Raw genomic sequence first — 72,089 nt, 5'->3', positions numbered from 1 at the left:
TCAATCTAATCCAAATCGCTTTAAATTGAATCGGATCGGGACGGAATTTTTTTTAATTTGTCCAATTTAAACCGTATACCACAAATAAACAGATAAATTTTTAACTTAAAACCAATCTAAACCACAACGCAAATACCCTGATCCAATCTACCAATTTCGGGTGGATTTTTCTATTCTTGTCCGGTTTTTAAAGATCGGTTTTTTTAATTTTTAATAAATCAATCTGTAATGTCTATTGGTTTATAATTTGACTGGTTCGACCACGAATTCGAACCGAATTTCAGAACCTTAGTTCCATATAGGTATAACTAGGTTTCTAGCTTTCTATATAAGACACTACTAGGCATAAGGTTTTTCTCCATCAAATCATCAATACCTATCTATCTCTCTTTCTCTTTCCATATATAACTTGCCACCTGCTTTAATTATTTCTTAGCTTGCTTGGTGACATGGCACTAACTGGTAAGCTTAGTATTGAAATTGGAATTCATGCACCTGCTGCAAAGTTCTTCCATCTCATGACAAAGCAACTCCACCATGTTCAAAATGTTTGTGAAAGGGTGCATGGTGCCAAGCTTCATGAAGGTGATGAATGGCACAGCGTTGGTGGTTCTGTTAAACACTGGACTTATGTCATAGGTAATTAAGCTTATAAATAAATCGATTAGTCACCTTGTTTTTCAATTATTATAGTACTATACCCTCAAAATTTTTTATTTGATGTTTATATATTCTTTCTCAATCTAAAGGTTTGGTTGATAAGTTATTTTTTATTTTAAATTTTAATATCTACTACTTTTTAAATTTTGTGACAAAATAAAAAATAGTTAAAACAATAAAATCAATTCTATTTTATTTTTATTTCTAATTTTTACCTTTTTATTCATCAAATATGATAAAAAAAATAAAATAAAATAAAAAATACAAATAAAGCATGTATAGAAGAAAGGCCAAGATCAAAACAACTAAGATTAGCCGAAATCAAAACATACTGTACTTTAAAGAACCAAAAATAACATATTTAAACCCATTTTTTCATTGTAAATTATAATATGCATGTGTTTATGGTGATTACAGTGATTATATACAAGTATTATTAAAATTAAATTTATATTTTTTATATTTTAATAATATTTTTTAGCAATATTTAAAAAAAATAAATAACAAAAAAATATTCCTTTAATTTTACAACAATTTTTAAAATAATAAAACCACTATAATTAATATGCTTTTTTTCTTTTCTTTTGTTTCCCTTTACATCAGACGGTAAGGTTACTACATGTAAGGAGACTATTGAGTCCATGGATGAACAGAACCTTTCAGCCACATACAAACTGTATGATGGAGATGTCAGTCAACATTATAAGGACTTTAAGCTGAGCTTTCAAGTGAGTGATAAAGAGAATGGAGGTGCCACTGTTAAATGGACTATTGAATATGAGAAGATCAATAATGATGTTGAAGCTCCATATGGCTACATCGAATACCTTGACAAGTGCACTATAGAAATGGATTCTCATCTTGTTAAGGCATGAGCCTGAACCATTAAAATGATAATTAAGGTGTATGTTTGTGGCTTGAAGTTAAAATGCTTATCTAAATTAATAATGAGTGTGACCTAATAATATAATAAGGGTTTGTTTGCGTCATATGCTACGTTCACCCATTGTTTCAAGGGATTGAACATGGGTAGGTATGTCATCATTAATGATTTCCTGTTGGCATTAATTATGTATGTCTGTCTTGGAAAGTGTATGTGTAATAATTGAATGTGTATTTATATATATTACATGAATTTTCGGACTTATATTAGTGGCGAAGGAAAACGGTATATTCTCTTTTAATGAATGTCAAAATTTATATGTATTTGTCTTTATAGAAAATTGATAAATGTTAAATAATAATTTAATTAAATTTATTAAATTATTTAATAATTTTTTATTATTAATTTTATAAAAATATAATTATATGTGAAATTTTTACTTTAATCAAATATCAATAATAATTTGTTTTTTATTTTAAAAAAATAAAATTTACTTTTTATTTTTAATATTTTCAAAAATTTTTAAAAATACATTTTAACATTTAAATTTATATAAATTTTATCTTCAACATTTTTTATAAATTTTAATTTTTTTATTGTTAATTTTTTTATGATCAATTTGTGGTCAATATTCTTTTTCCAAATTTACTCTCATTCCCATCATCTTCTTCTGATGCTTCAACATTAACATCAACCACAACTCTCCACCCCTAATGCACCACCGGAAGAAGCTTCGGATCATATTTGATACACTTCTCCACTTCCTCACAATGTGATGATGATGATGCATGAAAGAATAAAGCACTACTACGCCCCTCTTTAACTAATTAGTTAAATATTATTTGGGATCACTCACCAAATTCCTCTTCTTTCACGCAATTATTGTGCCATACATTTGTTCCTTTAACCAGGTAGGACTGTGGGAGTGGTGAGATTTGGTCGTTGAAATAGTGTGGTAAGTGTGTTGTGGGGAGTTGACGGGTGGGTGGGTAGGTGGCAGTAGTAAGAGTTGTGTGGTGGGTGCATGTTAGGGGAGGAAAGTGGAGAGAAGAGAATGATGAGGCATCAGAAGATGGTCGGGATGATGATGGGTTAGAAGAAAAAAGATTGACTACAAGTTTTTTGTTAAAAAATTAAGAAAAAAGGATAAATAATTGAAAATTATTCTAAAATAACGTTGAGTATTGATGAATTTACTAGTAGATTTAGCGTCGCAAGTTAGTGACACGTTTATTAGCAGATTAGGCTTTTTGACAATAAATTTGCCTGTAATAATTGAAGAAAAAAAGAAAAATTGATGCGTTAATTACCGTTGAATTTAGAATCAGATTTTTTGGACGGCAAATTTAATTAGTGCAACATTGTGCTTTTTTCAGTCGCTAATTCATTATTGGCGGATTTATCTGCCGATAAATCCGACGATAATCTTACCCTAAATTTGAACTAGGAACCTTCTTTCTCCTCATTTCGAATTACAGCCTCTCTCTCCTCACCTTCTCGTCTCCCACTCTCGACTACAAGAAAAATGTTGAGTACTATCGAAAAAACGATAAATCCAACGGTACAATGGTTAATGTCGGATTTTTCGTCGAAATTTATCCGACAGAATAAATCTCACCGGTAACATGATACTGGCAGATTTTTGTGTCCGACAGAAGCAGCAATGTAATATTGGCAGTAAGAAAACGGAATCTATTGAACATTACTGACAATAATGTTAGCGCCATATCATACGTCTCCGTGCCATCTTACCGACAGAAATTTTTTAATTTTCTTTTTAAATTGTTACTGTTATTATATTTCGACACCGACGGTAATTACGATAGTAGGCTTTTTTATTTTTTTAATCATCTTTTTCTGTCCATCTATAATGTATCCTGATAATTAATAATTGAAATTGTGCTTTAAATTTGATGTGAAATATAAAATATATAAATTAAAAACATAGAATGATGGTAATTAAAATATTGGAAACAATGGTAATTATATTACATTCTTCTCAAAATTTGGTAAAGAAATACATATCATAGAATGAACATTTACACTAACCCTATTCAGATTCTTCATCTTCTTCCTCTGGTTCACTATCCTCCTCTTCCGAGGTAATTCCTGATCATCAAACTCGTCTTCCTCTTCTTTGTTAAGGACGTCTCAGGCAGCTCCCTCTGCCAGCAGCCTATCGCGTCCGTCTCTCCTCTTTCACTCTCTCTCTCTAACCCTCTCCCTTAGTAACATCTCCGGCTACCTTTTACCCCGGTTGCCCCCTCTCGACGTCCATCTCTCCTTTAGGCGAGTTTCGACGCAACTCCGGCAGCCACTACAACTCCTTTCCCTCCGCCTGCGGCTGCAACTCCTTCCTCGAGTTTCGTTTCCATTCTGTTTCTGCAATTCAGGTTCTTAATCAAATATTGTTATCAATAATTTTATTTTTGTTAGCTTTAGTTTCATTAATTTGATTTTTAGTTAGTTAGCTTAGTTAGAGTTATTTTCTATTTTAGTGGATTTAGATGATTAAGATAGGATTAGAATAAGTTACTAGGTTCTGAGATCGCCGAAAGAGTTTGGAATTTCTTAAGTTCTGATGAATATGCTGCTGGAACTATTTGGTTAAGTACTTGATTGTGTTGAATGTTCATATTGATTATCGCTTGTTACTTCGTGATGATTGTTCATATTGATTATTGCTTTAATTATCAAGTTTGCACACTTAATTATTGTGGACTAGAACCTAAATTGTTTAAACGTTGATACTTCGCATAGTTTAAGTAATTAATTTGGCATGCGTTGAAATTGTGAAGTTGGATTGATTATTTGGCCAGTTACCATATTTTTAGAATTTTTCCAAGTTATATTAAACCATGCTTGTTATGTACCTGATTTCAATTAATGTGTTTATCTTATTAAGTTACATAGCACCCATGTGTTTCTCTGAGTTGCAGGTTGTGACATATTTTTGCTATTATATTATTTTTGTGACATATGTATTTGCCGGTTTGCTCTTTACAGATATTACAATCAACAAAGGTGTTACGAATCAGCCTCGTAGTCGTGGTAGAGGAAGGGTGTCTACTGGTACTCCTGGGACTTCTTAGTCATTGCCCCTTACTCTGACTATCCCTCGGACATCACAGAAAATGGGTGCATAGGATCAGTCATTCATCATAATCCCCAACCCAAACTATGTGGCTTCTTCTGCTCTGCCACCCTGCCACTAGGAAGTCATTCAGCTGCTTCACTAGAGTGGACTCCTCCACCACCTCCATCTGCTCAGCAATCCACTATTTTAATGACTATGCCTCCTCTAGCAACAGACACCGCAGTACTGGAATTCTCTCATGGATCCCATCCAGATGCCTTTCTACCATCTCCATACGGATGACCATTTTGTCTAATGGTTAGATGGCGTGAGTACTATTTTAAGTCATTTATATGTAAACTATTTTGATATTTTTATTCAACATATGTGGTTGTTAATCTTAAGTTTTCATTTAGTTAGTTAGTTTAATTTAGTTACATTCAATTTTATAGTTTTATTAGATTTATGGTTTTTCTCCAATTGGTCGATTAGAAAAAACTTTGCCACTCAATCTGCAAACTTATTTCCCTCTCTAAGAACCCAATGAAGCCACAAGTAGAAAGATCCTTTGCTAGAATAAGAATATCTCGAAGAATCGGTTCCACCTTTGCTATATAAGTCTTTGATTTCACTACTTGCATGAGAGTTAGATTATCTGGCATTATCAAGATTTGCTCCAATTTAAGATTTGTAGCTAAAATTATCACACTTCTCATTGCTTCTGCTTCTTCAGTTAGGTTAGAATAAGCCTTAATTCTTATTGATTCTCTTGTTAGCAGTTGCTCCATCTGCCTTAGATATTCTGTACATAGCTTCTACGTTGGCCTTCAGCCAATTTTTCGATGGAGGTCTCTAGGTAATACTTCTTCTACTTATACTCTTATTCTGGTCTTGTTTGAATTGTTTCTTTTTTTTTGCATTGCTTACTTGATTTTTGATTCTAGAATTTTAGCTCTGTTGATGGTAGCACTAGGATCGGGTTTAGTGTTTTGAAATATGGTCTTGTTTCTCATTTTCCAAATCTCCCAACTTAGGACTTTAATTCTTTCAATTAGATCATCTACCTCTTCCCTTCGTTCTTTTTTGTTTTTTTCTACACATTTCAAGCAATCATTCTACAAATGACTTGACTATCTCTGGTGTTGGTAAGCATTGACTCTATACACCAAACAACATTGCTCTAGTCTACGGAAATAAAAGAATACCATGTTCTGTGGTCTCTACCTCTTTTCTGCAAATTTACTGTTATTTTCTTTTTGAATAAGTTATTATAGACTGGTATTATATCTTGTGCGATTTTCCACAAAAATATTCTTATCTTCGATGGAACGTGCATTTCCCATATCTCCTTCCAAAGATTAGCCATATATGTGCTTGTTGAATGTCCCTCTTCCTCTCTGCCGTATTTTTTCTTCTTTGCCACATGATATCCCATCTTAACAGGCCTCCGTCTCATCTGAATGGTCATATTAATCTGTCTTCATTCCTCAGTAAACTGATAAACATACATTTGCAGAATTTTGTCACTTATGTTCCTTGAAAATAAGGCTCTTATTTTCTCTTATTTTCACCATTCTCCTTCGATGATCAGCTCCTTTAACTATGTCCACTGAGAGATTTCTACTCATAAAGATTTTACCCAAACCTATAACCCAATTGTCCTTCCATATCTTTGCTTCTAAGCCCTTTCCAATACCCTATTTTCCACCAATTCTCAATAAATCCCTATCCAAAATAAGACTCCTCCATGCCCATGATGTCCTACTTCTAACATTTGCTTCCCAAAAGCTGTTGTCCTAAAAATATATAGCTTTTAAAATTTTACCCATATTGTATTTGAATTTTCAATCACTCTCCATGCTTGCTTGGCTAGATAAGCTAAATTCTGACACTATAACTCCCTAAAACCTAATCTGCCATTTCTTTTGCTTTTGCAAACTTTGCTCTAGTTTTTCTAGTATATCCCATTCTCTCTCTTGGAGTTTGCCCACCAAAATATTACAATTTTTTTATCCTATTCTCTGACAAAAACATTTGGACAATAAGACAATACTCATAGCATAACTGGGTATGGTTTGAATTACTGCTTTAATAAAGGTCTCTTTCCCTACTTGATTAAGCAGTTGTTCTCTCCACCTTTCAATTTTGTTGTCTATCCTTTCTTCTAGCCATGCCAATGCTTTATTTTTTTCTTCACCAATGCATTGTTAATCCGAGGTATTTCTCTGAATTTTTTCAAGATTGCATGCCAATTATCTCTTCTGTATTAACCCCCGTCTAAATAGATACTTGCTATCCAAACACCATGTTTGATTTTTTTAAATTTATCTTTTGTCCCGAGGCATCCTTGTGTCTGTTTAGAATTAAGATGCTTTGATATAATTCCTCTTCTCTGGCTTTTACAAAAAGAATGCAATCATTTGTAAATAGTAGATGAGTGATTGTTGGTGCAGTTGGGGCAAGTTTGATGCCTGAAATTTGTCCTTCTCTTTGTGCTTCCTCCATAAGTGCTATGAAAACCTCTGCTGCTATTATAAAAAGGTATGGTGATAGCAGATCACCTTGCCTCAGACCTCTGAGGCTTTATTCTTTTAGAGAGTTTACCATTTATTTTAAATTTGTAATTAGTACTTTTGACACACTCTATCACTAATTGTATCCAGTTTTGCTCAAAACTAAAACATGCAAAACATTTTCCAAAAAAAATCTCACTCTAACCTATTATAAGCTTTGTTCATGTTTACTTTTTCTACTAAGTTTTGAGAGCCAGACCTACCTTTTTTATTTAAATTGTGGAAGGCTTCCTAAATGATAATAATAATAATGTTGTTCTATATGAGTCCTTCCCCTACGAAAGCGCTTTGGATAGGTGAGATCAATATATCCAGAAACCTTTTTAATCCGAGGATAATGATTTTAGTCACAATTTTGTAAATGTAATTACAACAGTTAATTGATCTTAATTGGATGAGACATTCCGGCCGTTTCACTTTGGAAATTAAGACCATCGTAGTCTCTCTATACCCTCAGGCATCCTCTTACTTGCAAAAATTTTCTCTATAACCTCACAAACCTCTCTACTTATGATATCCCAGTGCTTTTAAAAGAATAAACTATTAAGACCATCCGGGCCAGGCGATTTAAGGCTTTCCATGTTGGATGCTGCATCTCTTATTTTTTTTGTCTGTCACTTATTTGAGAAGCTCATTGTTTATCTCCATTATGACATTTTTTAGGATAACTTGAGTGCATTTCTCTATATTGCTCCTTGCGGTTGTAGCAAAAAGATTACTAAAATGTTCCTCCACTAGCTCCATAACATCCTTGCTCCCTGTAATCCAGTTCTCATTTGTATCCTTAATTCTCTCAATCTTATTCAACTTTCTCATTTGAATTGTTGTTGCATGGAGCAAGAGGTATTTTTCTTCCTAAATTTCAGCCATTTTAATCTTGCTCTTTGGCCCAGTACTTTTTCTCTCTCTTCTACAGTTGTGCTATTTTTGCCTTTAAATTCTTGATCCTTTCTTGCCGTTGTTCAAAAAATTTTTGATTCTACAAGTTTGAAATTTCTTTTTTAAGTTAAATAATTTTCTTATCTACTCTGAAAAATATTCTCTTGCTTTATTGTTCTAATATCGTTCAATTAATTTTCTTAAGTCAATTAATTTTCTTATCTATTCTTGTAGTTTTTTCCATTCATTCCTTTTATTCCCATGCTTTCCCATCTATTTTTAATGATTTTTCACAATCATCATTATCTTTCCAATATGCTTCAAACTTGAAATGTCGTTCAAACTTCTCTTTCGGTTCCAACCTTAATACCAAAGAGCAATGATCAAATCCTATCACCAAGAGGACTGTGAGGGTCGCATTTTGATATAGTCTCCTCTACTCTCAGTTGACAAGAGGCCTATTTAGCATCTCTCTTGTTACGAAGCCATTCCTAGGATTACTAAACCACGTGAATTTTTTTCTTTTAAGATCAATGTCCATCAATCTATTGCCATTCACGAAGTTTCTTAATTCTTCCACCTGTTTTCTTGGCTTTGAATGTAGGCCTATTTTTTCTTCTTGATTCAAAATAACATTAAAATCTCCAATAAACAGTTGTGGTTCATTTTGATTTAGATTCTGAACTACTAAATTCCTCAATTGCTTCTTTCTTTGCCTAAACTTAGGATCTCCATACACAAAACAGTAATCCCACTTATTTTCTTTTCTATATATAATATAAATCTTAATAAATTTATCACATTAAGAATAAATTTTAAGATTCATATTTTTATTCCATAAAAGACTTAGACATCCGGATAAGCCTCGGAGTTCTACACAAAAGGATTTATCAAAACGAAGTTTTCTTTTTAGCTTATTGATTTACACTCCTTAACTCTTATTTCCATGAGGAAAACTATGGCCGGCTTGATCTTTTTGCAAAGATATTTTAATTTGGAACTTGTCGTGGTTGTTGCCACACCATGACAATTTCAACTTACGATACTCATGGTTAGGATTGGGGCTTGTATTGACCCGCCTCCTCAGTCATTGCTCTACTGAAAACAACTTGTATTTCTCCCACAACCATGTCTTTTCCTGTTACCTCTTTCTTCTTGCTCTTTGTGTTATCTTGAAGCAATTCATCTTCTTCCTATCCTGCAGCTTTTATCATCAAAACGTCCTGCTCTGTTCTTTTCCGTTTGATATTCAACTTGCATATGACTTCCATTAGCCTCTTTTTCCATTCAGCATACACTTTTGTGTCTCCATTCTCACAATTTTATCTTCATCCTCCTCTTCAGCTAGCTCCACAAAGTATATACCTCCTCCCGCTGCATTTTATATAATTAAATTCTTCTCTTTCGTCATATCATTCTTTTCTTTCGCCATTCTCCTATGTGCCCAAATTTTTCTGCTATCTTCCTCATTAAATGCTATTACCTTGTCTTTGTCTTGTTGTTCTAGTTTTTCTGTTGTATTTGCTATATTCTTAGCTCTAAAACAAACCTTAAAAATCTCTCCTATTGTTTTTAGGCCGTTTCACCTTCTGTTCTATTGTATTGCCCTCTACAGTTCTCTTTTTTCGTATCCTTTCTTGTAGCTTGTTGATCCACTTCTGTGAGGCTTGTATGGTTCATATTGTTTAGACTTTTTAATTATTGGTTAATACTTTTCTCCTTTTTCTATTGTTTTTCTGTCCAATTCACAGTTACTATTCCCCTTCTATTAAGCATGGCCCATTATTTTTTCTTTCTCTTCTGGTCTTGATCTCATTCAAATTTGTCATAATTTTTTCTAATATCTTCTTAGCCCTCTTATTATAATTCACTTGATTTTTTGCCATCGCCAACTGATTATGAGGGATTTTCTCTAGCTGCTCTGAGTTCTTTTTACCCTAACTACTCCTAATTTTTTGCTACTACTTTCTTTCCTTTTTTCTTTCTTTCCCCTTCTAGTTCTCAACCTACTTCGATGGCTACAAATTTCTATAGTTATTCCACTCTCTCATAGTTATTCTAAATGTCCCGTGCATCTATCTCTTCATCTCCCTCTTGTGATTTATTCTGCTTCCATCTTCGTCCCTCTCCTGTGTTCAAAGATTTTGTCTTGGGCTACCCCTAGCCCAAAAGTATATCTGGGTACCTCCGGATTCCACAAAGCCATGGCCATCTCTTAGTCGCATTCCTATAACCCCATAGTTCATACAATAACTATCTTAAAAATGCTCATATTTAAATTGAACCCAGGCATTGAAAAGGTTATCCCTTGTCATATAGAAACTTGTGGGTAAAGACTTGAAAATATTCACAGCTATTCTCACTCTTAGAAATGTTCTTGTGAGCACATGGTTTCTCATTGGATCTTTCACATCTATAACAATCCAATCATGTCTCCAATGATTTTGCAAGTTTTGCTGTTCATGTTCTCCAAGGATAACTCATATATTTGAACTCAAAATTCCATATATTTATGGCTGACCTCCAATATTAATTCATGCTGGGACCATAGAAATTTAGAAGGTGCCTTTTTATGCTTCATGGCTCCCCTTTTAGAATTCACAAACCTCTCCATATGTCTCTTCATATGTCCTTAAAACCTATCAGAACCTTGTTGTGTTTCACTTTAAAGATGAAAACTTCTTCTGAATTTTTCAGATTTCCAGAATGATATTTTTGCTGTTTTTAAATGAAATTTCTTTGTTTGATATAATTTTTCTGCTAAATTAATGTTGTCTATTTTATATTCCTTTTGACTCTTTAGCTTGACAGTAATTGTTTTTCCTTTAATAAGCTCCCTTTTAAAGTTGGACATACTTTGTGACATCTTTGTGTAACTCCGTTAGTACAGTGACACTAGTGAAGAATGTGTGGTTGTTATTTTATAACTAGCGTGGTGAACTATTTTGTAGAGAAGTAATAAAAATGAGATCAAAGATGTTGGGTTAAAAGATGGAAATGAAATATGGTTAAGTTTTATATGATTTTGAATTTAAGTGTGTTTATGAAGTTAAAAATGTATGGATTGCTCCCTGCTGAAGCGAGCTTCTTCCAATTGGAGTAACCTCTCCTATAGAGAGAGGACTACTCTCCTCTAGAGAGAAAGTTACTTTGTTTTGGAAATTGAACTTTGATGTGGCTACATGTGAGGCAAAAGGGTTTGCCACTCTTACACTCTCTCAACCTCAAACACACTATTTCATTTGCTTGTAAAATAAGTAGGCTATGATAACCTCTTGGGCCATTGAAAATAAAGTCTATTACGCAATTATTCATTGGCCGAAACATTCCCACTCATCCACTTGAGCTCTAATCCACCAAACAATCATCCATGCATTTATAATAATTACTTCCATAATGATGTTGTTTTGTTCTTTTCTTTTTTTGGTATAATGTTACTTTATAATTTTTTTATATTGTATATTTGTATATTTTTATAAAAAATATTATTATTAAAATAAAAATAACAATATCCTTTCACTAATTACTTATGCTTATTATTAGCATTATATGATCTTATTACCTGATATCAATTCATGATATCTTAGCTTGCCTTACATTTTTATAAGTTTGTGAGTATAATTTGATATATTGACAATATAAAATATTTTATATAACTGTTTAATTATATTTATTTTTTTGAATAATTATTTATACCATCAATGATATTATATTAATCTATATTAATATTGGAAAGCTTTTTTAGAGACAATATATAAAATCAGCCGAAGGAACCAATGATTCTAAATATAGTATTACTTCAGATGTTGTATAAATAATTAAATATGTGTAATTCTATCCGTTGTTTAATTTCTCTACATTCAATTATGGTATTCATGTCAAACACTGTGACCAATTTTATTTTTGTTGGCTATATAAACTTCTTTAAGGGTGAAACAGTAGGTCCAACATTTTAAACTGTATTTTTTTATGTCCAAAATAAAAAAAAGTTAGGTTAAGTAATTAATGACTTTCTTGAACAATATAAATAATGAGTTTTAAAATTGGCACAATTTAAGTAAAACACACTACATTCTAAATTACTCACCTAAATCTTAATATTAGAATAACTATCCGCACATCTAGTAAATTGAACATCCAATATATCTATTGTTCATATTGTTTAATATTTTTATTGTCTATCTATATTTTTTTAATAAAAAATCAAGCTACTGATATATACTTGGTTAGAAGAGAGAATGAACCTTTTCGGTTAACCTACCTCTTATGTAAGTGGGAATGGATCCTCTCAATTGTTAAAAAAAATTAAGAGTATAAAGTGTGATCTCTAATTTTTTATTATTTTTTTATATTTATTTTTGGTCCCACTTATAAAATTAATGATGAAAGATCACATTTTACTTTCTTAATTGTTAAAAAAATTGAGAGGATCTATTTCCGACTATAATGCACAGACACGGGACACAACACGACACGACACGGAACACGCTGACACGTGAATTTTAAAATCTTATATGATACGGAGACACGCATACATATAAAATATAAAGTATGTTTTAAATAAACCGTAATAATATTTTAATATTTTATTGATATTAAAATATAAATTAATTTTTTAAATTATTTTTAATATCTTATTTTAATTATATCAAGTATTTAAAATATTTTTTGTTTTAATAAATAATAATATATACTATATCTAAATTTATTTTAAGAATAATATTAAGAATAAGACTGGACACGTTGACACGTGATGGTATTTAAGTGTGTTTAAGTATATTCGGAGAAGAATTTTTTATTTTTTACTGGGAAAAGTTTAGGGGGCCAGCAATTTTATTGCATTTTGGCCAGCATGTAACCAGCAGAAAAAGGTGAGCCATTGGATGAAATCTCACACCATCAAATCATTATTGATGGTTAGTTGATGGCTACCAATTATAAATGTTGCTGACCTCCTAGCATTGCTCTTTTTACTGAGACATGGTTTAGACACAACAGACACGCGTGTCGGACAAATATCGATGAGTGTCGTATTCAAAATATGTCCAACACACAGTGCCCTTGTTTTATAGATTTCCGACGTAAGTCCGTAAATTCACATGGTATAAATACACATTCAAATATTCAATTATTTGCATTACACACACTTTCCAAATTCCAAGACACACATACATAACTTAATGCCATCAACAAGAAATCATCAACGATGACATATCTACCCTAAGTTCAATCCATTGAAACGATGGGTGAACGTAGCACATAACATAATAAACACCCTTATTATAATAGTTCACACTCATGATTAATTAGGATAATCATTATAACTTCAAGCCACAAATTAAACATACACCTTAATTATCATTTTAATGCGTGAATGGTTGTAGCTCATGCCTTAACAAGATGAGAACCAATGTCTTTAGTACACTTGTCAAAGTATTCCATGTAGCCATATGGAGCTTCAACATCATCATTGATCTTCTCATATTCAATAGTCCATTTAACAGTGGCACCTTCATTGATCTTCTCTTTATCACTCACTTGAAAGCTCAGCTTAAACACCTTATAATGTTTACTGACATCTCCGTCAAACAGTTTGTATGATGCTGAAAGGTTTTGCTCATCAATGGACTCAACGGTCTCCTTACATGTAGTAACCTTACCGTCTGATGTTTCAAAATAATAATAAAAAAATATTAATTAATTCAAATAAGATAAGAAAAATATCAACATTAAATTAGGTTTGAATATGTTATTTTTAATTCCTTAAACATTCGATTAATCGTATTTGTTTTGACCTTGGCATTTCTTTCATTACATGTTTTGTTTTAAGCCACGGTTTTTAATTACGGTATTTATATTTTATAATCACGGTTTTTAATTATAATTTTATAAAATAACTTTTTGTTCAAGAATTTTTAACAATTGGTTTCAACCGTAACATGCTTTTATTTTTATTTTTTATTTTTAATATTCTTTTGTTTTAATCAAGATTTTATAAATAAAAAAGTAAAAATTAGAAGTGAAATTAAAAAAGGATCGACTTTATTGTTTTTAACTATTTTTTTATCTTTTTACAAAATTAAAAAAGTATAGTATATATTAAACTTTAGAGAAAAAGACAAATAGGTTCTTGATCTTTTGATTCGCAAATATTTTATATTCTTGAGGATTTGAAAATACATATAATTTCTTGACTTTTTCAAAATCTGAACATATCGATCCGTGAGTCTAATTTGTTCCATTTTTAAAATTTTTCCACGTGTGTATCCGTATATCGGCTAGGCCAGTACAACGGAAGTCATGTTTGATTTTTTCGTTAGGTATATCAGATCCAAGTGAACAAAGGGATCGATGTATCTAGGTTTTGAGAAAGTCGAGAATTTAAATGTATTTTCAAATCGTTAAGGATTCAAATCGTTAAAGATTTAAATATATGCGAGCCAAAAGATCAATGACCTATTTATCTTTTTCTCTAAACTTTAAAAATAAAAAGAAGGGAAAGTCTAGGAGTTCAGCAATTCTATTGAATTTTGACCAGCATGTAACCAGCAGAGAAAGATAAACCATTGGATGAAATCTCACACCAATCTCACACCATTAAATCATCATTGATGGCTAGTTGATGGTTAATAATCACAAAAGTTGCTGGCCCTAGCATTGCTCTAAAAAGAATATCAAACACACCTTTGGGTTATGGAAAAACAAAAGGGAAAGAAGGGAATAATAAACATGAAAGCAAAAAATGTATAGTTACTACAATGATCAAAACGATAAGGGACTAATCAATTTAAGCATGATTACCTATAACATATGTCCAGTGTTTAACTGAACCACCAACAGAGTGCCAATCGTCACCTTCATGCAGCTTGGTTTCATGCACTCTTTCACAAACGTTTTGAACATGGTCTAGTTGCTTTGTCATGAGATGGAAGAACTTTGCAGCAGGTGCACGGATTCCAATTTCACTACTAAGCTTACCGGTCAGTGCCATTGTCACCAAGCAAGAAACAATTAAAGTAGGTGGCAAACTATATATAGAAAGAGTGAGAGAGATAGATAGATAGAGAATTAGGATGGAGAAAAACCTTATGCCTAATAGTGCCTTATATAGAAACCTAGCTATACCTATATCCAAGTTTTGAGTTTTTAACCGAACCATTTTAATTATTGGTTCAAATATTTTTGCGGTTCAAACGGTCTAATCGAAATTCAATTAGAATAAATGAATAATTAAATTATAATAAAATATAAAATATAAAATGATATTCACACGAAAACCCAAATATGTCATAGTCCATAAATCCGTAACAATATTTGTATTTCATAAATAGTTTTTAATTAAAAATAAATAAATTGATTTTCCACTGTTAAATATTAGACGAATTAGCCTACGGTAAAATAAAAAATAGAACTAATTAATTTCTAATATCTTTAAAATTATAAAATTAATCCTATTAATTTAAAAATAATATTTTTAAAAAACAAATTATGAAAGATTAACTAATCCATTTATGTAGTTAAAACATTGACATTGTTAAAGAAAAATAGAACTATCTCTCGTATCGCAAAGGTGATCGAAAAATATAATCTATTATATATAAAGGAGATATTGAATGAGTTTGGTGTATAAATTTCTTTTCTTAAAATATCTTTTTTATATATAATCTATAAAAATTATTTTTGTTAAGTCCAAGAGTTGAACCATGACTTTTAATTTTAGTATAATATCTTTATTATTTTGATTAATTTTAATTTTATTATTATACTATCAATGTTTAACTTATGAAAAATTGGAATAATAAGCATGTTATTAATACTAGTTATAATAAAATAGCCAATTCTATAATGTCTATGAGTTTTTTCTTAAATTTTGTCTAACTTACTTTTTATAGTAAATTTTGATTTTTTAAAAATTATTTATTCTTATATCTTTTAAATTAAATTAATAATTTTTAATCTTTTTTAGTAAATAGACACCACTTCTTAAATACCATAGCATTCACTTAATAAAATAATAGTGACACAAAAGTACGCTAAGTACATTACTTGATTGAAAAAAGAAATCAATCTATCACAAAACTAACAAACATGTGCCCTATATCTATCTTGTTTTCTTGCATTTTTTCTTCGATTTTACTTGCTTTCTCTATGTCCACATGGGATTAGAACTGTACCTCCAAGCTCTCTTTTGTTATTGACGACAACAAGGTTGAAAGAGTTGAAATCGACAGTGTTCCGATTCAGATCTCATGAGATGTGAAGGCGGAGATAGAGATGGTTCCCTTTCTCTTAAGGGAACCAACGACGGAGCAAAGAGAGGCCTTGATAAGCTAGAAATAAGTTTCGCTTGGACATTACTAAACTCATATTTTAGGATAAATTTTAGTTTAAAAAGAATGGATTTTATCAACTTATTTTATACTTATTTATAGAAAATGTATCATTTTGTAAATTTTTTCTAATTCTACTTAATAGTGAAAAACATTTTTTTATGTTTAAAAATTGTCAAAATTAATTCACCTCTATTTCATTAGATGTCTTGATGTATTTATTTGAGTAATTTAAAGTTTAGAAGGTAAAGATGACTTGAAGAAAGGAAGAAAAAGTATGAAACAATGGAAAAATTATGAAAAAATGAAGTTTTAAAAATCTGTTCAGTTGTGCGTACGCATGAGTTATGCATACACATATTTTAAACCATATGCATTAATCTTTTTGTATATATTATGTTATTGAAAAAAAATGAAGAAAAAAAAAGAAAAAATGATAAAACAATAAAAAGGGGATAAATGTTACCCAAAAAAAAATTTGAGAAATAAAAATGCATATGTGATATGAATTGAAAGAGTGATGAGTGTGTGAAAAAGTGAATAATGAGTAGTTAGGTTTTGTATTAGAGTTGAATAGGTTCTTATAAATTAGGTGAAAATTTAAGTTAATCAAAGATTTTAATTTCAAGTCCACTTAGCCAAATACAATCTTACCTTGATCCTAATCCTATTACAATCCTTTCAAAGTCCACATGATACTTGCACATATTGAATAATTATTGATTGTTAGATGAAAAACAAGTCTTGAAAAGCAAGATTAGAAGAGAATTGAGTGAATCAACCCTAAACGCTTGAGCGACTAGAGAGTATACACATCCAGTGAGGGATTTGATTGCTCGATTCTATATTGTCACCTTTTATTATCTATTATCTTGCAAGTCATTATATATTTTGGAACTCAAATTACAGCGACTAGAGAGTATACACATGGGAATCGTAGTGATTGCCATATTATTTCTGTCCTTTATAAATATATGTTTTCTTGAAAATTGATTTGTTTTGAACAAGTAGACCCAAATAGATAAAATTAGGTAGATTAGTTGCACCCATGTAGATAGATTGCATATAATAAGTGTGATATCCCTTGATCTCGTCTTTTCTTGATGATTAGCATGAGGACATGCTATTAAGTATGGGGAGGTTAATAAACTCATATTTTAAGGTGAACTTTGGCTTTGAAAAGAATGAATTTTATCAACTTATCTTATACTTATTCATAGAAAATGCACCGTTTTGTGAATTTCTCCTAATTGTGCTTAATGGTGAAAAATATGCTTTTTATGCTTGAAAATTATCAAAATTATTTCACCTCTATTTCATTCGATGTCTTGATATATTTGTTTGAGTGATTTAAGGTTTAGAAGGAAATGATGACTTGAAGAAAGGAAGAAAAAGCATGCAAAAATAGAGAAAACATAATTAAATGAAGTTCTGAAATAAATCTACACAGTTGCACGAATGCATGGGTCATGCGTACGCATCTTTTGAAAATCTGTCAGATTGTGCATACGTGTGGCAAATGCGTACGCATGATTTACAACACGTGATTTACTTAAATATACACGTGGCTCTCAATTTCTGACCCAATTTTAACCCAATCCAACTCATCTCTGAAGTATTTGAAGCATGGACTAAGGGGGATCAACATACCATATTCACATTTTTATATTTTCTTCTTAGGTTTAATGGGATTTTAGAAAGAGAAGCTCTAACTTCTCTCTAGAATCTCTTAGATTTTTCTTAATTTTCTTGTTAGTTTTAGGTTTTAATTTTGTTTAATTGTAGTTTTTATCTTATTTTCTTATTCTTGTATTATAATTCTCTTAGAATTTGGTTTTGCTTATCTCTAGTTTGTTATTTGATGAATGATTATTGAATTCTTGATTTCATGAATGAAGTTAATGTTTTAAGTTTTATATATACTTGTTTAGTTTTTTAGCATTGATTTCTTTTCTTGGTTAGTTATAATTTTCATTAATTCTTTGTATTTTATCATGTTTTATTTCTATGCTCACCAAATATTTGATGAAATATTTTCTTTGATTATGGAGTAAATTTTCATTTTTGACTTGGAATTGCGTAATTAGGGACCTTTGAGTTATCAATATCTAATATTGATTAGTAATTTAAAGTTGTTAGTTGATATGGTTTCTATATCGTTAGTCTTTCACTAAGTCTAATTAATGAGTTGGCTAGGATTTACATATTGAAGGCAAATATGTTTGGAGATGACGAAGTGAGATTAACTCTTAATAATTGCAATATTTGTGGTTGATAACAAAAATAAAAAATCTAGATGCTCAAACCTTGCTAAGATTTTTTTAGCATTTAAATTTCTTATTACTTGCTCTGTTAATTTTTTGCTATTTAATTTTCGCAATTGAGATTGACTCCCAATCCATAGCCAATAATGTGCACTCAAATCTAAGGAGAGCAACCCGGAATTAAAATTTTTGATTATTTTGATTTATATTGTGACAATCTTTTAAACTATAATTGAGAGTTTTTTGTTAGTTTTAACTATATTTATGATGTAATTTTTTTATGAAAATTCTAAACCGACATCTAACTTTCGTCAGACATTCATCAGCCTTGTTTAGGTCTCTTTGTTTTTTCTTTTAATTAAAAAAATATTATTTTAGTCCTAACATTTTAATTAAATAAAATATTTTATTTTTGTTTTAAATATTTTATTTTGTTTTATTTTTCTCTTTTAAATAAAAATTAATTTTTTAAAAATATTTTTTATTATTTTCTTTTTATTTTTATTATTCATTTATTATTTTTGTTTTTAGATCACTATTATTTGTTATTATGATAACTGCAATTATAATTTTATCATTATTTAAAAAATAATAAAAAAATATATTTTTCTAAAAAAAGATTAATTTTAATAAAAAGTTTAAAATAAGACGAAATAACATTTTTAAAACAAAAATAAGACGAAACTAAATCTTAGCACAGGCCTATAAACTAAAATGTACCTTGTCTTATTTCTAAATTTCAAGGACCGATGGAGTCTCGGTTCAATCTGATTTAATAATTTTTTGATAGAAATTCACGTGTAGCTGTCTTCACATAAAATTAATCGTTAATAAGAATCATTAGATAATTTTTAATAGTTTTTAACTATTAATTTTTCGTAAAGATAACTGCATATAAGTTTATACATAATTTTTAGGCAATTTTTTAATTCAGCAGCAATTTTTGAAGAGCAAATATAAAGAATTAACTGATGGTGCAACCAACTAGGGAAAGAAAGATCCAATAAGAAAAAAAATGTCTCCAAAAAATATTAATCCTAATTTTATCCTAACTCCATTGACAGTGTAAATAAAAAAATAACTACACAAACCTTAATTCCTCTCTTCCTATCCAATTATACCACGGTAATGCATTCCCCCTTCGCGAATGCATTGCCACCAATCATCGCTGGAGGCACATAGTGATCGTCCTTCATGAATGCAGTGCCGCCGACCACCGTAGCACCCTTCCCTAAGAATGGCCACACTACTTGAATCCGTGGGTATCTATTCTACTCCTACCCTTGCTCGAGATGATTTTTAGCGAGATAAGGTCTTGGACGGGACTTGACGAGTTTAGGTAATACTCGCCTTGGCATATATATATATATATAATTAAGAGAATACATGGTCCGACCCGACCCAATCCGAAGACCCGACCCATACCCGAGTATTTTGAGGACTAGTTTGGTGTGATTTTACTGGGTTTAGGGTCGAGTACGGGTCTCAAAACTAGATCCATTTATTATTTAGGGCCGGGTTTGGGTCAAGGCGAACCCGACTTTACCCGACCTATGTGCACCCTAAGGGAACTAAAAAAGATATATATATTTTAAATTAATTCCAATATCATGCTATAATAATTATAAGCTTATTGTTTTATTTTTAATTACACTTAGTTAAATTAGAAAATAGATCAAAGAAGCATCAAATTAGAATTTATAGACAAATTCAAGTTCAAATATGAATATCAACTTCTTGGTAACAAGTTTCTTCTCTATAAATAAGTGCATCATAAATAAGTTTCTTTATAAATTATTGTTAAAGTTTTAAGGGTCCGGTTTTCACCCGGTTTGGACCCAGTATAATTGTGAGCCGAATATGTTTAGGTTTCACCCGGTTCTATACGGATTATTGTAGAGCGGGAAGGGGTCGAGTAGGACAAACTAAAAATCCGTCCCTATCCATCCATTTCCATCCCTACCCTCCCCCTCGCGAATGTAGCGCCGCTGACCATTGCAATGCCCACCCTCTCCGAAATGCAGTGCCCTCAAGCATTGCTACTGCCCTCCCCTTGTGAACGCAACTTTGTCTATCATCGATGCTGCCCTCCCTTCACGAATGCGGCACTGTCGGTCACCACTGCGATCTTTTCTTCTCGAATGCAGCAACTTCCGTCTTAGCCATCGTTTTCTGCCATATTTAAATGCAACAAACGTTTTCTTTTTGATTTTAGATTTAGATGATTCTTTTTATTAGTTTTAAATTTTTTTATGTTTTGAATATTTTTTCTTTTTAGATTTTGGATAAACTTTTTTAAAGTTTTAGATGCTTAGTTTTGGGATGCTTTTTTCTAATTTTTTTGGATGTTTTGTAAGATTTTGAATTTTTTTAAATGATTTTGGATATTTTTTGTTAGATTTTGAATTTATTTTATGTTTCGGATGTTTCTTTTTATTAGAAAATTTGATAATAATTTTAAAAATTTTAAATGGTTTTATATGTTTTTTTTAGATTTTGAATGTTTCTTTATTTTCATTTAGGTTTTGGATGTTTTTTATGATAGTTTAAATTTATAGTTTTTTTTTAATTCAAAAAAATAAAAAATTTAAAAAATTATCAGAATTTATTATTTTTTACTATCTCAGTTAGTTATTAATATTTTAAAATATGAAATAAAATATGCTATTAAATTATTAGACTAAAAAAATTAGACTAAAAAATTGAATTAATAATTAAGTGATGACTAAAAATAATAAAATTTGATAATTTTTTAATATTTTTCTAATAAAAATTATTAATTAGGTGCAATAGCTACTTTTTTTTCAGTTGGTTACTTAGTAGAATTAATTTTTGAAAGGAGCGCTTTTTTCTTTAGGTCGAACCATATTGAACATGAGTTCCCAATTAAACCGGGTTGACTGGCCGGTGACATTGATACCTACTCTACCTTCATTTAGTGGATTTTTTATTTTAATATGAAAGAGTAGAGAGAGTTTTACATTAATGTTACAAAAAATAGAGATTTACAATGTTACGGGGGCGCTGCTTTTCGCAAGCACAATACACACAAAACACATATTGTACTGACAATACGCAAACTGTGTATTTACAATACACAAACTGTATATTATAATTTAATATTAAAATAATATAAAATACAGTCTGTATATTGTCTTTATAAATTAAAAAAAAATTAATCTGATAATTCGCACTCTGCGAATTCTATAGCCCCAAAATTTTGTAAAACACCATAATTTTCAATATTAAAAGATTACACCAACTTTTATCCAATATCCAAAAAAATTAACCTCATTTAGTTTAGGTATAATTGTATATTAATTACTTGGCTTAATTTTTTTTTGGTGACTTGAAATTTTTTTGGTGACTATTACTTGGCTTAATTCTATATTAATTAGTTGGCTTCTTATTCTTAAAGCTTTACTTTAATTTAAAATTTTTGCCTGTATATCTCGCAAATCGATAATCCAGTCGGTCTTTTAACACTGACGAAAATATTATAATTATTTCAACATATATACATGTGTTAGGTTAATTATTATATACTGAATAATGTTGATAAGTGACAGCTTTTTATTATATATACCCTCAATATACAAAACTTATCCTTTTAAAAATAAGTATTCAAAATAAAAAATTACTTACTACTCCAGTTTCTGTACCTATCACTACCAACTAGGCAAATAATTAAAATTTTAATTTTTATTTTAATTATCTTTTTAATTTTTAAATAAAAAATTAATTTATTTAACTTTTTTATATTTTCAAAAAATAACATATATATTTAAATATTTACTAATTTAAGTATTAAGTGAATAATTAAAATAATAAATTAAGACTTTCAATCATTACTCATAATATATTTAAGAAAAGTATAATAAATTAATTTTTAGTTAGTTAATATTAATTAATTTTTAAAATTTAAAAAATTCTTAATTTTTGGAGGGTTTAAAATTTTTAATATTTAAAATTTAGAGTTAAGAGTTTGTGATTTAAGATTTATGATTTAAAATAAATAAAATAATTTAAAAAAAATGGAGTGATTTGCTGAAAAAAAATTGACTTCCTATTTTTTTATATATTTTCGAATAAGAAGATACTAAGAAACATTTAATGCATCAAGATCTGATTTTCAATGGTATCTTCAATTAATACCAATATTGATGCATGGGATTCCAATTTAAATGTTGCAGCTCTTGAGTGGATGAATAATCCTCCTCCTCATCAAGTGACCTATGAAATATTGGTTTTTTTATTTTATTCTTTAATATACAATTTTAGAAAAAAATATTGGATTAAATATGTTTTTGGTCTTCAAGGTATAAATAAAAAATTATTTTTATTTTTAATTTTTTTTGCATATAAAATTATCCATAAAATTTAACTTAGTATTAAAATCATCTTTTTTATTTAAATTTTAAATTTTAAATTTTATTACTAAATTATTCCTAATTAAAAAACTTATACATTAAAAAAAAAAGAAAAAAAAAGAACAGATGAGGGGGAGAAAGAGAACCATGCGAGAGAAGAGGGAAGACGAAGAAAGAAGAAGGGAAGGGAAGAAGAAAGGAAAGAAAGGAAGAGGGGGAAAGAGGAGACGGCGCCGGCGAGGCTTGTAGCCGTTGTCACCATTGAGAATCAGAACCAGAGAGAAAGAGAGCTCACAAGAGAGAGGAGACGTGACTGCGCCGAACTCGCCAAGAAGGTCTAGCTCTTCTGTGACAAACCTCCACTCCGTCATCCGCATCGCCATTACCCAGCCCCTCAACGAGCGTCCCATCCACCGCATCGTTACCGAAGTCTCCAAAACCCTTGACCGCACTCTTGTCCTCCTACGCCGATGCCGTCACAACGGTAGTGTCCTCCACCAGGTCTTCTCCATTACCACCACCGCCTATTTTGGGAAATCTATCTTTTCTAGAGTTCTAATTCTGCTTCTGTTTATGATTTTGTTAATCAGATTGTTAATTACATATTTTTGATGATTCTAATTTTATTAATCACATTGTTTCTAATTCTGAATTTATTTTTTATTTTGTTAATCCGTTGTTCTTCTACTTCTTTTTTCTGCTTCTGATTCTGATTCTATTTTTGATACTTTTGATTCTGCTTATGGTTTTGCTTATTTTTCTATTTTTAATTCTATTTTTGTTTATGTTTTTATTTTTTCTGCTTCTGATGTTATTTCTATTTCTGTCTTTTATGTTTATTACATTGTTTTTGCTTTATTGTTGTTGTTGAAGAAAAAAAATAAAAGAGATACTGTTGTGGTGGAGAAAAAAAATAAAAACTGAATATTTTCGTAAAGAAGGAAAAAGGTATAATTCTTCGAAAGGTGATTTAAAATCAATTCAAATTTTAAGGACAATTTTGTATACTAAAAAATGTTAAAGACAAAAAATATTTTTGATTTATATGTTAGAGACCAAAATTGTATTTAATCTAAAAACAATTGATGAAACAATTGATATTAAAACTCCAAAATGCAAGTATAATCAAATAATATCAGAAAATTATGTAATCATTTTTAATCGATTAAAACAAATATTTTTTTATCTTCATAGTGAAAGTTTTTTTTATTTGATTATTTTCTCCAATTTCATTTGTTTTGAGCAATCATTATGTTGAAGTGATACATGAGATATATATAGTTTATATTTACCCGTAAAAAAAAATCTGAAATAACTAGTTTTAGGATATCTATAACCATACTAAAGAAAATATCTAAATATTTTATTTATAGTAAATTTTATCCAAAATTTTCTAAAATAAAGAATAACTTATTTTCTTGTGATATGTTTAATAATTATGTTTAATTTAATTTAATTTATGATAATTTAATTAGCTAATTAATTAAGGTATAATTTTTTTTATAATTTATAAAAACTATTAAAAAAATTACATTTTGTAATTTTAATCACACAATAAAAAGACTTCAAAAAATAAAAAAGAACAAATAAAATTTTTGGTGTCTCTTTGAAATTAAAAATCAGTGGAGATTTTATTTGTATCATTCTATCTTAAGACTAAGAGAAGATACTACTATACTCTTTGTATTATATGATTTATCGTTAATATTATTAACTAACTTTTTCATATGCTCATATGAATCATTCCTCATACTCATTCTTTTACCAAACACCTACCATATATACAAAGAAAAAATTGATTACTATCATCTCCGTTTTTTTTCATAACCTTTTTTATTTTCATGTAGTATTATTTATATATATGTAATCTCTTCTCTCTAATTTATCAAGGGAGTGTTTTAGAAAATTTTGATGTTTAGTGATCTTTATAATTTGTAAAAATGTTATATTATAGTTAATTAATTAGATAATTTAGTCGTTTTGATTAAATTAAAAATTAAAATTAATTTCATTTAATAATCATTAAATATGCTAAAAGAGTAATTTTATCTTTTATTTTAGAAAAAAATTGATAAAATTTACTTTTATTTTTAATAACTAATATTTTATTGGCTAAAATTTGTTTATATAGTGTTGTTTTTCTAGCATGATTGAACATGAAATTAGGGATTTGAAGCGGATCGGAGTAAGTGAGATAAAAGGTAAAAAAAGAGAAAAGACTTGTTTGTACGTTATTTTTAGAAAAGTTATTTTTTATTTTTTAAGTAATTTTTTATAAAAATAAAAGTAATTTTATATTTGAATATCTTAGGTAAAATGATTTATTTATTTATTAATTATATTTGAGTAAAATAAAATAATTTTTTTTATTTATTATGTAAAAATTTTTTTTAAAAAAAATTTTCTAATACTTTTATTTTATTTATTAAAAATTTGTCAAATATACTAAAAAATAAAAAAATATTTTTTATCGATTTAATAACCAAAAAAAAAGAGAGAACTAAAAAGGGAAAACGAACCGAAATAGAAGAAAATGGGGTTTAATTTGCTAGATATTACTGGATGTTGTTGGTGTTAGTAGCCGTAGTTGGGTTGGGTGTTGGTGGGTGGAACAAAAAACCGCGAATCTAGGCATATTGAAACTTCAAAAAGAAGTGATGAAGTGATAAATGATGTTATATTTTGCCCTTTCTGATTGAGTTGGGCAAAAAGTTGTATAGAAAGATACAGATAAAAATGCATATAGATAAGAATGTGTTCATATTTATTCTTACAATAATTTGTGTTAATAAAAGATCATCCGTTAAAATGATCATGTGGGGAAGGATAAGAGTGGGTATAAAGACGATGAGCGTGAATCAATTATTATTGTTCTTTTGTCGACTTATTGCCAATGATTATTTGCTATATACTGTTATGCGCATATAATTCTGAAACATCAATTATTATTGGTAACACATATATCATGCATAGGTGGTATACATCAAATATAAAGTTGATTGTAATCTTATTTTGTTTTGTTTTGACTCCATGGCGCATTGTTTAAATTAGGATTTGTTTTTTTATTTTAATATTTACCTTGTGATTATGCCTGTGCAAATTTTTTAAGCACAGATATTGGTTGTACAAATTTAGTTAAGGGAATTTATTTACCGTTATAATAATAAAAAAAATACATATTGACTCATTCGCTTTGGATTATTTCTTGCAGTATTTATCACCAAAAGTTATTTATTGAGAACAAGGTTAAGAAGATAATAATTTAAAATTATTTTATTTAATTTAAAATTTTTAATTTTATATATATAATATTTAAAATTATATATGTATTATATTTAATGTTATATATTTATTTTAGAAGTAATTAAATAAATATAAAAATAAGAGAATTTTCAGATTTGAATTGATTTTTATTGTTTTCAAACATTTCAATTTATTTATTAGAGCTTGCTGTTAAATTGGTTATGAGAATATGTTTTGGTTATCAATTTCGTTAAAGAGACAATGAGAAATCTAAATAATGTAAATAATAGATTTTGAATTTGATCCAATACAAAAAAAAAAGTAAATTTTTTTTTAAATTATTTAAACCAAAAAATTCAAACAATTATTTCAAAAAATTAATCATCTCAACTCTAATTTACTAAAGAAATTCATCTAAACACTCTCTTTCTCCCAAACCGTCTACCACCTCACCCTCGTCGATCATCCCATCTCTCTGATGTTAGATGTCCCTCTCCTATCATTATTGCTGAATCGTCATCAAACAATCATTTACGTAGTTATTGGAATAATCATCCGATTATTTAGTAAAATGATCATCCAACATTTGTTAATTGTATATAATTAAATTGAATCGAATAAAATAATTATCCAATTAAAAATTAAAATAACTATCTACATACCTAATAAATTAAATATCCAACACATTTAAAAAATAAAAATACCATTTTATGTCTACCTAATCCAATATCCGAAAGGAGGGGGAATTGAGATTCTCCATTCCTTAGGCCAAAGATGCACTATGCACCCCAACCCTCAATCAATCAACTTCTTAAACCAGTGGCCCCTTTTTTTTCTTTGTCTATTCAGTTTATTACGAGCAAGAAGTTAAGTCTTAAAAGTAATTTTTGAATTTACACTCAAATCTCAAAATAATCGAAAAAATTAATAATTATTTAAATTTGTCTTTAAATTTGTATTTCGAGACTCATAGTAGTCTCTTAAGCATTTTTCGTTCATCGAAATCCTAAAACGACGTCGTTTTAAACGAAAAAATAACATAAAATCCTCCAATTCAAAAAAAAAAAATATGTTCCTTCCCCATTCCCATCCCCATCCCCAACCCCTCTCTCTTCCCAAAAAAAAAAAAAACAAATGATGTGAGCTTTAATTCTACTTAATGCTAAATGAAAAAGTCTCGATAAACAAAAATTTGTAGTTAAAAATGGTTAAAATTTATTATTTTTTGTTTTATTTAACGTATTCGGTAATAAATAAATATTAAATAAGACATATTTAATTAGATTATTTAAATTGATTTTTTTTATTTTTTTAATATTATCATTACTAAAATTATTTTATTGCATACTTATTATATTTAACTTATATAATTATTTTAATAATAATTAATAAATACTAAATAAAATAATTTTAGATTAATTTTTTATTATCTTCTAAATATTGTTAGATTTTTAATACTTGAGCCTGTTACTCCAAAGGAAACTAGCTTGATAGTGTTATAATTTCCTTACTGTTAATTTTACGTTAAAAAAATATAAATTTGTATTTTTTTTTTTTTTTTGCATACCCACACCAAAGGGGATTGTGAATAAATGCTTAGATTTCTATTATAGCTTATGTTAGTGGCAAGCTAATTTGTTGTAAATGCCCATGTGATTAATTTTCATTTTGCGCTATTCATGTTTGTTTATACAATTTCCTTAGCTGTTAATGGTACATCTATGATTAAAGTTAGGCAAATTCTTTGATACTCATGAGTGTGGTGCCGAATTTGTCGAAGTTACCTTTTAAGGTAAGTTTTAAATATTTAAAAATTATTTATTTTTATATTTTTTAAATTAAATATTAATATTTATTCCTTTTTAGTAAATTAGGCAACTTTCTATAGGCATCCAAGCAAACACCTTAAAGTTATGACTACTAGGTCCAATCATAAGATCCAAGAAAACATTGATCTTTGGAAATTGTTGACATTCACTTGGTTTTACGTGTGGACAAGCCAAATGAATGAAATGAATCGAATGATCATACTGTTGTGAGCACATGAGAGTAGAAGGATTACTTTGCTAAATGATTGGAAAGGTCGAAAGTTGCTAAGAGAATTGTTTCATATCACCTTCTGAGCAGGTAGGGTGTTGATTATAAGGTCAGATACGCTCAAGTCATATTTGACCATTAGTTAGGGTATGAGTGACTTCTTTCATATCCTATTATTTATGTACGAAAATATTTGGAAAATAATTAAATTTAGTGTAAATCAATTAAAAATTATCTTATTTTATATTTATTAATTAGAATAATTATTTAAATTAGTTTCTAACAATTTTAAAATTGAATATTTTAATTTTGAAAAAAATTATAATACACAGATTAATTTTCAACATATTTTTATTAAACATAACAGTTCTATCCATTTTACTTTTACTATATGTCAATTATTATTATTATTATTAACTTAACTTTGTACATGTAGATGATTAAACTAAAATATTAATACATTTTTTTCGTTAGAAATAAGTAAGATGAATAATGATGTTTTGAAATTCAAATTAAAATATTTTTTTAATACAAATATATTTTTTAAAATAAGACATCTTTTGATTATATTAAATATAAAAATATCATATAATTTTAATTTTAAATTTTTTACAGAATAATCTTTAATAATTTTATTGAACGATATTATTATTATTATTATTATTATTATTATTATTATTATTATTATTATTATCTATATATATATATATTATAAATACATATATAAGAATTTAATAAATAAATTTATTATTATTTTATCCAAAAAATATAAAAAATTATGGTATAATATTATTGTGTAATTAATAATAATAATAATAATAATAATAATTTTATTTTACTTTTTTTAGATGAAAGACTGTTATATTTGACAAAAAAATTAGGGATTGATTTGTGTATTAATTTTTTTTGGACTAAAATGTCTGTTTTTAAAATTTTTTGAGATTGATTTGGGTAATTATATATTCTGCCGGAAAATAAATTGAGGACTGATTTGTTTGTCGAAGTAAAACCTTAGTAATGTTTTTGTATATTATTCTTTTTAGAACTAAAATATTTGCTTTTAAAATCCTTAGGGACTAATTTGGATAATAAAAAATAACATAGATAATTGTTGCTTATATTCTCTTAACAATACTTGTATATTAAAATTAGCCACTAATATAAAATATAAATTAAAAATATAAAATATATATTAAAAATGAATTCAACAACACATGTATTTCTAAGCTACCACAATAAGCCAATTCAAGAATAGATTGCATGGATATTATCATAGTCGAATAGTCAATATCAAAAAGGATAAAAGGCAGTCTATGCAATTCAAAATCGGACAATGTTTTACAACAGAGAAAGGCCAGAGAAAGGCCAAAAGTGGAAAAAAATTTAACAAGACAAGATGCTAGAAGTTTGAAGACTAAAACTGGAGAGCCAAAGAAAGATTGAAGAGTGGCATAGTCAGAGAGTCTCTAAAAAAAACAAGAATAGAGGATGAATATGCAATTGATGAACAAATGGTGGAGGGTGCTAGCCTACAAAAGGCACCCAAAACACCATGAGAATTCTTGTATAGAATTGTCAGGATTTTGGAAAGACCCCTGATAATTCACAATTTAAAAGAAATGTGTAAATTCCACTCTTCTAAGATTGTGTCCCTAAGTGAAACAAAGAACCAATTTCGATAGATGGAAACAAAACTTCAGATATGCGACTATGAAAATTGGCATATTATTCACCCTTTGGGAGTAGTTGGAGGACTTGCGCTAGCTTGAAAAGACAACATCATTGTTCAAGTTCTTTACAATGGAGAGTTCTTTGTGATAGTCAAGGTCAAGGAGTTTGGAAGTAATAATGTATAGGGGATTATTGGTGTCCATTTGAGTTGTTCAGAACAAATTCGATCCTCACAGTTTGAGAAAATTACAGCAATAATTCAACAACTAGATGAAAAAGTGGTAATAGTTAGAGATTTTAATGCTCTAACAAGCTAAGTAAAAAAAGAAGAGGTGGAGGTAAAAAATTAGCAACCACCATTTTAACATTCATTAACTTCGTTGGGCAATAACAAGTTAGTGGATATTGGAATAGTGGGGCAGCCATTCACCTGGACAAATCGAAGACAAGGAGAGGAGTTGGTGAAGGAGAGACTCAACCGCTATTTAGTTAGGATGGGATGAAAGGCGATTTAAATACTAGAAACACTGGTATGGTGAAAAGGATGTTAGAAGAATTATCAGTGAAGTGTGGAAAATGGAAGTACCAGGCTCGACTATGTTTTCATTGGCCCAAAAATTGAAAGAATGTAGACATAGATTTGTCCAATGGCAGATCAATCACAAGTCCAATTCTTGGAAAGATATTGAGGACGTCCAAGCAAAATTAGAGGAGTTGCACAGTACAAGAAAAATGTTGAGTATCGTAGGATTGAATTTGACGGTATAAATGACGTTGAAAAGTGTTTACCGGCGAATAATTTTGTCCGACACTAATTACCGGCAGATTTTTTGTCGGTTTTTTAATGAATTTGCCGAGACTAAATTTGCTAATTACTGTCGGATTATTCCGACGGTATCTTTGGCACCATATTATATGTTTTGGTACCCAATTACCATTGGATTTGTCCATTGGTATATCTTACGGTAGTTTTTTTTTTCACAATTAAGCCACAATTAATAGTCAAACTAAAATTCTTGTTAACATAATTAGGGCAGAAATTCAAAATTACAAAAAATCAATAAATGATTGTATTAAATATCAATTTTCTTAATATAATAAAATATCACAGAACTAGAATACAATGAAATAGACATAAAATAAATTAAATTTCTAAACCCTACATATCCCAGTAATCATCATTGTTATCGTTGGCCCCCTGCTGAAGCGGCGGAGTAGATGCTGATGTCAGAACCCTACCAGCAGCGCCATTGCTTTCAGCGTATATATGCTCATTGTACATCTCTATCTGCCCTTGCAAACACTCTAGCTACTCCGTCATCTGCGAGTTTATGGCTGTGGTGTCTCCCATGCGTGTAAAAACCTTGTTGTACCTCTGCTCATACTGCTGAGTTTGTTGGTGAAGCTCCTGCATGAGCTTCTGCACTCCTCCCTCAAGTCAACAACTTCCACAGGATTCGCAGGGCTGGTGGCAAAGGTAGAGGTAGATAAAGCCACTAATGCGGAGGAGCAGAGGTCGCCGGCAAATTCCCAACCTGAAGATGCGATTCTTGTGGGGATAAGAGGCAGTCTTGTGCCAAACCCTATCAATATCTACCATTGAGGTATCCAAGCTGGGGTAGTTGTTCCTACTAGGCGGCTGATATTGATGGATCGCGGCCTCCAATCTCTACGTGTAGTCCTCCTGTGTGACACACGTTGTGATTAGGATAACACTTAATTGATTTTAAACCGAATAAATTTCAAACTTAGAATTAATTGAAACTCACATAATGAACCGCAGATTGCTCATCATGGAGTTGACGGTATAAATAGCGCCGAGAACTATTTACCTCAGATTGTTTTCATCTGACGCTAATTACCGGCAGATTTTTCGTTAGTTTTTTCAATGAATTTGTCGATGCTGAGTTGCCGATTACCGTTGGATTATTTCAACGGTAACTTTAGCGCCATATCATGTCTTTTGGCACAAGTTACCATCAGATTTATCCATCAATAAATCCTACGGTAGCTTTTTTTGTTGCACAGTCAAGTCACAATTAATAGTCAAATTAAAACTCTTGTTAATAAAATTATTAGAAAAAATTCAAAATTACCAAAAATTTACAAATTATTTTATTAGAAATAAATAGTCTAAATATAATAAAATATCACAGAAGTAGAATACAAGAAAGTAGACATAAAAAATTAAATCCCTAAACCCCACGGATCCTGGTAATTGTCATCGTCGTCTTCTCCCTGTTGAATCGGCAGTGGAGTAAGTGCTGCTGTCGGTGCTCCACCAGCGTGCATCTATTGATTGTACACCTTTATTTGCTCTCGCAAACAATCTAGCTACCACAGCTTCTCCGTCAGGTCCGAGTTGAAATTGGTAAAAATAGAATTTTGACCAACTTTGGCGTGCCATATCTTAGTGTGCAAAGCTTGTATTTAGGTAAAATCTATCTTAATTGAAGCTAGTTAAATGATCTTTAAAATGTTTTAATAACGGAAGAAATCAGAATTTTACAGAAAAAGTTATGAATAAATGAAAAACGGTATCAAAAAACTAAATTATGAGATTATACAGCAAACTGGAATTCCTGGTATGCGTGCCCACGCATAGTATGGTGCGTACGCACTGGGTAGAGCATGGAAAAGTGCTCGTGCATACACGAGGGGTATGCGTATGCATGAAACGGGAATGGCGCTCTGGCGTGTGCGTACGCACAAGCCCTGTTTTTGTGAATATACCTTGTATTTTATAGTTTAGCCTTCCCGAAATGCTTGTAAACCCCTGTAACAGTGTAACCCCTAAATAAACCCTGGCAACTCATTTTTAATCCCTGGATAGAATATTACTATGTCCAACAAATTAAATTTAATTATTCTTGGACTAACTACTTAGTTAACCAGATGAGACATTGCAGGGATGGTAGTTTTATAGGACAGTGGTTTCATTCCACTCACGTCTTAAAGGAATTAGCAAATTGATAAAATACTAGGGTCAATGAACCTAAGCTTGGGAAAATAATAACGAATGGAGGTTAAACTATCCAATAATTTGTGGAATTGATTAAAGTTAATGATGAATGACTTATTGCTTGGGTAAGATGTAAGTATTGTAGTTTGTCCCACTTGCTTGGTTGCTCCGAGTTAAGTGGAGATGGTGGCCTCGTCCCGCTCACAGTGACGACAGTGGTGTTATCCCACTCACAAGAAAATTGAATTAATTATTTGATAAAGAATTGAGATTAATGAATCAATTGCTTGATAAATTAATAAAGAATTGGGGCTAATAAATCTAATAACTTGTGAATTTGATTAAAGACTACGAATATGATTGATTGCCTAGGTAATTACGCAAGGGTTGCGACTTTGTCCTACTTGCTCCGAGTTAATAATTGAGAGACCTGGGTAAGATGCAAGATTGTGGCTTTGTCCCACTTGCTCTGGGTTAAGCGGTTAAACACATGCCTGGATAAGTTACAAGGATTGTGGTTTAGTCCCACTTGCTCTGGGTGAAGGTTAGAGACACCTGGGTAAGACGTAATGATTGAGGTTCATCCCACTTGATTGGGTTGAGATTTGTAAACACCCATCTGAGTAAGATGGAAGAGTTAAGGTTTGTCCCACTTGCTCCGGGTCAAACTGTATGTAACACCCTACCACACAGAACTTTACACCTAGGATGTAAAACAGAAGTGGCACCCTAAAAGTAATATATATATATATATATATATATATATATATATATATATAATATATCTAGGATCCTTAAAAGAAAATGGCTACGACAAAAACAAAATCGAAGGTACAACGCTCACGAGAAATGGAAGGATAGAAAGCTTATACAAAAAATCAAGAGAACGATATATAAAAGTAGAGTTCCAAAAGAAAGTTATATAATCAAGACCTAGACTCGACCTGCGAAGTAAAGGCTGGCTAGAATATATATGTATACATACAACTCAAGAATAAACCAAAAAATAAACATAATTCCTATTTCTCCAAGTCAACCTCTAGGAGGGACAAAATACAAAATACAAAAAAAGAGTCTATTACACATACATATAAACATAAACAAAATACAAGCAAACACCAAGTCCCAAGATAGTTCTTCGCTTTCGAGAGTCTTCAGAATTCTTAGTACGGTGCATCGCGTCCTACATCTGAAAACAACAATAGGTGTATAGAATGAGAACCAAATATTCTCGGTATGGTAAAGGTGTCCACATTATTAATATAAAAGGTCCCAAAAAAGTTAGAGACAATTCTAGAACTTCGACACTCAGATTAAAACTTAAGATTCAACTAAACCACAATTTTGGTAAAGCTCTCTAATGTATCCAAGTCCCAATCTAACCATAACTCTACAATTCACGTTTCGTCTCATTTAACGCATGCCACCCCTTGCGTATGCAAGATGTAAAATTTTCACATGTCGCGTACATGAGCCACCTCCGCGTACGCGACCATGTGAGGCCGAAAGGTTTGCTCGCACATGCGTGCCATCTGCCGTGTATACGGGATTTCAAAAATTGTCGTTTTCGTGTACGCATGCCCTCCACGTATGCAAGAGTAATGGAAAGAGCCAAATACTTGCGTATGCATGACATTCCCGCATACGCATGAAAGCGAATTTTTCTAAAAAGCTGATAAGTCCAGAAAATGCAATTTTTACACAAAATTTCAAACGCGCATAACTTTTTCGTTAAAAATATTTTTTATCCGCACTTCAAATATCGTAAACTTCACAAACCTAGCTTTCGTTTGAAACCAATTTCACAAAATTTGAAGGTCTAAAAACTAAATTATGGCCCATAAGTTGGTTAAAAATAGATTTTTACCAAAATCCTCTAATTTTTAAAACTCCCAATTCAAATCAAACCAACCATATCAAACTTCAGTCCTAATCATTCATATACATTATCGAATACTCCTCAATCCTTCAACACCTAACTATTAAGTTTTCAATTTATCAATTCATTCAACAATTCCCATTTACAAAATCACCAAATTCACTTTTCATCAATAATCAATTTAACGATTTCCAACTCAATCAAGATCCATATCAAGTTCCCATTATTTCACTCGGACACACTTACCAATCTTACCTTTGATGACCTCCGACCCAAAGTTCACTAATTCAATCAACTTAATAATTCAAAAATTCATAATTTCAATCATCAGTTCATACCATATTCTCATATAAGTAGTCACATCTCAATTCACCAATTTCTAGCAACAAACTTATACCATGTTCCCACAAATTATAACAACTAATCACCAAATCAAAGTCAAATTCAACACTTTCATCCATTTCAATAGTTTAATTCCATCCAATCACACAATTCAATCTTACTTCTAGGGACACCTAACCTAAGGTTTCATGTCACATTACATGGTATTTAAATAAAACTTAAATCGTATCTTAACCGATTTTTTTCCAAACTCAAAACCACCAAAAAAGACCTCTTTCTCACAAGCTTTCAAGTTCAACCACACAAGCTCAATATCAAGCACTCCAAATCACCAACTCAACTCCAATCAACATACATTCAATATAAATTTATACATTGTACCAAAATCAAAACTAGGATTTATCAAATTTAACTAACCACAAGGGTTTAGTGATTTCTTATATACATTATCCACTGAGATTTGTGATTCATCATCATCATCATTATCATTATTATCTTTTTTTTCTTTTTCATCTTTTTTTTTCTTGTTTTACCTTCTAAAGTTTTTTTCTGTTTTACTCTCTTAATAAGAATAAAAATAAATAAAAAAATCAAACAAAGAAGAAGAAGAAACATATAATGCTACAAAATTATTTGAAAGAAGTTGAATCTACATTCATTCAACTAAAAGAAAGAAAAAAATAAAAAAAAGAAAAAAAAAGAAAAAATACAGCATTAAAAAAAATATTTTTGTGTATTTATAGTAAATTTTGGTATAAAACTAAGACATATATATATATATATATATATATATATATATTGTTAAGAATTTTTGATATATTTGTACTGATAAATTTTGTATAATTCAAAATTCTTTCTCTTTCTCCTCCTTATCTTTTGCTTCTTCTTCTTCTTCATCTTCTTATTTCATTTTTTCATTATTTCTTTTTAGGAGAAAAAATTAAACAAAGAAAAAAATACATAATATGTTACAAAATCAATAAAAAGAGGAGGAGGAAAAAAATGCAACAACAATAGCAATAATAAAAAGCATGACGAAGAAGATAAAACACGCGAAGAAAAAGAAGAAGGAACACGAAAAAAAGTAGGAGGAACGTAAAAAAAATGAGGATGATAAGAAAAAACGCATAATACAAAAGTTAGAGGAGAAATGACTTGATTTCACGTATGCATTATGTGTATGAATTTTGTTAGATTAAAGTTAACTTATTTGAATTTGTTTGCTAAAAAGATTTGAATGTATAAGCAGGACTTTTGTTTTATAGGCCGTGATAATAAACACAAGTTATATTATTACATCATATACAATTTCTGTAGAGCTAAATTTAGGTTGTCTAGGATGAGACAAACCTATAAGACACATAAGCTCCCAATCCAGCAATAACCGCAAAAGCAGCAGCTATATTTACCACTAGATCTTTCTCTTCGTCATTCCATTTCCCTTCTTTGATTCTTGTGACAACAAGAGAAGCAGAAGCAACAAGTTCTCTGATTCCATTCCCAACAGTATCAATCATATCCTGTTTGCTCTTATCTGAAGACACTTCATCACCAGTACCTAACTTTGATGACACTTTTCTCATCCTGATTTCTTTCTCTTTTAACACACCCTTTCCCACATCATCATCATTCGAAATTACCTTTCTTGCCTCAGAAGTCTTCCCATATTCTTCTTTAACCTCTTTTTCCTTCTTTGGGAGCCTTTCATCTTCTTCTTTTTCCTCTAATTGCTTTCTCACAGCTGCTAGTCTTGTCTTGAGCCTAGCTTCATCTTCACGCTTTTCGGCCGGCGATGAATCTCTTGCAACCGCTGTTAGTGTCGTCTTTGCCTCGTCCTCCTTTTGACGCTTTGAAGGCTTCTCATCTGTTTGGGATTCAATTCTAATTGTTAGGTTTGGTTTTGACTCAAACCCATATCAAGAGATTTTATAAGACATAATTAATTAAGCGCAGATTATCATGGTAAGAGTTCAGTTATGACTGTAAGATAAATGGAAAAAGCGAGCATGTCCAAATCATTATAGTGACTAGACTTAATTTTTGTTTTAGTATGGGTTAAATTTAATAAATAATGAAAATTATATAAGAAATGTGTTATATGAATAATTTTACAGTTAAGCAATATACTTTTTATTTTTATTACTAAAAACATATAATTTTGTTATATATTCTGAATTTTTTCGTGCACAATACTAGCATATAATGGTGATTGCAATTTCTATCACAGTTTAAAATAAGAGAATTCTTCTTAAAGAGTAAAATCGGATGAATAGTAAAGATTTTGTTAAATTTAAAAAAAATTAATAAATATTTTGTCTTAAACTTTTTTAATTAGAAAAAATTTATTTTTTTATTAATATTTAAAAATATAAAATAAAATATATTATTAAATTATTAGACTAAAATAATTAAATAATAGCAAAAAATAATAAATTTTAAATAAAGATTATTTCTCTTTAACGTAATGGTATTGAGTTATCATTACCTGATAATGGCGGTCTTTTAATAATTTGGTCTTGAACCCTATTGGCTTCTGATGGAGGGAACAACGCTTTTAACCGACTCTCATTTTCAAGCTTTGGGCTCTCAATAGGTCTATAGGAGGATGATGATGACGTGGCTTCCTCAGTACCCTTCTGTGCCTTCTTGTTTCCCATTAACGGTTCTTCCAATTTTGCATCTTCAGCTTTATTAGGAGTGGGCCTTGTTTTTCCTTGTGGTGTGTTAAGCGTCTCTTGTGGAACCGATAAGTTCTTTGGCATCGTAAGAACGAGAGTGCCAACTTCAAACTTGGCTTCAAGTGCCTCTGGGTTACAATTCTCAGGAACAGGATATGTCTGCTCAAATCTGCTCCATTTATTGCCTTGAATTGGTCTTTCTCCTGAAACCTTCACCTTTCTTGAAGACCACACGAATGTAATTTTAATGCGTTCTTTTGTATAACCTGAGCATGCAAAAGCGTCAGAATAAAGATAATAATCTTGTTACATGTAATTTTTCTTGTGTTGCTGGTAATTGTTTAACAAAAATGTTATGGGTACACAATAAATTAATTATTATGTATTTATGTATAAATTTATATGTTGTTTAATGATAAATTCTATTCAACTCTTTCTAAAATAAAGGATAAATTATTCTTTTATGATATATCTTATTATTATTGGATAAAATAAAATGACTTATTATGATTAAATTCTTAATCTAACCTAAATTTTATTAACCTAACTAAATAACTATGATATAACCTTTTTACAAATTATAAAAATTACTAGAAAAGTTTTATTTTATAATTTTTTTTAAATCACATATCTATTAATTAATTTTAACCACTAAATAAAAAAATCTACAAAAGAACAAATACAAAACATCAAAGACACATAAAATGTAAAATTCTCAAAATACTTTCATAATAATTCTCTCTTAGAACAATGAAGATTTTTTTTAAAAAAATTTAAGAAAGCAAGAAAGAAAAAATTTTGAAAATTTTAAATTTTTTGTGCCAGTCTTTTGAGATTTTTTATTTTGTGATTGAAATTGATTAATAAATATATAATTTTAAAAAAAATTAAAATTAAGCTTTTTTTTAATAATTTTTATAACTTAAAAAAAGTTACATCATGATTACTTAATTAGATTAACAAAATTTAGGTTAGATTAAAAGTTAAAATAACTTAGGTTATTTTTAATTAGTATATTGTATTTTAATATATATTTTAAAATAAATACCTAAATAATTAAATCCTAAAGAATTTTAGATTGAATGCTTGGGTCTCTAATTAATTTTTAATCTCTAAAAATTTTTAAAAATTATTTTTGTCAGATAAATTGGTTCTTCTATTGTTTTCAATTAAATTTTTAATATATATATATATATATATATATATATATATATATGTTAGACAAATAAATTTTTAATAAATTTTATTATAAAATAATTAAGTATCAAAAAATATATTTTAAGATAAATTAGTCTTTCTTTAAAATAATATAGAGATCAATCTATCTTACAAAAATAATTTTTAAAAATTTTTTGAATATAAAAATTTGTTAAGAACCAAAATATTTAAAAAAAATTGAAGATCAAGCCAAATATTTATTATATCTTTTATATTAATAGTTAATTTAATGACTGATATTTTATTATGTATGTCTAGTATGGTTATATATATATATATATACACGGACCTGGAAGATAAACATGGAGAAGGAAAGCTTCCGGTGTTTCTTTCATTTCTGATTTGGGCTGCAAAGTCTCATAGATACGACGAACAGATTGGTTTGTACGGAAAGTTGGTGTTCTTGGCCTCATAGCCATAGCTCTAGCTATATATGCAGTATATATTTGTTTTCTAATTTACAAAATTATTGTGATTTAATAAAGCCTTTCGAATTGGACTAGTTGATATTTTGTTTCGTTGTGCCTGTGTATATATATATATATATATATATATATATATGAACCAATTGAAGCTCCGGAGATTTTAAGGGTTAAATGGGTTTCTTGTCATAGAGACTATTCGTTCTTGTACGCTATGGTTTATTTTTGCTATGGGTTGGGTTTTCCCCGGCCACTTAGCTTCCTTCGCAGAGCAACATACAATTACATATTAAGTATAGCTTGTTTGTCCGAAAAGTAAATTGTTCTTTGTTTTGCCCACACACTTGCAATAGCTATTATTAGAGTATATACTCATTTTGGTCCTCAAAGAATCTTAGTTCAGACATTTTAGTCCCCAAACTAAAATTAATTACTCGATTGGTCCCTAACAATTAATTCTGTCAGTCACTTAGATCCTTTACTCCGTCAACTTTAACGGAGGACAAAATAGTCTCTGACAACTCTAACATGGGACAAAATAGTCCATGATCTCATCTATTCGAAAACGACACTGTTCTCTCCTGATTTCCATCATATCTCGCATAACACTAATAGTCTAACACTGTAACTTCAAGCTACACAATGCACACTCTACAACTTCAACGTTCATAAGAAAAAAAAATTCTCAACTTGTTCTCAACCAATTCATACTCAAGAAACTAATGACTATGTCTCTCAACGTCTTCGATGGATCCCATGAATCTAGACAGCAAGTCTGATATGTCAAGACCCATAGTCGTCGTTGCCATCTCCCTCCTCCCCTGCCCTATCATCTCCACTACCACATTGTCCACCACTCCAATCACTTCCTTTAGCTTCTTCTCCAAACCAATGTTCAGTAATCGCTTCAATTTTTATATGAGCAGCAACGGCGACATTGCTCGTTGTACTGATAGCTTGGATGCGAGGTCGAAGCTGTCTGCCAATTCGGACTCCAGGAAAGAAGGAATAAAGCACTCAATGTCAATTTCAAATGAGAATTTGCATATGATGTCGAAGAATAATCTTCTCATGATGTCCTAATTTCCAACAATCTATATTGCTTGTCGGAGAGTGGAGAAAGGCGTGTCCTTGAGGTATAGTTGTAGAACTTGGTCTTGAAGATGTCATGGACGTTGTGAGGATTGGAGGTGATGTTATCGAGGACGTGAAAGTGGATGCTTCTGGTGAGTAAAGTGCAGAGGAGGTGGATGTATCAGTGTATGGTCCATGACATGTTGAGGTAGGTGCGACACGTGTGGTCATTACATTATAGTTTAATCTTGGAGCTAAAGAGGAGGAAAAAAAAGATGGAAAAGAAAACTGTGAAGGTGAAGAAGAAGAATATGAATCTTAGGGTTATGCGAGATATAATAAAAATTGGGGAAGAACAGCATCGTTTTCGAATAAAGGGGTAAGGGATCATTTTGTCCCTTTTTAGAGTTGTCAGGGATCATTTTGTCCCCTGTTAGAATTGTCAGGACCATTTTATCTTCCGTTAAAGTTAACTGAGCAAAAGACCTAAGTGACTGACAAAATTAATTGTTAAAAACCAACCAAATAATTAATTTTAGTTGGAGACTAAAATGTCTGGTCCGAAATTTTTGAGAACCAAAATGGATATATACTCTATATTTTATATTTGTTTCCCAACTAGTAATATACTTTTTTGAAATTTACTCAGTCTTCATTAAAAGTATAATTATCATAAACTTTTTACTACAATTTCTTGTTAATTTATGCTAATTTAGTTTAAAATGTACTGTTTTCAATATACCACAAATAATTCATCATGATTAGGGCTAAAGTGAGTTAAGCTAATTTATGAGCCACTGATAGCTAGATAATCTCACTTCATAAGCATGTGACCTGAGTTTGAGTCTTAACTTTGGATCGTTGGATAAACTAGATTCATTGGCCCGAGAGTTGACTCAATATATACATAGTTATGGCGAATTTTGTGGTGCCACTGTTAAATTAGTGACACCGTGCCACTATGAAAGTTGTTGTACCACTGAAGAAAATGTTGCTGAATTTTTGTGGATAATTAATATGTTTTTGGCTAACTTTCACCATTCACCATTCGCCACCACCCATTTTCTCATCGCTTCAAAAATTATGTTGGCTAACTTTCTTTTCTCCTTCTTTAATGTGTTCACCATCATCCTCCTCCTCATCACTGACAATCTTCGTCCGCCACCACCGCCACCAATCTTCCAAATTCAAATTACTAAATTCAAGTGGAATGGCAATCATAGGTAGCAAAACAAAGAACAGCGAACCTAGAACTGAATAATAGAGCATAATAAAGCCAATAAGCTATACAAACAAAGACCAAGTAGTCAAAAAAATAAATAAATAAAAGCAACTTAAAGATCAAGCATCTAATGGAGTCATGGAGATACCAGTTCAATGAACTCCAGCATCATCAAGTCCAAGAACTCTACTCCCATCGGTGAAAAAAAAATCATAGAAACCAACACATGAAACCAAAAGCTAACAAATGAAACCAAAAGCGAACAAAAAAATACAACAATCATGAAAGATAACAAAGCACCAAATTTACACAGTTCAAGCAGGAATGCCAAACAAAGTTCAATAAAGATAGGCCTCAATAACAGAGCCTAATGCAACCAAGAAGCTATCCAAAACATAGATCAAGAAAACCGAATGATCAGAGGAACAAACCAACACACATCAAAGTTAAAAGGGCAAATCTGGGCAAATACCAAGAGAAGCGAGGCGGCATAAAGAGACTGAAGCGGAGGTCAAAAGGAATGCAGCAAAAAAGACTTTTTTCAGAGAAGATAGTTCGATTGGAACCAACAGATGCCGATGAAAGGTACCCAAACCAACCTCCCTCCTGGCCTCACATCAACTGGCAAGAGATTTTAGTATATTATCAGTATCTTATCTAAACAATATGTAATTTACAGAAATTAAGCACTAAGCAGCGGAAGGAGAACAAGTTAATCACATGACTGTACCATGTACAATAAATCATCGAGTGAACAAATAACTCCAAAATAAACGTGGTTCCCCCTTTCATATCCCTTTACTCAAACCGTTAACTTCATACAACCAATCTATTTATCAATGACCAATATAATCAGTTTACTCCATACATTCATGTATCTGATCAGAACTGTGCCATTGCTGATTAATGAGTTTCATTCATGATCTTCAATCATTTCCACATCGTCACTGAACATTAATTCGAATGTTTCCATGGCCAAAGCAGATACCATAGCTACCAGTAATCCTTGCAAGAGCAGTCACCATTTTTGAAATGATGGAACCGTATCCTGTCCCTTACTATGATCTCTCTTTGGTATATCTTAGACACTAGTTTCATAAACTCATGACAGTCCTCACAAGACCTTAGATTCTTCACAATCCGGATTTCGGAACCCTGCCTATTCCTGATTAGTCCATATGCAAGAGCTAGCTTCTCACTATGATGAAGTAACTGAATGGCTTTATCCTCATCATCCATCTCAAGCAACACCTCTGATACTCTTGGATTATACCCTTCCTTTCTAATTTCATCTACAATCTGATCCAATTTGTCATATATTTTCTCTGCTTCAGGGTGATTATAATCTCCCATAGAAAATTCACATACAGTGCCATCAACTTCAATCCTACTACACCCTGGAGGCTTAGTTAATCCCCTTCGGTTCATCAACTCTCTCACCTCTGCTTTGTTACACCACTTCCCAGAAGAAGCATAAACATTGCTAGCGAGTATGTAACTCCCACTATCATCATCAGCAGTTCTCTTTCGTAGTTTGAGGTATTTCATGAGACGCCCTGCTCTGTCGGTATCCCCATGAAGTTTGCAGGCCCATATCATGGTCCTCCAAAGAACTGCATCAGGCTTGATAGGCATTGTATTAATGAAATCCTCGGCTTCCTTCAAACGCCCTGCTCTCGCGAGGAGGTCCACCACACAGCCAAAATGCTGAATTGTAGGCTCTATACCATAACGTTTTGGCACATCATTCAAAAACACGTAAGCTTCATTAACCAAGCCTGAATTCCTACACGCCGAGAGAACCGCTGTCATTGTCCTCTCATCAGGTTCTATCCTACAGGTTTCCATCTCAGCAAACATCCCAACAGCTTCCTGGCACATTCCATGGCTAGCAAGGGCAGAGATCATCGCGGTCCAAACAAAAACATCCTTGTCCACAACATTGTCAAACACGTTCCGTGCACTCTCTAAGCACCCGCTTTTAGCATACATATCAACAAGGGCAGTGCCAACATTCGCCTTAGAATCAATCCTCTTCTCCTTCACAATCATGTGCACCTTCTTCCCCACACTCAAAGCTCCGGTTTCAGCACAGGCCCTCAAAACAGACATCACCGTGGCATCATTGACCTCTATCCCAGCTTTCAGCATGCTATCAAACAAGGCCAAGGCGTCGACGTGGCGGTCAGCGTTGACAAGGCCATCAATCATTGAAGTCCAAGAAACCACATCCCTAAGAGGCATTCTATCAAACACCTCGCGAGCAAACCCCAACTCGCCAAATTCAGAATACATATGGATCAAGGCGTTCTGGATATACTGATCAGACCCGAAACCCGTCTTAGTGATGAGAGCGTGGATCTGTTTGCCTTGTGGGGTGAGTTTCAAGCGGGCAAGACACTTAAGGAGGAAGGGGTAAGTGAAGTTATCGGGTTGGGGTGGTTGGTAGTGGAGCATGGAGAGGAAGAGAGAGAGGGCGTGGAAGTGGTGGGTGGGGTCGGGGCTGCGGGAATAGGCGCGGATGATGGTGTTGTAGTAATAGGAGTTGGGGCGGGGGATGGAGCGGAGGAGGAGGCGAGCGTAGGAGAGGTTGCCGCCGGGAGAGAGGGCGGCGAAAGTGAAGAGCTTGGAGACGTTGCGCGCTGCGTCGTCGTTTTGAATGCCCACTTTCAGGAGTTGCGCGTGGAATTGGAGCGCGTCGGACATGCTTCTCAGCTCCATCACGACACCACCCAGTCACCCGCTCATGCTAACTAGTCAACGCCACTTCATCTTTTGTTTTTAACTTTTTTTTTTTTTATATACAAAATGGGGGTAAATCACAATAATAAACCAAGGGATCAAAATTTTACACAAATCTGCCAAACCAAAATCTGTTTCGTGAATCCACCAATGTACATTTATATGTAGTTTGAACCAACTTGATTCGAACTTCAGTTCTACATAATTCGAATTATACACAAACACATGCACACACTAATTCGAACCAGCTTGGTTCGAATTACACACATAGTAATTTCTATGCTGTTAAAAGATTAATAATTTATTAAAAAAATTAATAATTTAAAAATTAAAAAATATATATTTTATTTCATACATTAAAAAAAGCTAACAAAATATTTAATTACGAGACTTCTTTAAAATATTTGTGATCTATCGATTCGAATTCCATACAATACTCTTTTGTCCATTTTTAATAGCTCATGAATATTTTTTAATAAATTTATTTAAATTATACTACAAAAAATATTTTATCCTATGCAAAATAATTTTAAAAAATGGTTTAAAAAATGTTAGGACTACTATACAAATTTGTAATGTTCTAATAACTTAGGTAAATACATCCATGTACTCAAATTTTAAATTAAATACTCTACATAGTCAATAATAATTTAGAAATGAAAGAAAATATTTTATTCCATACAAAATAATTAAAAAATATATTTTATTTTAATACAAAAAATTTTTTAAAAAATGGCTTAAAAAATGTTACGAGTACTATAAATATTTGTAATATTCTAGTGATTTAGGTAAATACATGATAAAAATATTTTTTCTTTAAAATCTAAATCATTATTGACTATGTAGAGTATTTCTTTAATGTCCTAAGTCATTAGGATATTACAAATTTTTACGAATTTGTAATACATGGTGATTCGAATCACCATATAATTTAGGAGTACTATAAAAATTTGTAATATATGGTTGACTTAGATCATTATAGAAATACTCTACATAGTCAATAATAATTTAGATCTTAAATAAAAAATATTTTTATTATGTATTTACCTAAATCACTAGAATATTACAAACTTTTATAGTACTCATAACATTTTTTAAGCCATTTTTTTAAAATTTTTTTGTATTAGAATAAAATATATTTTTTATTATTTTGTATGGAATAAAATATTTTCTTTCATTTATAAATTATTATTGACTATGTAGAGTATTTTATTTAAAATTTGAGTACATGGATGTATTTACCTAAGTTATTAGAACATTACAAATTTGTATAGTAGTCCTAACATTTTTTAAGCCATTTTTTTAAATTGTTTTGCATAGGATAAAATATTTTTTGTAGTATAATTTAAATAAATTTATTAAAAAATATTCATGAGCTATTAAAAATGGACAAAAGAGTATTGTATGGAATTCGAATTGATAGATCACAAATATTTTAAAGAAGTCTCATAATTAAATATTTTGTTAGCTTTTTTTAATGTATGAAATAAAATATATATTTTTTATTTTTAAATTATTAATTTTTTTAATAAATTTTTTTTAATAAATTATTAATTTTTTAACAGCATAGAAATTACTATGTGTGTAATTCGAACCAAGCTGTTCGAATTAGTGTGTGCGTGTGTATTGTGTATAATTCGAACCTATTTGGTTCGAATTAGTGTGTGCATGTGTTTGTGAATAGGTTCGAATTATGTAGAAATGGAGTTCGAATCAAGTTGGTTCGAACTACATATAAATGTGCATTGGTGTATTCACGAAGCAGATTTTGATTTGGCGGATTTGTGTAAAATTTTTCTCCCCTTGGTTTATTATTGTGATTTACCCACAAAATCGTCTTTAAAATTTAAAATTAAGTTTTAAAATAATTTTTTTACTTAAATTTTAAATTTTTAGACTAAATTATTCATAACAAAAAAATTATAAAATTACAAAAAATAAAAGAAAGAGAGTGTTTATGCTCATGCGAACGAAGAAAGAAAGAAGAAAGGAGAAAGGAAGAAAAAGAAGAAGTTATCCATGATCCACCTTGTTTTCGCTGCCAAAAATTTAAAACCAAGTTAAACTTTAGGAACCATTTTGTATGTAAAAAAAAGGTTGGGAACGAAAAAAGTTTTTGACCTATACTTTAGGGACCAAAATCGTACTTAACCTTTTCGTTATTTATTACTAATGGAATGACCAAAGTTCTGAAAATCGGACCTGTCATCAAACTATTCTAACTATTAATTCACTGATTTATTGGTCTAATCCATTTAATTGTGGTTCAACTGAAAAAAAATTTTATAATAAAATAATAAATTATAAATAAACAGTTGAAATATGATTATAATCAAATATAAACTTTAAAATATCTTCTAAATTTAAAATACTACAGCAATCAAAATCTAATATAACTTTTAATCTCATCAATTATTAACAATTTATCACTCATTAGTCATTATATTACTATTGAACTCATTAAGATAGTCACAATAAACAAAAGAAATTCATTGAATTAACTAAACCAATAACAAATATTCGTTCATTTACTTATTTAGTTAATTGAGTTAATTCAATTCATCTACTTCTTCATCTATTTATTTAATAAATCTTAAGAAATTGTATAAAATTAATCTTTTTTTTTTTGTCTAAACATGCAAAGAAACAAAGCAAACACTATCCTATATTTGAGCAGATGATTTGTTGGAGATCAACACAAGGCTCAGACCAAATAATATTATTAGAGTTACTCTTGACACCATATCTAGCCATCCAATTCGCAGCTCTATTTGATTCTTGGGACACTCACTCAAAGTGAACAAGCTAAGATCGAGATAAAAGTTCCTAAATCTTGTGAACCAAATCTATTAATTCAGATGAATACCCACTTGTAATGTCAAGGCAATCTGTTTCACATATAATATCCCTCAAACCGTAATTCCAAACTAAAACCAACTCCCTTCAAGCAGCAAATAATTCATATATGATAATAGATCAGGGAAAATACTATCAGAGCAGCTCGAGATCCAACCACCTTTAGAATCTCTAATAATACACCTGAATTCCGCTACATTTGAATCTAGATACAAGCTTGCATCACAATTAACTTTAAAACTATTGTCTGCCGGTAGTTTCCAGCACAGGCGATTTTGGAGAGATTTAAAGGCATAGTTTCGATTTCTATAAACCTGTAAGTCCTTGGCGGTAATTCTGGCCAAGGCAACAACCTTGTAGTCTGTCCAAAGGTTATCAATATTGAATGTCATTGCACCTATGTCTCCATACCCACCAAAGCCCTGCACCAAAAGACGCCTCATTGTTAGCCAAGGCCTTCCAAAACCACTCTTCCAGAGCAGTACCAGCCGTCGAGTCCAGAATACCAGGATCCAACATATGCCAAATTGCCTTTGATCGTTCACGATCTCTAAGGCAATGTTCCATTGTTTCCTGCACCTTGTTACATCTCTTACACATATTTGAAGAAGCTAAATACCGCTTGAATCGAAAGGTCTCAGTCGATAGAGTATCATATAAGCCAAGCCACATAGTGAATTTGAACTTCTTTGGAATGTTAGTATTCCACATCCAGTTCCAATTGCTATTGGCATTCCAATACAAGGTTTTCTCTAATAACCATCTATAATCCTCCCTTGCACTATACTTTTTTATTGCTGCAAGATACCACTCCCACCGTGACTCCAACTCAGTCGAACTAGGATATCTCAGACCACAAATAAACTGCTTAATCTCATGTGGAATAGATGTGGTAAGACTATCAACTGCCCAAGATACCTCTTTTCATAAGTCAGCCACTATGAAATCTGATTTAGAAATATGCACATAAGGAACAAGGTTGCTAAGCTTACCAAAAAGAGTCCATTCATCATACCAAACTAATTTGTGGACATCTCCAACATTCCAATGAAGTCCTTCCTTGAGATACTCATAGGCACTAACAATGTTCTTCCAGGTAGCCGATGAAGAATTTCTACTATTTTCGCTTATACCAAATTGATTTTTGAGATATTTATGCTTCAGAACTTGCACCCACAACTTCTTGCTATTATTTAGACAATCTCATACTAATTTTTCTAGAGGCGCCATGTTAGCACAGGAAGTATCCCTAATATCCAATCCTCTTGTCCTTTTAGGAGTTACGGCAATCTCCCACCTAACCAGAGGTAGCCCTTTTCCGGTTGCTTTCAAAGAATCAATTTTATTACATGCATACTTCGGGAGAAGAGAAATTTGTATGTCATAAACTGGGATAGAGGCCATAACCGATTTGACAAGACAAAACCTCCCTGCCTTATTCAGCAGGCATCGTTTCCAACTGGAGAGCTTTCTCGAAATTTTTTCAATAATCTCCTAAGCTGTCCTTCTGGAAGCTCTGGCATGACCAATGTTAATTCCCAAGTATTTACCCAAATCATTGCAGAACCGAATGTTAGAGACCCTTGAGAGAACCTTATTCCTCCTCTCCAATATTCTCTTGGAATACTGGGCCTTCGACTTATAAAGATTTACCTTCAAACCTGACGCTCTAGAAAACAAGTCTAGGAAATGCATAACCTCTATTACTGAGCTTTTGATGCTTTACAAAAAAGCAAGAGGTCATCTACAAATATCAAATGAGAGAGTCGATGTCCGTTTAATTTCTAGAAACTGCTATCGGATTCCACGAACCATGGAAAACTCTATGAGAGATAAAGCAGACAAGCATTTTCATACAAAGTATAAATAAGTATGGAGACATGGGATCTCCTTGCTCAACCCTCTCTTTGGATTGAAATTTTGGAGCATGTTCCCATTTCGCGAAACTGGCAGCGAAGAAAAAGTCACACAATTTAATATAACATTAAGGGTAGCCTTTGGAAACCCAAATCAGACCAAAGTAGCTTCCAAAAAATGCCAGTCTACCCTGTCATAAGCTTTTTCCAAGTCAATTTTGAACACCATGGTCCCTTTTCGAGATTTAGTGTTCCTCATGAAGTGCATAATCTCCTGAGTAATGATAATATTCTCTATGGTTCATCTCCCTAGAATGAACCCACCTTGTAAAGGACCAATGATCTCCAACAGAAAAGTTCTGAATCTGTTAACTAGAACCTTTGTAACAATTTTATAAATTACATTAGATAAACTAATAGGAAGAAATTTCCGTAAGGAAGAGGGAACTTCCACTTTAGGAATTTGAATAATGAGAGTATAAAAAATAGCCGCATTCATTGGCTCACCCTCAAAGGCTCGCTTGATCAGTCCACACACATTATTTCTAAGAGAATCCTAAAATTCTTTGTGAAAAATTGCTTGAAATCCATCTGGCCTTAGGGCTTTAAACGAACTCATGGTCATCACAGCTCTTTTAAACTCTTCAGACATCATTGGTTCCACTAGCTTTTGACGAGCCTTAGTACCAAGGATGGGTAGGAAAAAGGCCCGATGGCATCCAAGTCAATATCCTCCCTTGTAGAAAAGAATTTTTTAAAGTAAGAATTTGTCACCGTTTCTAAAGTCAAAGTCTCCGTGGCCCAAGATCCATCCTCCAAAAATAACTCATGAATCTTGTTCCTCTTTCGCCTGATAACTGTTTGCAGATGAAAAAATTTTGTATTTCTGTCTCCACATCTCACCCACTGTTCTCTAGATTTTTGGTACCACGACATCTCTTCTTGAAGAAGGATAGAATTCAGTTCCTGATGCAAAATTTGCTCTTTGATCCTAAGCTGTTGATCCTCCCGACTATCCAGAGTAATCTGAACGTCATTCAAAAGACTCTCTAGCTCCCTTTTCTTAACAAAAATGTTGCCAAAAATCTTTTTTATTGAAACTAGTTGCATCTTTCTGAGCCCCCAACAAACATTTGACCACATTTAGAGCTCCCTTATTCCAAATTGTATGAACAACATTTCTAAAAAGAAGATGAGTCATCCATGCAGCCTGGAATCTGAATAGGCAATGGGCCTTGGTAGCCCTCTCTGCCATCTTGCACCTAGTGAACAACGGGCAATGATCAGAGTGAAGGAGCGCCAAAACCTCAATATAAGCCTCCGGAAATATTAGTCACTAATCCTGGTTGATGACTGCTCTATCAAATTTCTTAGCCACCTGCACCCCACCTCTCACCTTCTTGTACCAAGTGAATCTTCTCCCAATAACCTCATATCAAATAATCCAGACACCCCTCCTAAGACATTAGCCTCAACAACACCAACACCTTGATAACCTAGATTATTCCAAAAAGATTTCATCCTCTTGAAAGGAATATGTGTTTCAAACAAAATAAAAAAAATAGGGTGAAATTTATTCACTAACTCTTTACTATGAACCCGGCCAATTTATTAGAGGCCCCTCTAATATTTCAAAATAAAAAGCTTAAATCTAAATAATCTATAAAATAATTGTACTGTAAAAAGGACCAACCTCAGCCGAAATTTTCTGACGAGATGATAAAGATCCACCATCATATCCCCTTAAGACTTGCTTGTCCTTATCCGGTTGTTGCCCGATTTGTCTGTGTACCTCCACTGGCAACCTTTCAAATTCACTGATTTGCTGTTTGATGACATCACTAAGGCAGTTTGGAGTCGACAGCAAATTCTACAAAGAAGGGTGCAACTTCTTGTGCCCGTTTTTTATAATGGCAGTGAAAGTCGGCACTGCAACAAAGACAACTTTGCCCCTTCACCCGTTGCTGTTTGAAAGATGCTGTGCGTGCTTGAGAGGAAGAAAAAAATCTATCAACCGACCTGGTCTTCACTCCTGATCCGACTCCTCTCATACGCGGTCCAAAATCACGGTCTGGCCAAATTTCTAATTTAAATACAATGACATTTTGTCTTTAGAGGTTTGTTGGGTTTTATTTAATTGGCCCAATTATCTTCTCCTTTTATTACTGATTTTGGTCCAATCAACCTTATCTCTCAAATGTCGAGATTCCACTTCCTTCCAATTCCTCCCCAATATCCGCAACTATCAATGAATCTTTAGGATTGCATCCAAATTCAAACTGATCCTAATTTATGTACCATTCATTCATTCGTTACTTATGTATCATATATATATGTATTATTACCTTAGCTTATACTTTATAGCATCAAATTACCTCCAAGAGTCCAAGCTCACTAAGAAATTTGGAATAGAGAATATTTTATTTTATTTGTTTATTTATTAATTTTAACTCAGCCTGCAGCACTGATATATATAAAAGATGGTGAATAGTTTACTCAGTATCATGAATCGTCTTGAATGTAATTATTAATTATCTTACAATCCTAGAACATTATCACCCATACTTTGTTACATGTTAACAATCAATCTTTAAAAGCATAAAAATAAGAGTGTATGTGACTGTCATTCAAGGTTATTAATCAACTGCTTCTTTCACTAGATATTAGTATACATAATTAAATAATGGTTTGTAGCATACAAATTGGACAACGAAAACTTGTCCTTTAAAAGAGAAAGACTTTTGGGTTAGAAAGGAGCACAATTAAAGTATTTTCCACTAAGAATTTGTGAAGCGACATAATTATTTGCAGCATCAGTGTAATGAATACCATCCCAGCTTACGTAGTCATCCATATTAGAGCAAGGCAATCCCATCATTATGCTTCCATTGTTCAACATCTTTGCTAAACCACAACTAACTTCAACATTCAGTTTTCCTCCACTTCCACAACAACTCTTTATTGGTTCCCTAAACCCTGCAAATAAATATATATGCACAAAAATAAATTACCTTAGCTTTTATTAATTACTAAAGCCCTATATTTGCAGTTGAATTTGACGCATTTTAAGTCAATAAAAAATGAATTATTATTTGTGATTATGAAAATTTTAAATCATAAAAAGAACTTGATATTTATAAAAAAAAATGGGTTAGTTTAAGGGCAATTTTATCAAATTAATTCAATTTTAATTTTGATGAATATATAGTAAATTGACCTTTAAATTTTTTATAAAAATATTATGTATACAATAAAAATCAACACTAAATTATATATTGTGTATAAATATGTATATTGTTTACATATTTTTTAATATATATTTTATATTTTTAATATGTATTATATTTAGATTTATTTAATTAGTGATTGATTTTTAGTATACACATAATACAATGATTTATTCGATAATCTATAGAATATTGCTATGAAGAAAGAGATACTAACCAAGTTTAGAATAGTTTGTAATGAGGTTTAATTTTATAGCAAAGATATCAACATGTGTCACGGTTGCATTGGGATATTGGAGCTGGAATTTGTCGCAAAGATTACGGAGTTGTAGGTTGAATGTGGTAGCAGCTTCGTTATATGAAATAACGCATCCATGTTTGTCAAGCTTTGAAGGATCACTTTCAAATTTGGCAACATTCACAGCCAAACATCCAAGTGGACCCGTGTTGTGTATCCAAAAATTTCTAGCACCATTTTCATACAATTTCTGTATCAAACAAACCATTTTCATAAGTTGTTTAGATTTTTCGTTGTCTCTCTAGCAGAATTAATTAGTTTTTTTAGTAGATATTGTTTGAGACAAACCGTTATTGCAGTTTCAAATAATCCAATGATGTTTGGAATTGAAGCAAGAACTTGATCCAATGTTTTGTTGCTTTTAAATGCTAGAGAAAGATCGTTTTGACCAATGTCAATCATGTACAACCCCTTTTTGAAAGCATCCTCATTTGGTAAGTACTTCTTGAGTTTCTTATCTAAATCATTATTATCGAGAGTTCGAGACAAATATAATTAAATATGAATAAATGCATCAAATAATTAAATAGTAAATTCATTAGTTGTGCAAATGGTTGATGAAAACAAGTACCTTTAGAAACTAATTGAAGAGCTCGAGCTTTGAATAGAAGGAATTGAGACACTTGAGTCTCTAAATTCAAGGGAGTAACATTTATATCAGTGGGTTTAAGGATAGTTGAACCTGCTGCTGCAAAATTGCAGCCCTTACTGAAATTTGGCAAACCTAGTGAATATAGATATGGATTGAGGGCTGGCAACCACATCTTTTTCACTGTAAACAACCATAAAAGGAAAACAAATAACTATTATTAGTAAAAGAAACTCTGAGTAAGTTTAGAATAATTTGTTTATATATATATATATATATATATATATATATATATATATATATATATATATATATATATATATAACAAAAAAAATAATAAAAAATAATTAAAATTTATTTTATTTAATATTTATTAATTTTAACAATAATCAATAGATATTAAATAAGACAAGTTCTAATTATATATATTCTATAACAATATGCTAAAAAACAAAGGAAATGAAAGACAATATATAACAGATTCAGACATTTTAAATAACTTTTATTGTATAATTATGACAAAACTCAACATTAAATTTAAAATATAAATTATTTGAATTATGGATACAAAAGTACGAGAAATAAATTCTCTTCAATTTTTTTAACACTTGAGAAAATAAAGTGTCTCTCATCTTTAATTCTATAAATGAGACCAAAAATAAATATGAGAGAGAATAATAAAAGATTAAATTTAACATTAGATATTATCTAATTTTTTTCCACTAGAGAGAATCCAGTGCGAATTCAAAATCATAAATGTATATAAATAAGCGAATTCTGGAATAAAGATGAATTCAATAACTATAATAACTAAATTGTTGACTACTCATCTTAATTGTTGACTATAAATAGATAAATAGATTCTTAATTGGTCTCTTTTCTGCAACCAGCCAGTAAGAAGAAGTTCACACCATAAAAATATTAGTGATTTCTTATTGATGTCAATTTTAAAAAAGGGTTCAAGTTGGCATAAACAATTAGTTAGAATTCAATGAGCAATCAATAAAAATTTTATATTGTATAAATGTGCTTAATGGAGAGAACGTGTGTGTGTTTGTTATTTGATTTTTTTTTTTAAATAACGGCATTTTTGTAAGAGTATCTTAACTTTGTTTTTTGACATTTATATGATATTTTTATTATTTGCACTGAAATTATTTTCATCAACACAAAAAAGCAAAAAAAAAAAAAAGAAAAATCTTACCATTATTCAATTTTCATGCCTATAACTTATCTAAGCAACTATTATGATTATAGTAATTAATAGTAGGAATGTAAGTTTTAAATAGATATGAAGAAAATGTTAATTACTTAGAAAGTCAAGAATGAGACCGCCATTACTCCATCTTCCAGAAACTTTGAAGTTTCCTTTTGGAGCGGGGGGAAATTGCATGCCCATCAAAGTTGCTTGTCCACCTGTATCCGAATTCGAGTCACCGAAATTAAAAACTGATGGGTACCTAAACTTTGCTGAATTCACCACACCCAAACACAATATGAGAAATAACAAAACTTGGAAACCCACAACATTATTATTCTTGGAAATCATCATCTTCTGTAGCTGAGACTCGATTATTACAATCTACAATTCTTAAATGCAATATGCCTATCGATTTTTTTGGTTGTATTTATAAAATGTAATGTACATAACAAACCAACCCCACAATTAGCCATAAAGGGATAGATGCTTATTAATTTAACTACTTGCTTTTGTAAAACTGCTATTATTATGTATATAACAAATGTAACCAGCACATATAGTTAATTAAATTGCATTGGTATGCTTCACATGCAACTAATTAATTCAGAAGAATTAGTTATTTAATTCTGTTGTTCGTTACAAGTTGCAAAAAGAAACTACACAATATTACAAACATTGAGAACTAAAGTAAATTATAATTTGTTTTTTTTTAATGTATTTATTTTTTATTTTGTATTCTTTAATTATTATTGAAATATGTATAATTTTAAATAATATAAACACATAATTATAAATATTACATATAAAAAATTACAATCCTGCTACGTTACCAATAACATATTTGCCAACTTTTGCCAACTCTTGTTTATGACTGTAGTTAATGAAAGTGTATTTGTGGATGTGTCTAATAAAAATATTTTTTATGTGTGTGTCTCATGAAAGTGTCTTTATAGATGTATTTTCTGGATGTGTCTCTTTATACATATGTTTAAAAAATACTAATTAATTATTATTGGTAATAAGTTAGCAGATAGTATATTAGTATCCTATACTTTTCCAAAAAATTATGAATATTAAGTTTAATAAAATAATGTGTTATTGTATGTTTCAATGTTCATTTAATTTTGGGACCTAGGCAAATTTTGACATAGGAGAGTTGTTTCGTTCTTCCAAATGGATTCGGCTTGTAAATAGTTTGGGACCTAAGCTTGAGAGTTATTTCATCAATGACCACAAAAATGATGAAGAAGGCCAAGGTGGTGATCACGATTCAAATGCAGATCTTGTAGATGTTCTACTAAAATTTGTGGATGATGCTAATAATGGTATCAATCAAGATATTTGCTTAACTGAGGGCAACATCAAGGCCATAATCCTTATAATTTTGTTGCATTGGAAGATAATAATCCTGCTGGTTAATTGTTCATTGACTTAGATGAATAATGCTTAGTTGCATGAACTTCCTTTACAACATTATATTTTCTTTATCTTAGATGTATTTAATTATAAATATTATTATGTCAGTAAAAGCTAAGTAATTTTTTTTACAATCATTGTACGAACGATTATATATAAAAAAACATATATAATTAAATGGCTACTGTATATAATTATTTATATTATTAATAATAAAAATTAAATTCTGTATAGTATATATGTTTGGTATTCGATTTGTTTAACGACTTGGTTTGATGCTTGTATGGCAGGATGCAAAGATTTGTTTCTCAGATGATGTGTAGCCGGATGAATTCAAATTCATAGATATCAGAATGCTTCATTCTCATTGTATTGTAAACTAAGAAAACAGAACTGTTGTGTATTTGCATAAGAAGAATGGGAAAACAAATATATGAAAGCAATGACTTACAGCCATCAATTAGTATTCAGTAACTTATTTGGGATTCTAAGAAAGAAAGGGGGAAAAAATACATAGCAAGATTCACTCAACAATTTGAAAGAGAAAACGCATCACAAGTTAGAACAACAAATAGTTCATCAATAGAAGAAAAGGAATCGAGTAACAGAGAAAAAAGAAGGTGTCTATTGTGGATGTGGCTTTGAAGTCCCTATTAAATTTATAATCATTAATTTAATTTAATGATCATAAATGATCACAATTTAACACTTGATACTCTCAATTTTTACTCCAACTGGTTGATCATCATTATTCATGACTTACCATAGATATCGATAATTTGTGCAATAAATGTAAACTGCTTATAAATTTGAATTTGAATCCTTTATCTAAATTTTAAATTTATATTTTAAAGAGTAAAATATAATTTTTCATTTTTAAATGATTTTTTTTTATATTTTTTTTGTTCTATCTATAAAATAAATAATAAAAAATCACATTTTATTCTTTAAAGTAGAATTCAAAATTTAAAGGATTTAAATCCTATAAATTCTATCTACTCTCTTGGTGTTTATACTTTATATCATCAGAACGTAGGAGACAGCAACTAACACAGTACCCTATATATGCCTTATACGTACATACGGTCCCACGGGATCATTAAGCTACAAAACAGAGTTTATATACGACTAACTCAAGCTAACTTACTCAAGTTAACTTCTAACTCTGGCTATTAATAAAACTTAACCCGAATTAAATAACGAACTTCCAAGTTCCAACTACTCATCAACTACTTGAACCAGCTGGCAGCGGCATAGCACCTGAATTAATTATGCTTAGTTGTATCCGCCACACATATCACAGCAAACTAATTTACTTCTGTATGTATATAAATAGTTCCTCTCCTTCTATATGCTGCACTGAATACCCAAAAAGCACATAATAATGGTTCTCCAGAAATCATCATCATCTATGGTGTTTAAAGTGAGGAGGAACCCAGCGGAGCTAGTGCCACCTGCTGGACCCACCCCCCATGAGCTCAAGCTTCTCTCCGATATTGATGACCAAAAGGGTCTTCGTCACCACCTTCCATTGGTGCAATTCTTTCCTTACAACCCTTCAATGGCAGGGAAAGACCCTGCCCATGTCATCAAGGAAGCGTTGTCCAAAGCACTTGTGTTCTATTATCCACTTGCTGGGAGGCTTAGGGAAGGTCCTAAGGGCAAACTTATGGTGGATTGCACTGGCGAAGGTGTATTGTTCATCCAAGCTGAAGCAGATGTTACACTTGACCATTTTGGTGTTGATCCTCTTCCTCCATTCCCTTGCTTTCATGAGCTCCTTTATGATGTTCCATTTTCTAATGATGGAATTATTAACTCTCCGCTCCTCCTTATGCAGGTTGAATTCCAATATATACTTTTTCATATATCATAATTTTGTATATGAGATAGTGATTGTATATGTTACAGAAAAATATATTCGCATTCTTTTTAAGGAGAGTTTTAAGGTGGCATTAATTTTAGTGATAAAAGAAGACATAAATTTGACATACAAGTAAAATATTAATCATGTTAACAAATTAAATTTAAGATTAAAATAATTTTTTCTTTCTCTTATAATTTTTTATGATTATTTTTATTAAAATATTTTTTTATAATAATTTTTTATAATTATTTTTATAATTATAAAAAATTTTAAAAAAATAACGCCAAAATCATTTTTTTAATTATATTTATAATTATTATTTTTATTTTTAAAAAATAATTTTTTATAATTATTTTTACTAAAATGAATTTTTTTATAATGATTTTTATTTTTTATTTATTTATTATTATCATTATTTTTTTAATCATTTTTAAAAATAACACCAAAATTATTTTCTTAATTATTTTTATTATTATTTTTACCAAAATAATTTTTTATAATTATTTTTTTGTAATTTCAAAAAACTAACACCAAAATGATATTCTTCCTCTTGGTGTTAGTTTAAAAATAATCATAAAAAATTATAAGAGAGAGAATATTATTTTGGTGTTAGTTTTTAAAATTATAAAAAAATAATTATAAAAAATTTGTTTTGGTAAAAATAATAATAAAAATTAATTATAAAAAGTTATTTTTTAAAAATAAAATAATTAAAAAAATTTTGGTATTATTTTTAGAAATTATTAAAAATAATAATAATAAATAATTAAAATAATTATATTAGTAAAAATAATTATAAAAGTAATCAAATAATAATTATAAATATAATTAAAAAATTATTTTAATAAAATAATCATAAGAAGTTATAAGAAAAAAAAATCATTTTGGTCTTAAATTTAATTCTTTTATCATATGTGTTATTATTTTATTTGTAAATCAAATTTATACTATTCTTAGTCATAAAACTAACGTAGCAAAAATCTTTCCTCTTTTTATTTTCTCTAGATCTTATTAATCACCTTTAGTAAGTTAAAAATAGAAACTGAAAAAGAAGATGTGATATGTATAACATTTTTCTATATTTATTTATCTATTTATAATATATTAAGAAAAAAATTTAAGAATGAGTAAAATTTATTAATTTTTTGCCAATATTTTTAATTATTAATTTAAATTTTTTAATTTAATTTAACAATCTAATAACATATTTTTAAATATTACAGATAATTATTAGCCAAAATTAATAAATTCTACTCATTTAGCATTTTTTAACAGAATTTAAAATAATTTTCTAAGTTTTACTGTATTCTTAATCTTCTAATATTTTAATATTATGTTATGTGAGCTTAAATAACTAATTAATATAATTTATTTATTATTTATCTAATTGAATTATTTTTTAATTTTTATTTTAAACTAAATTATTTTTTAATATTTTGCTTTTTTTTATATATCTCGTTATTATAATTTAGGATTTTTTTTATTTTTCTTCTCATCACCTTTATGACATTTATTTTTTTAGATTATTCTATAACTTTTATATTTTTTTACCCTTTACTTTTATATAGGATATTATATACTACTTTTAATATTAATATTGTTTTTTTAATAAATATAAATATAATACATTCTCTTTTTTAATACGAACTCCTTCTTATGTTTACTATATAGAATTATAACTTAGGTTTTTTCTTCATTTTTTTTCACTATTCTTATGGCATTTATTTTTTCTTAAATTACTCTATGATTTTTATATTTTCTTAAATTACTCTATATGATTTCAATATTAATGTTATTTCTCTTTTAATAAATATAAATTAAGTAATAAAATATAATTTATCCTCTTCTTTTATACTTATTCTTTTTTATGTTTACTATATAAAATAATATTCACTTCACACCTTTTTTATCTCTTCTTTTCATATGATCTCATGCATGTTACTTATTTTTCTCTATTCTTACTAATATTTTGTACAATTACTTGAAGAATTTGATTGATGATCACAACTTTCTTTTTTAGTTTGCTAAATATTAGTATTAAGTGATAAATTCTTAAAACACTAAACTTATATAATTTTTTTTAGTTTTTTCATTTCTGGTCTAATTGTATTATTCATTTGTTATATCATTTATATATCATTTTTTTCTTTCAATAATTTATATTTTTTTAATATCATTTAGTTGTAATATTATTAAAAATAAATGATATTATTGAGTCATAAAAAATAAAATTAAAAAATTAAATATTAATTTTAACTATATACCTTATAGTTTACGATTTTTTTTATTTTTTATTTTTAGTCTAATTGTATTTGTTGGTTATATCATTTATATATATGTCTTCTTTTCTCTTTTAATAATTTATATTTTTTAATATTATTTAATTATAATATTATTAAAAATATATAATAATATCGTAAGTCATGAAAAATAAAATTAAAAAATTAAATATTATATTCAAACTTGTATTTCATATAACAGTTTCGTATTTGTATTATAATATTTAAATATAATTTAAAAAAAAACAAAGTGACAAATTAATAGAACAAAAATAAAGACAATAATATAAAATTAAATAAATAAATTCGAATTGAGTATTTTTATAATTTTACTTAAACTCTAATTTATGTATATAATTTTTAATTTTATAATTATTAACTTTTAAATTAATTTATTTATTTTATAAATTTTATATCCATTTTATTCCCGCATAAGGCGTGAGTTTAAATATGTTAATATATTAAAAGAGAATCTAAGATAATTTCACAGATCATCTTTAGATATTTGATTTTATTCTATGTTATCACATAAGAATTTTTTTTAGATGACATAATTTTTTATTTTTGCATTATGTCATAAAATTTTTATTATATTTTTATATCTCATAATAATCTATCTTTAAATAATGTCATATAATTTTTTTAATATTATTTTTTTAATAGCTATAATAATTGAGTTATAAAATTTGTTTCATTATCTCATATAAATTTATTACTTCTCATCTTTTATTATTCTTCATTATATAAATAGTGTTTAATTTAACCTTAACCTTTTATATTCTCTTACCTCTTATTTTTATATAGATTATATTGTTACTTTTAATGTTAATATTTATTCTTTTTAATAGATATAAATTTAATTAAAATTTTTTTTCTTTCTTTTCATACTCATCACTCCTTCTTACATTTATTATAAAATCAACATTCACTTTATATATATATTTTTTATTTTCTCTTACATAATCTCAAATCTCTTTATCTTTTTCCCTCTCCACTACTCTCACTAATTTTTTATACGATTAAAATTTGGTTGATCATCGTAATTTTTATTTTATTTTGTTTAATTTGCTAAACATATATATTAAGGTAGCATATATTTTCAAAAGATTGAAATTTGAATTAAAAAACTGAGATTCAGTATTGTGATAATATTGTTAAAAATATATATGATCATAATTTATAAAAAATAATATTAAAAAAATAAATATTATTTTTAATTTAATTATCAAACATTAAGCTTCGTACTTGAATTTTATCTAATAGTTTTACATTGTATTATAATATTTAAATATAACTTAAAAAATAAAAAATAATAAACAAAAATAACTATTTAAAAGATAAAGATAAAATATAATTATATAAAGTAAGATGAATAAACTTCAATTGAATATTTTTACTACTTACAATATAATTTATATATAATTATTAAATTTTGAATTAATTTTTATTATTTTAGATTGTAATTTATCAACAACTATTATAAAATTTAAATCAATTTTGATATGTCACTAAATAATTTTTTAATTAATTAAATTTAATATATATCATTACTCAATTGAATAACAAAATAACAGTTAAATACAATTATTAACTATATTATATATTTTTCTTGGTGTTTTTTTCTAGCTAACTCTCTTATAAGAAGTTAGTTACCTTCTATCACATATTTAATTATTATTGGAGGAATTAAATTGAGTTAGAAAAATCAAATAATTTAACTATGATAAAATTAAAAATATTTCAAAAAAATTACAAGAATTTTTGAAAAACTTTAAATTTTATAATTTGTTCTATTTTTCCAAACCACCAAATTTTTTAATCCGTTCAAGCAAAGAAAAAAGTTTAAAAACAAAGGATTACAAAAATTAAAAAAGGAATGTAGTATGGTCATAGATCAGAAGGAAATTATGTCATTAAGAAATTAAATATTTTGGTTCAAGCATAAAATCTCTGTTATATAATTCTACAAAGAATTAATTTTTTTCTTGCTTCTGCAATAATTATTTTATATATATCCAAGCTAAAGAAGTTGAACATAGTCATTAATTTCCCACATTTTATATGAAATCACGCCAACTATAGTTCCACTTTTGAAAAAAAAATTTGGCGTTTTTTTTTTCAACTTTTACTTTGGTTTTGGGGCAATAACAGATTTAGCAGGAATGGGGTGGTTTGGAAAAATGAAAAGAATTACAAAATAAAATTGTTTATAAAGACTTTATAAGTTGTAAAAAATAGTTTTTGTAGTAGAATTAATTTATTTTCGTTTTTAAATTAAAGTTAATTAAATAAATAATTAATATTAATTATAATGATTTAATTCAATTCTTCGATAACAATCAAACATGTTAGAGAATAATTAACCCTTTATTTATGAGAAGATTGACTAAAAAATATTTTTTTTATTTTTTTATTGAATAATATTAAATCATATATAAATTACTAAATAAATATATTATATAATATTTTTTACAAATTAATTTTTAAGTTTAACATTAACCTATCTATTATTTAATTTATCTGTAAATAACATATCATTTTAAATATATATTATATAGTATAATTAATTTAACTTTTTATTCATTGCGCAAGTCTTAATCTAATTATATATTAACGGATTGGCAGGTGACACGTCTCAAATGTGGCGGCTTCATCTTTGCTATACGTGTGAACCACACACTGTGTGATGGATGTGGAATTGGTCAGTTGATAAAGGGCATAGCAGAAATAGCCCAAGGTGCAGCAAAGCCTTCAATTATCCCAGTGTGGTGTAGGGAGCTTCTTTGTGCAAGGGACCCACCAAGAGTCACATTCATCCACCATGAATACAAACAACTACCACTTCACAACAAAACTGTCCCCACAAAACCCTCCCAAGCTTCCTTCTTCTTTGGCCCCAACGAGATTGATGCATTGCGCTGCCTCCTCCCTCGTCATCTTGCTCAATCTTCCACCACTTTCGAAGTTCTCACTGCATGTATATGGCGTTGTCATACAGCTGCACTGCAATGGCAAAACCCTAACCAAGAGGTTCGCTTGCTTTGCACAGTCAATGCACGTTTTGAACCTTGCAGGTTAAAATAATAATTACATCTGCATACAGCACACTCCTCTTTGATTTGAACAAGGATAATTATTAAAAGAATAGTAATTTTTAATTGATTCTCTTCTCCTTTAATAGGTTTAATCCTCCACTGCCTGAAGGGTATTATGGCAACGCTTTTGTGCTTCCTACGGCAGTTTCCACTGTGGAGATGCTATGCGGAAAACCCTTGAACTATGCATTGGAGTTGGTGAAGAAAGCAAAGAAAGAAGCATCTGAGGAATATGTGCACTCCACTGCAGATCTAATGGCTACTAATGGAAGGCCTGCGTTTTCCATGACAGGATCTTTTATAGTGTCAGACATCACAAAATGTGGGTTTAGAGATGTGGATTATGGATGGGGTAAACCTTTGTATTCTGGATTAGTTAGAGCCGGTATAGATGATATTTCTGGTGTGAGCTACTATGTTCCATATACTAACTCTAAAGCAGAGCATGGTAGAGTTGTTTTAATTTGCCTGCCATCAGAAAAAGCCATCAAAAGATTTGGGGAAGAGCTTAACGGAATACTTCAGATCAAGGATGAAGAGAAACCTATCTAGTCAATGTCATCGAAAAAAATATAGATAATTTATATTGAAAGTTTCAATGTTGGGCTATTGTGCGCCTGTCTTGGCTTGTATGGGACGACTCTATTTCTGCAAACAAGAATGGAGGTACGGAGGCAAGTAGAGATAGGGGTGGCAATATGCACCCTTGAGGGTGGGGTGTGGGTAGAATTTTTGTGCGAATCGAAAAGGGTATAGGTCTGCTTCAACTCTATCCGATCTTATATACTTATATAAAGATATATTTTAAGTTAAAGACTTTTTACTAAGAAGAATGCTAGGGGGACATCAATTTTAGTGTTTTGTAATCATTAATTGGCTATCAATAGTGTTTTTAATGGTGTGAGATTATATCTAACGGTGAGAGATCACTTACTTTTGTTTTGATGATTAAGTGCTGCCCAAAAAATACAAAAATTGCTGCTCTCCTAAACTTTTTCTTTTACTAAATATAAAAGATCTTTAGTCACTAAAAGAATATCATTAATTGATAATTTAATATTTTTTTTACATAAAAGTCAGTTCTATTTTAAATTATCATCAAGTTATATAACAATATTGCATTTTTTTTGTAATCCGCAGATAGAGTCGAGTACCTACAGATTAAAAGTGGGTAGAATTAGAGTTGAGATATTCTCGATTTCAGATAGAATAGGATTGAATTTATATAAAAATCTCAATTTACGAGTAGGATTAAGGTTGAATCCAAATCCTACCATTACCATTCCTAAATAGAGGCCTACGTCTCATCTTTCTTTTTTTTTAAGGTTTAATTACTTTGTTGGTCTCTATAGTTTCGCAAAATTTTTAATTAGGTCCCTATATTTTTTTCTTTTTAATTGGGTCTCTATGCGTTAATTTTTTTTTTCAATTTAGTTCCTATTAACGTTAAACGTCAAAAAAATGTTAGTAAATTGTGAAATTATTTTTATACCCTTAGAGACCTAATTGAAAAGAAAAAAAAATATAGGGACTTACTTGAAAATTCGGTGAAACTATAAATATTCAATGAAAGATATTCTTATAATCTCTATTCAATGATTCTAAGACATGAAAAATATTCCTATAATTGCAGAGTGGACATAGCATATTAATGATATGTTTTCCACTTGATTAAGAAAACATATATCACTCACAGCCTACAAACAAATATTTCACTGTTTTTCGTGTATCTTCCTCAAAATTCGGTGACATCGTTGATTTACCTTTACAAAAAGAAAAGTTACAATTATTACTAATTCAATGCAAACAAAACATTGAAGCCAGGAATATACGTCAAAGAAGGAAAATAAGCTTGCAGTGTCAAGTTATTGGATGGAAAGCCAAGGCACAGAACTGGATGGAAGTGGTTAATACTTGATAAATACATCAGATTAGTATCTTTTATATAAAAACTAGATTTAATTGGATCTGAACCTACAAAAACCAGGTTGAACAAATTATTATTGTGTTAGCAAACGACCACTTATTGAGGGGTGATTAAGAAGGGTGGTAAGAAAATTAGAGGACCAACACCTTAAGTATGCGCCATAAAAGTGTGGCAAGGGAGTGGAAAGGAGAGAGAATCATTTGTAATCACAGAGATATAAAGGAGATGAAGAGAGAAGTAAGTAGAGGAAAGTAAATAGTGAGACCGTGCCTGCTGAATTGTCAGGCCAGTCATATATCTTTTTCATTTTACATTTGTAAGATTTTATACTAATTTCTGTATGCAAGTCTTCCTTAATATTGCTATTATACAGATATTCATATCAAAGAAGAAGATTCAGTGAGTTAACTAAGAATTTTCTTATATAATCTGTCATAGTTTCTGCCATCTGGCAACAACAACACATGGGCCCATAGTGGGGATATATTGCAGAGAACAATAGAGATTAGTAACAGCTAACTTATTGGTATTCTTCCAAAATCAAAACACCCTGTACAAGATTTATCATCATTATCATGAGGATCGAAAGAATTAGTGAGTAGAAGTAAAATTATTAAACAGTGTTTTGAAAAGTATTACATCAAAATTGAATATAACATGCCATAGGAAAGAGGCATTTGGTTCGTTAACAGCAAATGTCAATAAAACTACAGAGAAAGCTAGCACACATTATAGAGTATGTGCAAGTAATGAAAAGTTTTTTCCTGCATAGACAGATGGACACACCTTGCTTTCAGCTTATAACTTGTGCTTATTGCTGCAACGCTGAAAATGAATAAGAGTTCTTTGGCTTCCAGTTTTGCTTCTCAAAGTTCATTTATTATCAATGTAACCAATGAACAAAATCTTATATATCTACTCTATAAGATGATTACCAATTAACAAACTTCGATTCAATTTCTAACCCCAAAATTGTATTAAGAACAAGCCATTAACATAACTCAAACCCCTAGTGCTAACTAAGCAGCTAAGAAATTCACTAAAGTGAGGCCCTTAACACAAATAAAACAACCCATTCATCACCCCCGAATTATACAAAATCTTCAAAAGGAAAAAGGACAAAAATTGAGGAGTATGAAACCTGTGCGGAGCTTGATGAGGAGCTTCTTAGCGGGTTGAGGAGGGGTGGCTTTCTTGCGGGTCAGATTTGCAGCGACGGCGCCGCGCGCATTCTGGTCGTCGCTCTTGAGATCGTCGTCAAGTACCATCAGAGAGGCCGCAGGGTCGAAAAGGGCGTCGTCTGGGTGCTGGCGATGATGGTGGTGATGATGGTTGAAAAGGGCTGGATAGGGTTTTTTTTTCTTTGGGATAAAATATAAGGGTTCTTTTGGTATTTAAAAAAAAATAAATGTATGTTCAACGAGTTATTCTAACTAATTTATAAGAATATTCGTTTTTTAAATAGAATATTTTGTTATTTTAAAGGTTATACTCATGGTAGTGATTTCATTGAAAAAAAATTAATGTATAAGAACTCAATTAGAAGAAAAAAAATATTAAAACTTAATTAAAAATTTTATAAAATTATAGAACCAACAGAATAATTAAATTTTTTTTATATAAGTTATCCTGTTTTTAATTTTAAAATGGGAATGAAAATGGTATAACGTAGTATTATTAGAGACTCAAGTGTGATAAGAATATATAACAAATCGGATGGTGTGAGTTAGCTCAGGATTCGGTGGTCACAGAATCTATGGATCACTTAATGGTTCCATTAGAAAATATGTTTTTAGAGTTTTTTTTAATATTTGTTACATAGTCCTTGAACTAATTGTTGGGTTTTTTCTCTCCTTTGTGAGGCCTAAGCCCAACATTTTGAGGGTGTCTCTTGCACCCATTGTGCCACAACCCTAATCAGTTTTTGAGTGTCATTGAGAGTGATAGAGAGTAGCCACAAAAGAGAGAAAGAAAGGGAAAAACAGAATTTTCGTTTTTGTCCAAAGCAGCAAATTTCAAATGGCAGTTTCTCAGTTGTTCACCGTTGGATCGGCTTGAAATTTAAACTGCGTGTTCCTATCATCTTGTTCTTCATTCTGATCGGTGGAGATGTTGATTGGAGATTTGCAGTAGGAGAAATTGGTTTCGCAAGAGAGAAATTAGGTTTCCCGTTTTTACACAGAGCAGCAATCTTGAAACGGCAGTTTCTCATTCTTTCACCGTTAGATCGACGTGAAATTTGAACTGTAGATTTTTCACATTTTGGTCTTCATTCTGAACGGTGGAGATTTTAATTGGAGGTCTGCAGAGGGAGAAATTGGCTTCGACATCTGCTCTGTTTTTTTGGGTATATTTCATCTTCTTGCCTATTATTTGTGAGCTTTGGTGCATTGATGTTTTGGCTGGTTATATGCACGTTTTTGTACTTTGTTTGAGACTCTCTTGTACCTCATTTGATTATAGTGGAGCTATTTCATTGGTCTGGACGACCCGTGGTTTTTACCTCTCATATTGAGGGGGTTTTCCACGTTAAAATCTCGGTGTGTTCTTGTTATTGCTTTACTTGCTATATTTGCTTGTTATAGTTGCTGCCATATTGCGTTGTGAGTGCTTCCATATTGTTCTTGTGTTGGACATTTGTGTCGTTTCCGCTGTTAGGCTCTTTCATACTGGCATCAGAGCTTGTTGGTATTTTTCTGGGCTTATGATTTTGTGAACAATGGAAGCTAATACTAATACTAGTAGGATGATCACTCTTAATGGTCTTAATTATGATTTGTGGAAGTCAAAGATGGAAGATTTACTTTATGTCAAAAATTTTCATCAACTAGTTTTTGGTACAGAGAAGCCTAATGATAAGTCTGATGATGATTGGACTTTGTTGTATAGACAAGTCTGTGGATATATTAGGCAGTGGGTTGACGATAATGTGTTGAACCATATTATTGGAGAGACACATGCTCGAACCCTTTGGATTAAGCTTGAACAGTTGTATGCTCGAAAAACTGGGAATAACAAGATGTTTTTGATCAAGCAGTTGTTGGCTTTGAAGTATACAGATGGGACATCAATGACAGATCACTTGAACAATTTCCAAGGAATTATGAATCAGTTATCTTCCATGGGTATCAAGTTTGATGAAGAGGTTCAAGGATTGTTACTTCTTGGCTCCTTACCAGACTCGTGGGAAATTCTCAGAATGTCATTGTCTAATTCTGCTCCTGATGGTGTAATCTCTATGGATCTTGCCAAGAGCAGTGTTTTGAATGAAGAGATGAGAAGAAAGTCACAAGGTACATCGACTACACATTCAGATGTTCTTGTTTCTGAGTCTAGGGGGAGAAGCAAAAGTCGAGGTCCTAAAGGTAGAGATCAAAGCAGAAGCAAGTCTCGAGGAAAGTATAAGAATATTGAGTGTCATCATTGCGGTCAAAAGGGACATGTGAAGAGATTTTGTTGGCAGCTAAAGAAGGAGAAAGCCAAGGCAAGTAAAGAAAAGAGCACAAATAAAGATGATGGTAACAAGGAAGACAAGGTTAATGTAACTCATGATGATTTTCTTGTTGTTGAGGAGTTTGAATCTGTTAACCTTGTTGATAATAGCACTAGTTGGGTGATTGATAGCGGTGCTTCTATTCATGTTACATCTAGGAGGGATTTGTTTACGTCCTATACTCCTGGTGATTTTGGTGATGTGAAAATGGCTCATCAAGGTGTTGCAAAATGTGCTGGTGTTGGACAAGTTTGTTTAGAAACCTCCAACGGTACCAAGTTGACTTTGAAGCGTGTGAAGCATGTTCCAGATATTCGGTTGAACTTACTTTCTGTTGGTAAGTTGTGTGATGAAGACTTGAATAGCTCATTTTCTCGTGATAGCTGGAAGCTCACCAAGGGTTCCATGGTTGTTGCTAGAGGTACAAGACACTCTACTCTTTATTTAACTCAAGCAAAGATTATGAAAGATGTTGTTAATGCTGCTGAGTTTGTTGATAAAACTGATTTATGGCATAAGAGATTATGTCATATGAGTGAGAAAGGCATGAATATGTTATCCAAGAGGAATCTTTTATCTGGTTGTAAGGTTGTTTTGCAAAAGTGCAATCATTATTTTGCTGGAAAACAAAACAGGGTCTCTTTTAAGAGCCATCCACCTTCAAGGAAGCCGGAGATACTTGACTTGGTGCATTCTGATGTATGTGGGCCGATGAAGACAAGAACACTTGGAGGGTCTATCTATTTTGTAACCTTTATTGATGATCATTCTAGAAAATTATGGGTTTACACTTTGAAGACCAAAGATCAAGTTTTGAATGTGTTCAAGCAATTTCAAGCTTCTGTTGAAAGAGAAACTGGGAAGAAGTTGAAATGCATTCGTACTGACAATGGTGGTGAGTACTCAGGTCCATTTGATGCTTATTGTAAAGAGCATGGTATAAGACATCAGAAGACTCCTCCAAAGACTCCTCAGTTGAATGGCTTGGCTGAAAGAATGAACAGAACATTGGTTGAAAGAGTTAGGTGCTTGTTGTCACAATCTGGATTGGCAAAATCCTTTTGGGGTGAAGCTTTGAGCACTGTTGTTCATGTCTTGAACCGGACACCATGTGTTCCCTTGCAATTTGAAGTGCCAGAGAAGGTATGGTCAGGTAAAGATGTTTCTTATGATCATTTAAGAGTCTTTGGATGTAAAGCTTTTGTTCATATTCCCAAAGATGAGAGATCTAAGCTTGATGTAAAGACTAGGCAGTGTATTTTTATTGGCTATGGCATGGATGAGTTTGGTTACAGGTTTTATGATCCTGTTAACAAGAAGGTGATTCGGAGTAGAGATGTTGTCTTTGTTGAAGACCAAACATTGAAGGATGTTGATCATGCGGAGAAGCCAATGGTTCAGCCTAGTGATGATTTTTCTGAATTGGATATTACTCCCTCTATGCCTATGGTAGAAGATGGTAGAATTGAAGCTCAAAATAATGAGCATGATACAAGTGCAGGTGAAGATGGAACAGTTGATCCGATACTTGATGAAGTTGGTGATGATGATCAAGATGAAGAACCAGCTTTAGAAATTCCTGCAAATGCACTTAGAAGGTCTACAAGAGAGAGAAAGCCTTCGTCAAGGTATTCTCCACATGAGTTTGTTTTGTTGACTGATGGGGGAGAACCTGAATGCTTTGGAGAGGCTGTTGAAGATGAAAGCAAAGCTCAATGGCTTGAAGCTATGCAAGAAGAAATGAAGTCCTTGCTTGAGAATGATACCTATGAGTTGGTGAAGCTACCGAAGGGTATGCAAGTTTTGAAGAACAAATGGGTATTCAGAATCAAGAATGAAGAACGCAATTCTAAGCCTCGGTATAAGGCTAGATTGGTTGTTAGAGGTTTTAGCCAGAGAAAAGGTGTTGATTATGAGGAGATCTTTTCTCCTGTTGTGAGGATGTCATCCATTCGTGCTGTGCTTGGATTAGCAGCATCTCTTGATTTGGAGATTGAGCAAATGGATGTGAAGACCGCTTTTCTTCATGGTGATTTAGATAAGGAGATCTACATGGAGCAACCGGAGGGCTTTGTTGTTAAAGGAAAGGAAGATTTTGTGTGCAAGCTTAAGAAGAGTCTTTATGGGTTGAAGCAAGCTCCAAGACAGTGGTACAAGAAGTTTGAATCTGTTATGGAGAAGCATGGTTACCGTAAGACAACTTCAGATCATTGTGTATTTGTGCAAAAATTTTCTGATGATGATTTTATCATTCTTTTGCTTTATGTGGATGATATTTTGATTATGGGCAAGAATGCTTTGAGGATTAGTGAATTGAAGAAACAGTTGAGCAAGTTCTTTGCTATGAAGGACTTGGGTCCTGCCAAACAAATTTTGGGCATGACTATTACTCGTTATAGAGATTCCAAGAAGCTTTATTTGTCACAGGAGAAGTACATAAAGAAAGTGCTTCAAAAGTTTGGCATGAATGATGCCAAATGTGTTGCTAGTTCTTTTGCTCCTCATTTTAAGTTGAGTACCAAGCAGTGTCCAACCACTGATGAGGAGAAACAAGCAATGGATGAAATTCCTTATGCCTCAGCTGTTGGAAGCTTGATGTATGCTATGGTGTGTACTAGACCAGACATTGCTCATGCGGTTGGTACTGTGAGTCGTTTTCTCTCTAATCCAAGTAAAGAACATTGGAATGCTGTTAAATGGATTATGAGATATCTCAAAGGTACAACTAACTTGAGTTTGAGTTTTGGTGGTGAGAAACCTTTGCTAGTTGGCTTTACTGATGCAGACATGGCAGGAGATATTGATTCTCGAAAGTCTACTTCAGGTTATTTAGTCAAGTTTGCAGGGGGAGCTATTTCATGGCAGTCAAGGCTACAGAAGTGTGTTGCACTTTCTACCACAGAGGCAGAGTTTATTGCAGCAACTGAAGCATGTAAAGAGTTGTTGTGGATGAAGAAGTTTCTTGCAGCACTTGGTTTTAAGCAAGACCGTTATGTCTTGTTGTGTGATAGCCAAAGTGCTATTCATCTTGCCAAGAATTCTACTTTTCATCCAAGATCTAAACATATCGATGTTAAGTATCATTGGATACGGGATGTGTTAGATTCCAAGTTGTTGGAACTTGAGAAAGTTCACACTGATGACAATGGTGCTGATATGATGACAAAAGCATTGTCAAGAGAAAAGTTTGAAACATGTTGTTTGATCGCCAGAATGGCGATGGCCTCCACCTAGTCGAGAAGGGGGAGATTTGTTGGGTTTTTTCTCTCCTTTGTGAGGCCCAAGCCCAACATTTTGAGGGTGTCTCTTGCACCCATTGTGCCACAACCCTAATCAGTTTTTGAGTGTCATTGAGAGTGATAGAGAGTAGCCACAAAAGAGAGAAAGAAAGGGAAAAACAGAATTTTCGTTTTTGTCCAAAGCAGCAAATTTCAAATGGCAGTTTCTCAGTTGTTCACCG

General features: G+C 30.5%; 6 protein-coding genes across 7 annotated transcripts; 2 read left to right on the top strand and 4 right to left on the bottom strand.

The window, feature by feature from the left end:
* Positions 1-357: 357 nt before the first annotated feature.
* On the top strand, positions 358-1,807 carry LOC130943283 (MLP-like protein 34). The gene is made up of 2 exons (XM_057871075.1): positions 358-639; positions 1,264-1,807. The coding sequence occupies exons 1-2, from the start codon at positions 450-452 to the stop codon at positions 1,533-1,535; spliced, it is 462 nt and encodes a 153-aa protein (XP_057727058.1). The 5' UTR covers positions 358-449; the 3' UTR covers positions 1,536-1,807.
* An 11,326-nt stretch (positions 1,808-13,133) lies between these two features.
* LOC130945089 (MLP-like protein 43) lies at positions 13,134-15,150 on the bottom strand. Its single transcript, XM_057873755.1, has 2 exons — positions 14,873-15,150; positions 13,134-13,734 (listed from the first exon to the last, which is right to left on the bottom strand). Exons 1-2 carry the CDS (start codon positions 15,060-15,062, stop codon positions 13,457-13,459), a joined length of 468 nt encoding a protein of 155 aa, XP_057729738.1. The 5' UTR covers positions 15,063-15,150; the 3' UTR covers positions 13,134-13,456.
* A 21,270-nt stretch (positions 15,151-36,420) lies between these two features.
* LOC130946303 (inactive protein RESTRICTED TEV MOVEMENT 2-like) lies at positions 36,421-39,563 on the bottom strand. Its single transcript, XM_057874978.1, has 3 exons — positions 39,355-39,563; positions 37,655-38,113; positions 36,421-37,033 (listed from the first exon to the last, which is right to left on the bottom strand). Exons 1-3 carry the CDS (start codon positions 39,482-39,484, stop codon positions 36,504-36,506), a joined length of 1,119 nt encoding a protein of 372 aa, XP_057730961.1. The 5' UTR covers positions 39,485-39,563; the 3' UTR covers positions 36,421-36,503.
* Positions 39,564-41,332: 1,769 nt separating this feature from the next.
* Positions 41,333-44,535, bottom strand: LOC130943838 (pentatricopeptide repeat-containing protein At4g21065-like). Of its 2 annotated transcripts, none has more exons than XM_057871879.1 (2): positions 41,932-44,535; positions 41,333-41,814 (listed from the first exon to the last, which is right to left on the bottom strand). In XM_057871879.1, the coding sequence occupies exon 1, from the start codon at positions 44,502-44,504 to the stop codon at positions 42,777-42,779; it is 1,728 nt and encodes a 575-aa protein (XP_057727862.1). In that variant the 5' UTR covers positions 44,505-44,535; the 3' UTR covers positions 41,333-41,814; positions 41,932-42,776. The 2 variants fall into 2 exon arrangements, with proteins under 2 accessions (XP_057727862.1, XP_057727861.1); XM_057871878.1 differs by having other exon boundaries at positions 41,333-42,404; positions 42,514-44,535.
* Positions 44,536-47,756: 3,221 nt separating this feature from the next.
* LOC130946023 (GDSL esterase/lipase At1g54790-like) lies at positions 47,757-54,903 on the bottom strand. The gene is made up of 8 exons (XM_057874705.1): positions 54,663-54,903; positions 53,334-53,534; positions 53,051-53,220; positions 52,682-52,952; positions 51,998-52,213; positions 50,634-50,733; positions 48,374-48,507; positions 47,757-48,286 (listed from the first exon to the last, which is right to left on the bottom strand). Exons 1-8 carry the CDS (start codon positions 54,901-54,903, stop codon positions 47,757-47,759), a joined length of 1,863 nt encoding a protein of 620 aa, XP_057730688.1.
* A 2,439-nt stretch (positions 54,904-57,342) lies between these two features.
* Positions 57,343-64,185, top strand: LOC130946489 (13-hydroxylupanine O-tigloyltransferase-like). The gene is made up of 3 exons (XM_057875251.1): positions 57,343-57,808; positions 62,740-63,188; positions 63,296-64,185. The coding sequence occupies exons 1-3, from the start codon at positions 57,353-57,355 to the stop codon at positions 63,759-63,761; spliced, it is 1,371 nt and encodes a 456-aa protein (XP_057731234.1). The 5' UTR covers positions 57,343-57,352; the 3' UTR covers positions 63,762-64,185.
* The last annotated feature ends 7,904 nt before the right edge of the window (positions 64,186-72,089 follow it).

This window comes from Arachis stenosperma, chromosome 8, assembly GCF_014773155.1.
Source record: "Arachis stenosperma cultivar V10309 chromosome 8, arast.V10309.gnm1.PFL2, whole genome shotgun sequence".
NCBI lineage: Eukaryota > Viridiplantae > Streptophyta > Magnoliopsida > Fabales > Fabaceae > Arachis > Arachis stenosperma.
Note: the sequence above shows the minus strand (reverse complement) of the source record. Positions and strands in the feature narration are given on the sequence as shown.

Excerpts from the sequence above, each read along its gene's own strand:
- LOC130946489 (XM_057875251.1), top strand. The coding sequence starts at position 57,353 with ATGGTTCTCCAGAAATCATCATCATCTATGGTGTTTAAAGTGAGGAGG. Across the intron at positions 57,809-62,739 it reads CTCCGCTCCTCCTTATGCAG|GTGACACGTCTCAAATGTGG; the intron begins GTTGAATTCCAA and ends ACGGATTGGCAG. Across the intron at positions 63,189-63,295 it reads GCACGTTTTGAACCTTGCAG|GTTTAATCCTCCACTGCCTG; the intron begins GTTAAAATAATA and ends CTCCTTTAATAG.
- LOC130943283 (XM_057871075.1), top strand. The coding sequence starts at position 450 with ATGGCACTAACTGGTAAGCTTAGTATTGAAATTGGAATTCATGCACCT. Across the intron at positions 640-1,263 it reads ACACTGGACTTATGTCATAG|ACGGTAAGGTTACTACATGT; the intron begins GTAATTAAGCTT and ends CCTTTACATCAG.
- LOC130946023 (XM_057874705.1), bottom strand. The coding sequence starts at position 54,903 with ATGATGATTTCCAAGAATAATAATGTTGTGGGTTTCCAAGTTTTGTTA. Across the intron at positions 53,535-54,662 it reads TCTCATTCTTGACTTTCTAA|TGAAAAAGATGTGGTTGCCA; the intron begins GTAATTAACATT and ends GGTTGTTTACAG. Across the intron at positions 53,221-53,333 it reads TCTTCAATTAGTTTCTAAAG|ATAAGAAACTCAAGAAGTAC; the intron begins GTACTTGTTTTC and ends ATAATGATTTAG.
- LOC130945089 (XM_057873755.1), bottom strand. The coding sequence starts at position 15,062 with ATGGCACTGACCGGTAAGCTTAGTAGTGAAATTGGAATCCGTGCACCT. Across the intron at positions 13,735-14,872 it reads ACACTGGACATATGTTATAG|ACGGTAAGGTTACTACATGT; the intron begins GTAATCATGCTT and ends TTGAAACATCAG.
- LOC130943838 (XM_057871879.1), bottom strand. The coding sequence starts at position 44,504 with ATGGAGCTGAGAAGCATGTCCGACGCGCTCCAATTCCACGCGCAACTC.
- LOC130946303 (XM_057874978.1), bottom strand. The coding sequence starts at position 39,484 with ATGGCTATGAGGCCAAGAACACCAACTTTCCGTACAAACCAATCTGTT. Across the intron at positions 38,114-39,354 it reads TCTCCATGTTTATCTTCCAG|GTTATACAAAAGAACGCATT; the intron begins GTCCGTGTATAT and ends TTGCATGCTCAG. Across the intron at positions 37,034-37,654 it reads TAAAAGACCGCCATTATCAG|ATGAGAAGCCTTCAAAGCGT; the intron begins GTAATGATAACT and ends AATCCCAAACAG.